Genomic DNA, 72089 nt, shown 5'->3' with positions numbered 1-72089 from the left:
TTTTCACTGATCATAGTTGTATACATTCAGAGTAAAGTCAACTATATAATGATTTTAACTATAGAGTTTTATAAGTTTGTACTGAAGTTACCACCTGTGTTGTGAATGCTATTTCGTATTTATTTATGCAATTTATCAGTCACAATATTTGTTGAACACACTTGTTTGATATTTTAGTAGCCTACATTACCTTCGACACGTTTGCTATTTCATGATTTTTTTTCTGTTTAAATGTAGCTGAAAAGTTCATGTAAACTGTTCATGTAAACTGCATATTTTTTAACTGTATTTCTGTGCAATAATGATATTCACTGGAGTGTGACAACTTGCCCCGCTCTAACATAGGCTACCTCATACACAGAGCAAACAAACAAAATCGTAATATAAACATTAAAAAGTGTAAAAATGCATACTTGCATGTCTTATTTAATTATAGTTTAATTATGCATTTCCCATAGCAATGCATTGCGCGGAAACCTGCTTACCGGTAAAGTGCTGATGAACGCTGAAGCTTTGTGCGCGTACGGTGCGTAATGACCATAAGCCGGGTACATAACATCCAGACAACTCATGATAACCCGCTCGCTCCTCTCGGCTCGCAGGCAGCGGAATTGTCGAGCTCTGTTTCACGCAGAGGGTAAGTCAAGTAGGACAGTGCAACATCTCGGTGTTGGTAAGCAGAGCGCGCGGTGACTGACCGGTGGTCCACGGTGACGCACACCTGACAGCTGCGCTCGCGGGACTGTGGTTTGGTTTATACCACAGAATCCGCCGAAGACAGAACTTCACATGTCGACCCCTCCTACCCCACACCAAGACCCCCGACCACCCTTGAAAATGTTACTGCGCGATCCACACAATGCAGAACAGTGCATAGAATTTGGGCTAGACCCCATTCATCTATCATGACTGATGCCTAAAGCAATTACTGTACGTGATGGAATTGTAAACCGCCTTTTTAGAATAAACATATGCAATATAAATACTGTGCATAAATACTTAGCACAACTTTAAGGCATGGCTGGTTGTAACTCTAAATCAGTTTACATTTGAAGTATTTAATAGTATTTCATATTAATAATAAAGCTATAATATAGCCTACAATTATTTATATATTTAAAATGTACTATTTATATATATATATACTATATATATATTTATTTATTTTTTAAGAATAAAAAAAGATTATGCCAACTTAATTACAAAACATAGTGTAGTAAACTACAGTTAAGTTGCTGTGCTGAAGAACATTGGCTGATTCTCAGGGTGGCACGGGGTGTGAGGTATAGTCTGGTCACCCAATCCATACCAGCACTTGAGCAAAGAGATTCCTCTCAAATCTAGCTCACATTATCACCTTCACTTAAACAAACACGAGGTCAGTCAAACACACACCTATTAATGTTGTCTCTCTCCCACTAGTTTACATTAATATTCCAAATCAAAACTGTTAATGCTCTCTTCAAGAAGGAACCTCCTCTAGATCGTGCTCTGTTAAATGTGTCAGATATTCTCCCAGATATTAATATGTTCACATTGGACCTTGAGTGCCTGGAGTTTTCTGACAGACATTCTAGAAACGCTAAGAGAATCGTGTGGAATATTTGCAGAATTTCATCTAGCGGTGTTAAACAGAGAGGAATGTCTCTGTAGTGTTTGCTCAGGGTCATTCGAGGAGATGCCAGAGCAATATGTCAGCTTCAATTGACCAATAAACTCTCTGTCTAATAGAACTGGTTTCAGACTAACTGGTCCTGCAATGTAAAATGTCAGAAATATCAGAGATTTTAAATAATATGCAACTGTATTACTTTTGAATTAACCTTAAAACAAAACAATAACGCCAGAACATATTGAAATATTTTATATATTGTTTTATAGGTTTACTTACAGGCTTGTACTACTACTACTACTAATATTAATAAAAATAGAAAAGTAGCCATATACAATGTGATATTCATTTAAGCATACAGTTCCTATGTATAATCACATATATATGCTAAAGTAAGCACAGGATTTTCATTGTGCCTTATCAGTAATTAAACATTTTTAAAAATACCTTTAGAAACTTCATACAAATGCAATATAATGATTTGTTTTTACACAGCCAATATAGTCGCACAATTATGGAGTACATTTACGGGAATGAGAGACATGGACACTTGAGACAAAGTTGGATCAAGCTTGGCACTGCTGTCATGAGTACATGCTTAACTATTCCCTGCTGGAGGTCAGGAGGTCTGGGACCATTAACCTCTCATTTTACACCCATTTAAAAGACTTGTTATCTGAATGCGTTCTGGAGTCATGGACATGTTGCCCATCTAATGTCTGTCTTGGCTAAAGCACACTGTGAAACTTTACTCGCATTGGTGTTTTTTGGGGGGGATACAGGGCGAATGATGCAATGCCACATGGGAAAGGGGTTGAGAGCTTCAGCATGACAGACAGCTGCTCCTGACAACACGCAGAACAGTTTAAAACAGACTCTGCACGATGACCACATGTAGGAGGAACCATTTATATTAATGGCCATGACCGATTGCTCTCTCTCTCTCTTTTCTTTCAGAGTCTTCCCAGCAACACATATCACTCTCTCATTCCTTTTTGGAACAGTAAGTCATTTGTCATTACTAAGAAAACAGGTTGTATGACTATATGCGTATGCGTGTGATGTTTTGCCCAGTCTGTATCACAATCTCTGAGCTCCAGCATATGACCCCTGATGTAGAGCTCCGAGTGACCAAACTAGGGAACAGAGGAGAAGGACAGACGGCCCCCTCCTTACCTTCACTCTCCTTCCGGCTCCATTTCTCTTTATTCACTGTCCAGGCCCCTCTCCCTAAGACTGTGTGTGTGTGTGTGTGTGTGTGTGTGTGTGTGTGTGTGTGTGTGTGTGTGTGTGTGTGTGTGTGTGTGTGTGTGTGTGTGTGTGTGTGTGTGTGTGTGTGTGTGTGTGTGTGAACGAGCAGAAAATAAACGCTGATTACATCATTGTTTGGTTTAGACCCTTCATGCTAGACCAAATCTCTCAGGCGTAAAACTGAACTGACAGCTCAGTCAGGTGATCACAGATTCACATTCAGATTCTTGTACAGCTTGTTTTAGTAGTTATGAAACAGATTAAGTAATTTGACATAATACAGTTGACATCCTTTTCTAAAAAATAATAAAAAACAAAAATCAAATCAAATATTTGATCATAAAATGTATTTTTATACTTTTAAAATGTATTTTAAAAGTAAACCTTTAACATATACTCTTTACATTATACTTTCATATTTAACCCTTAAAATCTTTAATCTGTTGTGTTTTAAAAAATGAATGTTACACATCTTATCATTTGAATTGACACCAGAGATACTGTTACAGTTTATAAACTATATATATATATATATATATATATATATATATATATATATAAATGAATGTTACACATCTTATCATTTGCATTGACACCAGAGTTACTGTTATAGTAAACATTGCAAATAATGCAAGTTACATGATCAGATTACTTTTTTCAAGTAACAAATGAAGTAATGCATTACTTTTTAAGTTACAAGATAAAAAAGTTACCTATTTTCCCCATTTATTGATTGAAAGCTCTCCTGTCCCCATGTTGAGAGAAATCAGGAGTAAAATGTTACTTTAGTTTATCTTATATATAAGCTTAGCAATTATTTAAATATTACTTTATAAATATATTTTTTTATATGTCTATATATAGACTTTAGTATTTTTGTTTCAAATGTAGTTTTAGTCAGAGTTTTAGTTAGCTTAGTTCATCTTAATAAAAAAAAAAACCTGGCTCATCACCAGTGGGGTCAGGGCTGGAGGTTGGTTGTCTTCTTTAGCTATAGCTCCATGTGTGGTGTACAGTTGCTGCATATGCACACACACACATATACACACACCACACACATGTGTGCTGTCTGTTACTACAACAAAGACCACAAGCAGTCTGATTCTACACTATAATCAGGGCTCTAGAATGTTGGTTTAACTTTAGCCCCCAAACTCTTAACTGTGTTACATGAGCTATCAGGAACTGAAGATGCTTGTTTGTCATCTAAGATTATCTCAAGCTTAACAAATCTGCTTTCAGACTGAACCACATCATCCCTGCATGTCCAATTGCAGTATGTTCTATTTTTCCCTTGGCACATCTAATCACAATTAAACTATTGCAATTGGACACATTTGGGGTTAAGTATGACTCCTTATGCATGGTCATTCCTTGCTTTTGAAAGACCAGCATTGTTTGTAAAACCATAGGATCACTATTTTATTTATTTCAGCATTTATTTTATTATTTTAAATCGTTTAATTTAATTTTATTTACAACAAAGTGGGAAAGATGAATTATTGTGTTAAAGGAATATGGCACCGTTTTTCCATATTCCACTGTGTTCTTCCCTCAGTTTAGATAAGTTGATACGTACCTCTCTCGTCTCAGAGCACTCTTGACGCTAAACACTAGCATAGTGGTGCCGCACGCTACAGTGATTGAGAGAGAGGTACGTATCAACTCTTCTAAACTGAGGGAAGAACATAGTGGAATATGGAAAAACGGTGGCGCTTTCCTTTAACACAATAAACCATTTATTAACTTTTACCTTAGGATCATTTTATTTTATTTTTTACTCAGAGGATTATATTATATTATATTATATTATATTATATTATATTATATTATATTATATTATATTATATTATATTATATTATATTATATTATATTATATTATATTATATTCATTTAAATGTGATATGTTTCTGATGTGAAAGTAAATTGCAAAAACAAAATACACATCTAAAAAAAAAAAACACTCCGGTTTCAAATGCTTAATTTTCCCCAACAAATGCACTGTCCTCCTCTCTCTCTCTCTCTCTCTCTCTCTCTCTCTCTCTCTCTCTCTTTATCTCTTTCTCTCAGTAGCCTTTATCTCCATCAAACAGAGATACTTTTTCCTTGGGCCTGTTTATTAAAAGCTAACCCATTCAGTATGGATAGTATGTGAACAAGCAGCATGGCTGAAGTAACTGACGGGTGCTACATTCCCTCTTTGGCAGCCTGGAGTGTCCCAGCGATGTAGACAAGCAGCTGATGTCATCCTCTGTGTGTGTGTGTGTGTGTGTGTGTGTGTTTGAAAAGGGCTAGCAGGAGATTGTCACCCTGCTGCTGAACATTCCTGCCCCACAAGCAAAGGAGGGCACTACTGCCCCCAGAGAAAGAAAGAAAAAAGAAAGAACAAGCAATCGAGAGAGAGAGAGAGAGAGAGAGAGAGAGAAATGAACTGATTGAAAGGGAGATGTGGTTACAAAGCTGTTGTGTCACATGCTCCAACAGCGATAATTTACTCCGCTGGAGTCAGATGGTGTTGGTGCCTCTGAATGCCAGGAACGCAGATGAATTCATTCTGCACGCTATAAGATGATCACACTCGCAAGTCATGTTAAAGGGCAGTTCCACCAAATTTTTAAAGGCTCTCCAATGCTTCATTGCGGCTTTTTGCTTCCCAACAGGGATGATATTCTCTGAATTTACCTTTCGGTTTTGTTTTTAAATATCTTTTTTATATTTTTAAAGCAATCTGTGGTCAGATATTCACATGTAATTGAATCAGTTCAGCATAAATATGTGTTATTTAGTATATTTAGGGAATTTTGTTTTACTGGTTCTACAGTGTGCTGCTGTACTGCTCTGAATTGTGGGAATACTTTCTTGTATTACTTGCCAGTTCAGATTCAGAGTGATTTATTCAGTGATGACATCATAGAGTTCACAGCTATTTTTATTGGCCAGTAAACTGGCCGATCTGCCCTCGGTTACAACAGCTAGCCAATCAGAAAGAGTCTAGGGGGAAAATATGTTTTATGCTAGCAATCAACCAGGGTTCAACGTGGAAAATCTATGGAAAATTATGTAAGAATTTACAATTGACTTTAGCTTGTTGACTCTATTTTTTCTGTAAAATAAAACTTGTCTCTATGCTAACAAGGTCATTTCTCTAACAACCGCACAACTTGAACCAAATACTTTATCCAATCATTTTCCATCTCTTATTTCTCACAGGACCCTGGAACATAGAGGACACTAACGTCACCCCTGTGCAATCAGATAAGCGCCATCCATTTCAAATATAAAATTCACCTGTCATCGACCTGTCACTTGCAGCACTGAGAGGCAGAGCTGTTATGACATCTTAGCCATGTGACAAATTGGCACTTTTACAATGTCAACAAATTACAGAATCTGTGGTCTTTTTTTGATTTTATTAGGTAAATGGGAAAAGTGGGGTTCCTTTATTTTAAGAGTTTGAAAGCACCGTGAAATATATTGACTATTCACAAACATCAGTAACATGATCCATTTAGTGTCCTTGTTACAGTGTAATTTTAGATTTAAGTACTGAGTAATATTAATTACTTACTATAGGGTTAGGGTTAGGATCAAGATTTGGTTAGTTGCATAGAATCATTCATAATGTTATTACAATAAGTGCTTGTATGCAATAAGGAAGGACAAGTGTTAATGAAAAATTATCAGAACATTGTGCCAGGATTCACAAATGTGACACACGGGAAAAAGTTTGTTGTGAAACTTACAACTGCTTTTTCTTCCTTTTTTTCATGGTCACTATGTTTCAGTTTCAGTTGGGACCCATGAGATTTTCCTACACAGACATTTCACCTTTTCTTCAGTTCTAAAAAGAAAAGATGAAAGAGTTTAAGTATAACTAATTTGGAACCACTACATTCAACAGCAACATTCAAAGTATACACATCAAATGCCATATTAAAACAAGATGAACCAGAGAGCTAATTACTTACTCTATTAGGAATTCATTAGACCACAAGCTCTTTCTCCATCAGAGTAATCTTAGAAGATCTGACACTGGGCTTTAAGAGCAAATAACAGGCCCAGGCCGAAGCTTGAAAGGTTATAGAGCACAGGTCTCACATCTCTTAATAAATTACGAGGTGAGAGCTACTGATGAGTTGTTTTGACACAGTCTGAGACTCACAAATTGGATCAATACACATTCAGTAAACGGTAAAGACACCTTCTTAATTGGTCATTCATTCATGTTCCTGTGTGTGTGTACTGTATGTGCGCGAGCGAGTGAAAGAGAGATCTTCACTGAGTGATCTGCCTTGTGCATATGTTCATTATTAGAGATATATTTTGCATGATTTTCAGAATAAGTTCTCACAATTTACTGTTAACTATGCAATTAATGTAACAACAAACAGTACATTTGGTATTTAGGCTATTGATCTTCTTGATGTTAATGAAACACCTCACTTTTTTTTTTGTTCATTTAAGCTCAGGTCTATTAAATAATATTAACAGATACGACGTTTGATTTAAATTATGCATTAGCAAATGGGGATTACGTAGATTGGATTTATTAGATTAATTAAATTATTTTTTGTTGTTAGATCATGTTAACCTATAGTTAATGTTATTCGATTTTGTTCAATTTGCTTATTATTTTCAAATATTACTTCGCATTTTTATTTGACATTTTTATTTTCACCCTTTTTAAACTGTGTATTATTTGGTCATATAAGTGCTACTCGCTATCTGCATAATACTCCCTCGCGCTCAAACATGGCATACTATCAAAATTAGAATTAGCATATAACTCACATGTTATAGGCTATGTTAAAAATTAAGTAGTAGCATGTACTCAAGAATACGCTTGGTCCACGTCTGCCATGACTTGGCCAATGGACTGACTCATATCAATTTGCTGCATAATCATGAGGACATCTAGTGGCGTAAAAGTGACAGTGCAGATATTATTTCTACTCGGGTTTTAATGGTCTATTAATGGTCACGGCACACAAATACAATTTAAACTCGTTATATCAACACTAAATTACTTATATTTTCCTTTATTCTCTTCAACAGCCCAAAACATATCATTCCTTAGAAGGAACTTTGTTTTGTTCGTAACATGAGAGTGTCAATAGATATTTTACATTGACATAGACATTTTTTTAAATGTTGATGATAACATATTAAGATTTGTAATTTCAGCCAGGAATTGTTTTTTTTTTTACTAATAAACAAGCTAATGCCACATAATTCTTAAAAACTACCCAATAGGCCTACATCCGGATGATTTTTGCAGTTGTTTGTCTCGTCATTCACAGTGTTTCTTCCAGAATTTTGTTAGGAAATGGCTTTAGTAAGTTTAAAGGACATTACAACAACTGGCAATCATAGCAACAACACCAACTAACAGAGGAATTAGTGAAGTGAAGTGAAGTGAAGTGACATTCGGCCAAGTATGGTGACCCATACTCAGAATTTGTGCTCTGCATTTAACCCATCCGAAGTGCACACACACAGAGCGGTGAACACACACACACACTGTGAGCACACACCCGGAGCAGTGGGCAGCCATTTATGCTGCGGCGCCCGGGGAGCAGTTGGGGGTTCAATGCCTTGCTCAAGGGCACCTAAGTCGTGGTATTGAAGGTGGAGAGAGAACTGAGAACAGAGGAATTAGAACAGAGGAATTAGAAAATCAACTTTGTTGTATATTTTAAAATGATGTATTTTAAATATTATATGTAATTTATATATAATATTTATATATAGAATAAATAACTTAGTTTACGATTAGTACCGCTGCGCTGGAAACAGATGTGTAAATGTGTACATCCGCTGATCACGCAGACACCGCCTCCTCCTCCTCCTAGCCATGGAGTGGCGCTGTACCGCTGTAGATAAACGTGCGGCGGCCGCTCAGCCATGTTGAAGTGTGGAGGAACTGCAGCCCGCCATTGTGTGTCTGATCTGCAACTGTAGCGAGAGAGAGAGAGAGAGAGAGAGATAGACGGGCGCAAAGAATATAAAAACACACACATTTCCCGTTGACTTTAACCCGCAAATAAACGCGCAGTCTAACACACAGTCTCCGGGGAGAGAGAAATGTCAGCCAGCAGCCTTCTGGAGCAGGTAAAGAGAGGCACTTTGTGAACATTGAACAGAAGTGGCGTCGAGGCGGGTTTTTTTCTCTCTCGCAGCGCGAGTTCAGGCCTGAGCTTCATATAAACCTTCGTTTATTCTCCCTCTTTCCTCTCCAAACTCACTCCTTCATGAATCACCTGGACCCAATCCAGAGACCGAAAGGCCAAGCAAACAAAGGTAGGTGAAGTGCCGCTATGCCGGTTTTGTGCTGTAATAATAAGTGTCGTTCTGGTGCTGCTGTTAGCAGGCCGAGTCTTCATACCAATTCCGCTAACAATTCAACCACTTAAACCATCTTAAAACAATCGCACGTGGACTTACAGGAGAAATGGGTATTAAAGTAGAGAATCTGGAAGGTTTTAGTTTCTCACATGTGTGAGGGGAGACTGTTTGGAGCCCAAGCTAGTTAGCCGCCTAGCACAGTAGTGAGGCCGAGCACAGATAAACGCGTGACACACACTCAAGCACCTGAACACCTCCTACACTCTGCGCGAATGTTGTTTTTAGGTGTTTTCTTCGAATTTAATGCTATAGATGTCTCCCGTGTACTTAAATTCATAATTTCTGTCTGGTCAAGAGGTAGTGGTTTAAGCATGCTGCCAAGAGGAACCTGTTAAAAGGATTTTCAGCACCACACTCAGGGTATCAACCTTTCACAATCCAGTTGCGGGTTGAATCACTGCGTATGACCACGTGGACATGATGTGAGAACTTTTAGTCTTTTTATTTTAATCCGTTTTCAATTTAGAGTTGCGTAAATGACGTTGATTTGCATATATTATTAAAGAAAGATACTATAGAAGGCGCACAGTGATATAAAAGATGGTGAAATAATAAAACCAGTGCAGGCAAGTAAGAGCTAACGTTAAATAATTACTATATATTGTGTAAGTTGATTGAAACACAAATACACACCTGATGCACATTTTTTTTTATCTATCATCACCATCTTGCTCCAACAAAAGGGATTTGACATTGTAATCTCCGCTTGTAAATACAAACATCCCTGTGTTACATAAACGTACCATGACTTTTAGTTTTGTGCCTTGGAAAGCAGTCGTAAGCTGAAAAATTCCCAGATAAAAGGTTCAGCTTTGGCCTGATATCACAATTATTACATCCATTTCATTAGACGGCTTTGTTCTCTAACTTTCTATATCTTTTTCTTTCCAGTGCAAAACGGATCTGTTTCCCAAAAGGATACTTTGAACGATGATGAGTTCGAGCCTTACCTGAACGCTCAGCCTAGACAGGTAGGTCTTGTTTCAGAGCTGAACAAAAGAAGAGCAGGGCAATTGTTTTTGTTGCTTGTTCTCTCAAGGATTTATTATGTGGTCCGTAATTGCATCCTGGTCTCTAGGCTTTGTTTTCTTATTAGCGTGTCACCATGGCACTCTACACTGCCAAAGACTGTATGAGAGTTGTTTAAAGAGGTGTGTGGACTTAGTTAAGTCATCCATCATACATATTGATATATGACAGCAGCAGATATTTAGTTGCTGTCTAAATTGTATTGCATGTAGATGAGTCACAGGAAATTGTGCAAAATGTTGAGCAGCTGTTCACCAGGAAGTGATGAAAGGTGATTAAGGAATGAAATAATTAGCAATAATTACATTTGTGTTCCTGCGCAGATATTTTATAATGAAATTATTTAAGTGATAAATTCTCCAATTTGTCAGTCCTAGCGCTAATATATGCCAAAATAACGGGTGTTCTGGCGAAAGATTTCTTGTGAGGAAAATGGGACACCAATGAATAAAGGGTTTAGTATTTACCCTGTCAAAGGAATGCTGGGATCTTTTGAAGGGAATATGTGCCACTGTTGCCCTCACAAAGCTGATTGCTGTTGTTGAAAATATGAGCCTGGAGGGGGCCGGTCCATGACCAGTCCCAAATGATCTTCTCAAAGCTATCTTCCCAGGACTCAGCATGTCAGCAGAGTTCTTTTAGTACAAAGTTTCAGTGCACTTGAGGTTATGGTGAGCAGGGCTGAACAGAGGGATTAGTTTTTTTTTTTTGTATTTGATCTAAAATACAGTGAAGACATTATTTTATTGCAATTTAAAGTAAAATGTTTTAATATACTTTAGAGGAGTAGAGGGTAGAGGATATTTAATGACAGTACAGAATTGATATGGTGCTGCTTTTACCCTAATGTTGCACTTAAACTTGTGTATATTGTGAATAAACTTGTGAATATTTTACCCCCCCCCCCACATGTATTTACCTTTTACTTGTTTTTCTCATTTACTTGCTTTTATCAGCCTGTGCAACTGACTATGCTCAATAGGAAGACTTATACATTGTTCTTGTTTTTGCAGAGCAATGCCTATACGGCCATGTCCGACTCCTACATGCCCAGTTACTACAGCCCCTCGATAGGCTTTACCTATTCGCTGAATGAAGCAGCATGGTCTACAGGCGGTGACCCCCCGATGCCTTACCTGGCCTCTTATGGACAGCTTAGCAATGGAGAGCACCACTTTCTCCCAGATGCCATGTTCGGCCAGTCTGGGGCACTGGGGAGCAACCCTTTCCTGGGACAGCACGGCTTCAACTTCTTCCCCAGTGGGATTGACTTCCCTGCCTGGGGGAACAGCAGCTCTCAGGGACAGTCCACACAGAGCTCAGGTTACAGCAGCAGTTACGCCTATGCTCCTAGCACACTAGGAGGTGCTATGATCGACGGACAGTCTCCCTTTGCAGCCAACGAGCCACTCAACAAGGCCGTGGGCATGAATAGTTTGGATCAGGGCATGGCGGGGCTTAAGATTGGTGCTGGGGACATGGCACCCAAAGTTGTGGGTTCTGGACTTCCCGGAGGGCCATTGAGTCAGGTGTCTGCAGCTCCCACCATGGCTTCCGCCTCAATGGCTCCTGCGAAAACTACGTCTTGGGCGGACATTGCCAGCAAGCCCGCCAAGCCGCAGCCTAAGCTGAAAACCAAGGGGGGACTTGGCGGGACGAGTCTGCCACCACCTCCCATCAAACATAACATGGATATTGGGACTTGGGACAACAAGGGGACTTTGCCTAAACCAGCAGCCCCACAGCAGACTTCAATGCCCACTAATGGACAGCCGCCCAATCAGCCGTCCCCTCAACCAGGTGCTACTGCTGGTGGGATGCCACAGCTGCCCCTCAGCAATGGACAGTTAGTGCCTCCCACCGGTCAACTCGGCCAGCACCCTCTTTCTCCAGGTGGCCAGCCTGGTGCTGTCCCACCTCCACTGTCCCAGGGCCCTCCTGCTACCCAACCCTCCCAGCCGACCCGTTGGGTGCCACCGCGTAACCGTGCCAATGGCTTTGGGGATGCAGCAGGTGGACCTGGCCAATCCCCTCCAAATTCAGGAATGGGTGGTGTTGCTGTGCCTTCAGAGCCCCACCCAGTTCTGGAGAAACTGCGCATGGTGAACAACTACAATCCCAAGGACTTTGACTGGAACCCTAAGCACGGTCGCATCTTTATCATCAAGAGCTACTCTGAGGACGACATCCATCGCTCCATTAAGTACAATATCTGGTGCAGCACAGAACATGGCAATAAGCGTCTGGACGCTGCTTACCGTTCGATGGCCAACAAAGGGCCGCTCTACCTGCTCTTCAGCGTGAATGGTAGCGGGCACTTCTGCGGCGTGGCCGAAATGCGCTCGCCTGTGGACTACAACACTTGTGCGGGCGTGTGGTCGCAGGACAAGTGGAAGGGCCGCTTTGATGTGCGTTGGATCTTTGTGAAGGACGTTCCCAACAGCCAACTGAGGCACATTCGTCTGGAAAACAATGAGAATAAGCCGGTGACCAACTCCCGAGACACACAGGAGGTTCCGCTGGATAAGGCGCGTCAGGTTTTGAAGATCATCGCAAGTTACAAGCACACCACCTCCATTTTTGACGACTTTTCACACTACGAGAAACGTCAGGAAGAGGAGGAGAGTGTAAAAAAGGTAATCTGCCATGGCGTAGCTCCATCAGGAATAGCCATTTTTATCCAGTTCCTTTGATGTAAGATTTGAAATGTTAGGACCACTCTTGTTCAATATTTTGTCCTTTTGATATTATGAATTTATTTATGCTCTTGGAATTGTTTACTTTATCAAATTCAAGAGCATAGTAACATTTTCTGTCACATACCCATTTACATAAGGATATGACGTACAAAAAGAAAATGTTGATTGGAAATGCAACCTTAAATGGTGCTACAAGTTTTTGTACACAAGTTGTTCTCCCATCATTTCCAGAGTCCCCTTAAAAGGGTAGTTCACATATAAATGAAATTTGCATCATTTATTCGGTCATGTCTTTCCAAATCTATGTGAATTTCTTTTAAACAAAAGTTTGTTTTTTATAATTATTGTATGGGCAAAAATAGCTGAAACAATTATTTAAAAGAATGTTGAATAGAATTTCTGTGGAAGGAAGTCAAACAGGTTTTAAATGTTAAAATAATTTATTTTATTTTTTTTTTTGAGTGAATGAGCAAGCTATACCTTTAAAAATGTAATTAGAATTCAAATAAAATTTCTCACTCAGCTAAGTTCACTCAGTAGGATAACATTTACAAATTTGAGTCCATATAACGTGTTTGGTTTGACCATAATCTTAATGTCGAATGACATACATGGGGTTGAAACCACCTTGAAAACTTCTACCACAGTTGTGCTGGGGCTTTTGTTTTACTGTTTAGCACTGCAAGAGAACATCAGTGTTTGTTTAAAGGTGTGTTTTTTTTTTTTCTCAGTTACATCAATTCTCAAGTTACTTGAGCAACATTTTGCACGTTGCATGTCCGTATTTCAGATTTGACCAAACATCTGCATTAGGGCTGTCAACGAATATTCTAAATTCAAATATGTATTCGAATAGTTTTAAAAAATCGAATTTCGAAGGTGAAAATTAATATTCGAATAAAAAAAAATGTGGAAAAAAGGCCCGCTGTAGTAGAGGTGTGGTTGTCTGCTTTGCAAGTGGTCGCGCTAGCGCGCCTGAGGGTTCAGGGACAGGTCACAGCCTCACAGGAGTCGCACTGTCTGGCACAGCATCACTGCTGAAAGTTGACGCGTCTTCATGGAAGATGCCAGCAAGTGCAGAGCCCAACTCGACCGCAGCAGAGAAAATGAGGTAAAATTGTTGACCCGCGAGATTGTTGTATGCAAGCTATTTAAGATACAGTTAGCATACCATTCGACAACTAGCAACATGAGGTCACATCTCAAAAATGTGCACCCAAATGAGCATGGCATAATGTGTGGAACTCCAGTTAAACAGTCACGTCTTGACACTTAACGCTACTTTGCATCGCCCGCCGCAAGCGCTTTGTCTGCAACATGACAAGAGGCCATAACGGATAAAATAATTTCGTTCATTTGTAAGGACATGAGACCGATCAATGTCGTGGATGGGGCAGGCTTCGGGGAGTTCTGTCAAGCGAAATGGATCCGAGGTTTGATTATTTATCGTTTCATGTCAAGGAAAAGTTCCATGTTTACCACAGCACATCTCGCTCGGAGCATTCAATGTCAGTTCTATATGCTGTAAAACTTCAATTAATATTAATAATATTTGTTTCAATCACTGAATGAAGCCTGCTATATTTGGGACAACAGTCGCGACTTTAAATTGCTTGCACAAAAATTTATTTGTTCATTTAAACCATTATGTGCAGAGAACGTGAGGGTGAGAGAGCGTGAGGTCTGCAGTCTTGGCCATTAGTTGATTTCCTTGTTTTTGTGTAGGTAATGCGTTTTCATATGTTTAAACTTAAATAGACTATCTATACAAGTAGTTATGTCTCTTTGTATTATTTTTGCCTGTTATTGACGTAATGCGTGTCATTGACAACATGCGCAACCAGATGTTCGAATATTCGTGTATTTTTTAGAGGGAATATTCGAACGTCAATTTTGAGCAATTTTGACAGCCCTAATCTGCATGCATGTTTTCCCCCCACAAGCCAAATAGTGTGAAAAGATTTAAAATGCTACATAAAAGGAGCATGCTTAAGTAATATATGGGTATGATCACCTTTTATTCGTTTTTTTTTTTGTCCATCTCTTTGCTGTGTTTTCAGTTTGTGTGTGTGTGTGTGTATTTGGCTTGGGGTCACTTAGTGTGAAATGCACAATAAGCATATAAAATGTACTCATTTACTGTGGTGAACAGCATTTACAGAGTTTTCTGACAGCTCATAATTATCTATTGACTCAAATGAAAGCCCAAATATCCACCGTTCTGCTTTGTATAGTGTGGACACTAATGGTTTTTCTGCCATGTGATTGTGTGGTGCTGTTGTAGCAAAAGAAAGGTATTTTTAGAGAATTCGTTTCTTTACCGTGGTTATGTGGACAACGTGAATTATGGCTGTAAAGCTTCAGAATAGAGAGTTCATATTACACTTCTTTCTGTATACGTGGGCTAACATCACCAGGTTAGCTCACTGAATGCCACATGCTTTTAGCAGGACAGTTCTTCTGTTTGAATAAGATGTAATTGCTTTATTGTGAAGTATTGTTTAACGAAATGCACCTTGAAGCGAAATTCGGTTCCATCTTTGTTTGCTTTTATTGTCCTTATTCCTAAAAATGCTGGCACTGTGGTTTCCGCTCATGTCCCTACACTGAATACAGACTTGTTTAAGATTGGCTTGGAAAAACTGAATTTTCGTTGTTGTTTTTAGTGTGGAACAGCTGTTAGAATGAGAGAGTACTATATCAGAGTTTGCACCCTTCAGTGTCTAGTAAATCTTAGTGGATGTCATTTGCAATTTTCGATTTTATTAACATGTTGCAAAACTAGTTGTAATATGACTGGAGAAACCTAGAAAAGAAAACTTGGAAATAATTGTATAATTTCCAGACCAGAAAAAAAATCAGGGAGTTTCTGTAGTGGATATAGATGTCTGGAGGTTCTGGTTATGCTTGTCTTGAAAAAAATTACTACTTAATATACAAATATTGTCATTCTCTGTAATTTGAATTTGAATAATGGTTGGTATTTCAAGAGGATCTGATTAAAATGATATTTTTCTTTCAGGTGGAGGTTCAGGGGAGTGACCCATACTCCAGTAACTCCAGTCGGAGCCACTACAGAATGCAGGTGATACATCTTGCAGATTCAATCCTTCTTCATATCAACCTCTTTTAGAGATGCTCATTTTAATCGGTTAACAGACCATAATTTTTTAAAAACAGATTATAACAATCAGTCAAGTAATTAATTTTTTTTTTTCAGTAATTTATAACAAATATTTTAAAAGGTTTGCTGCATGGTCAAAATTCGCTACTGTATATAAATGTCGCATATTATTTCATTCAGAAATAGGCCTAATGCCGAAGCGAAATGTTTACAAACATAATTAACTCTGTAAACATAGCTAGGCTATTTTAGTTTCAATTTAACCTTTTATATTTAACCGTAGCTTAGAAAAGAACAAGAATAAAAAAATTAAGCTATATAAACGACAAGCCAAAGCGAATTAATTTAAGCTAAAATTAAACTGAAACCATCTTTGGTCTCATTCATCACAAAATCAAATGTTTCCTATTTGCAGTAATGTCAAAATATTATGTATCCTAATTTAAAATAATCTTGTCAGTTAATCAGTTAATGAGCAACCGTTGTGGGTTAGGAAAAATAACCGAAATGAACATCCCTAACCTCTCTACTATCTATCTGCATGCTTGTAAATAATGGGTTTAATTTCTGTTAGTTTCAGTAGGCCCAGCCATTAGGCATGTTAAAGCACATTAAAGTAATGTTGTTAAAACATTAAATCATTTAACAATGTTAAACATTTTCCTTACAAGGGTGTGGGTATAATAGCTATAGATAGATTTAGTTGGGATTTAATTTGATTAATAACCTACTGGTCATGTAACGGTAGTATTAAACAGTTTGGGAACAGGAAGTTGGTGGTGTTTTGTTTTTTTTCTTCCTCGTTTTTGAAAGTAATTACTACTTTGAAAAACTTAAGTTAAAACATTTAAAGGAATCCCGGGGAAATTATTTCTGATTCTTTAGAAATATTAAACGACAGTTTTGTTTTCAGCATTTATAACAGTAAATCTGCATATGTGAATAATTGTGGAAGAATTTTGTAACACTGAAAGCTGGAGTAGTCACTGCTGAAAATCCCGCTTTCCCATCATAGGAACACATTACATTTTAAAGTGTATTGTAATAGAAAAAATGTTTTAAGTTGTAGTAATATTTCAAAAAGCAGATTTACTGTATTTCATCAAATAAATGGAGATCAAGTAATTGTTACCTCCATCTTTTGAGGTGTACTTAAAAAAAAAAAAAAAAAAAAAAAAAAAAAAAAAAAAACTGACTTAGAAAAAACTGTATTAATCATTTATTTTTATTGCACAATAAATCGCATGTGATTTTGTCATGGGCATCTCATCAGTAAAGCCGGTTCTGGGATTTAGTAGTAAATCTCCATCAACTGCTTTCAGATAGAGCGGCATTTAATACACAGAGCCGTAGTTTGCTAATAAGAATTCATAATGGAAGGCGATTTATGAACACGATTTTTGTGTAGCTTGTCAGTGAACTATGGCTCTGTGTATTAAATGCCGCTCCATCCGTTAAGACCCAGTCTTTACAGAACTTGCTTTCAAAATGTCCTCCCATCATGGGTTGTTTACAGTTGTTTTATTCATTCTCTTTTCCAGGAACGCCAAGGACGTGTGAAGTAACAAGCACTGCTTTGGGCAAAAGACTGACAGGCCCTATTTCTCTCCCCAATCTTACCAGATATTTTCAGAAATTATTTTGGGGAAAGATTTAACCAAGGATTCAAAAAGAGGAAAAAAGAAACTAAATGAAGACTCTTCTTTGATTTCTGTTGACCTAAAAGACTTACTTCGAACTTGTAGTAAAAGAAATGACACGATTATTCATAGGACTACAACTTAATTCTATAGGATTCTAATAGTGAACCCAGTACTTTTTTTTTTTTTTTTTTGGGTCCCGTTTTTGTTCTACTGCCTCGTTTGCTCCTAAATTGTTTTTTAGAAAAAAACATCTGCTTTTACAATCCAAGCACATGGCATTGCTTCTCTCCTACTACAATAGTGAATTTTTTTTTTCTTTCCCCTCTTAAATCATTGAGTTCTATTGCCCCGGATCCTGTATAGGCAGATTCCCCCCTCATTTCTCTGTTAACCCTCACCTTCTCTTTATTGGAGCTGAAACCATCCAGTCAGGACGTAAAATGATCGTCTCTTCCTCAGTGGATGTTCCATTGTTGGTTAATTGGCCACAAGTCAGTACAAGTCTCATTACCTTCTGAGGGGAAAAAAAAGTTGACCAAGTTTCAACCAAGATTATAAAATGGAAGAAAAATGTAATTCAAAAAAATCTAATGAATGTTCAGGAATGTCCTGAGTTTTTTCTGTTCCTGTTTTGTTTTTGTTTTTTTACTGTGTTGGTAATAGAGGGTGTTTGGCAGGGAACAGTAAACAGAGATGCCGATTTGTTGAGTTAAGGCTTTTGCTCATTGGATCAGTTTTATAGTGTACAAAAGGGGGCTGTGTTTGAGAGTTGTCAGTTTATTTTCCATTTACTTTTTCTTCTGCAAGTTAAAGATAAATTTTTGCTATTGGGCTACTCTCCTCCCATTTATTTTTTTTTCCGTTCTCGTCTTTCTCTTCTGTTTCTTAAGTCTGCATTGAGGTGGGCCTTGCACCCTCTCTTTCTCATAATCAGTTCATTAAAAATAAATGTGATATACTCGGCAGAACTTGTGTGTTGCATTTTCCCCTTGTTTGACTAAATACTTTGTCATGCACTAACCTGTGTCCCAAACTGCCTGGTCCCCCTCCACCCAGCACCCACACTCTTCTCCTACACTAGCTGCCTGCACACTTCACCCCTTCTTCTCCTTTGTTCATGTCGGTGCATTAAAACGACTCCTGCAAAACTGCTGGCGTTCAGCAGTGTCAGAATAAAGATGCTGCACAAAGCTTCAAGTGTGTTTGCTGTCTGAAGAAGTGAGTTCACAGTATGAACAATTTGGTTGGTCTGTTCTTCTTGGTACTTTGAGGGTTGGTTTTACCTGTATCCATGGATGAGTGTTTAATTGTCTTAAACACAATATGCCTTTCTTGTGAGGAAGCCATCTGATTGTAAATCCACCTTAATAGTGAATAAGTAGTTGGGTTAAGTGCTTATTTAACTCATACTTAGTTCAATGAAATAATTCAATTAATTACCCCATGAAACTTAATGTTTGAGCCAGATCAAAGAAAAAAAATGGTATAGCCATTGGAGATTTTACTTCTCACAAGCTGAAATGTGTTTTCTGGTTCATTGATCAGCTTTTCTTACATGGAGTCACATTGGTTTTACATAAAACGGTTTCATTATATACAATGCTGAAATTAGAAATGTGTGTGATCGTGGGATTTTTGTCAGCGATGTTGATTTTCTTGTTTACTACTTAATCAGCTTCTCGGTGGCGCTGTTTCCGCATCTATCGTGAATGGGGATGCAAGGTTTTGGTTTTGTGTGTTAAGCAATGCTTGTATGTGTTAGGTAATCGTTAAAATTCCTTTGAAATCATCGTTAGAATATTGAGTAACTTTATATTTATCAAAGTTGCATGTCAGCGTCCTAAAATCACAACGGGAGGCCTTCAATACTCCGACAGAAGGACAGGTTTAATCCTAAAATGGCGGCACTATGATGATATGAACGTGTTTGTTCAACAGGGGGCGTTAAAACTTCATTTTTTCGCCTCCAAAAACTGATGTAAACGACCCGTTTGATTGAATGAAAAGAATAGGACCTCGCATTTATGAAACTGGATGATTTAATGAGATTTAAAACGATGTTTTTTTTTCTTCCGTTTCGCAACAAAAGAAATCCAAATTAAGTTGAATAAATATAACTCTAAAGGCTTAGTTCACATTTTCTCCCCCTTGTGTCATTCCAATACTATATGATGTTCTTTCTTTTCTGAAACAAAAATAAAATTATTTTGAGAAATGTTCCACATTTATATATATATATATATTCCACAGAAGAAAGGAAGTCATACAGTTTTGGAATGGCACAAGGGTGAGTAAAGGAAGATAGATTTTTTTTTCTGGATGAACAATACCTTTGAAAATCCTCCTTTAAAACAATTGCCTGAATACATTTACCTGTTCAGAACAGAAATGTGGGTTTAATGTTACATAGTAAATAAAGAGACTAAATATTAGTAAATATATATATATATTTTTTTTTTTACCTTAAACCGTTGCAAAGATTATTGCGGTGGCCTTACACACTAGTAAGTAAATCAAACATGGCTCGCAGAGTGAAGATTTGTTTATTTCAGTGTGCACAACATTAAGCCTTTCACTTTATTTTTGTAGGTAAAATGAACAGAGGCATTTCGAACAGAGTAAATGCAATTTTACGTTTTACTATCCAACGGTTTTGAGCTTGGATAATTTGTCAGAGGCCTCTGTGTCAGTGGTCACAGCCATCAATCAGTTAAACCTTTTAATTGATGACAGTGCAGCAGAGTTCTGCCTGCTTAAGTACTAAGGCTAAGTGTTTACAAGAACCATCATATGCTCCTGAATTACTTCGTTTTGATGTGTGTATGGCCATATGTGTATGTATTTGTGTATATATTTAGAGCATAAGAGATATTAACCTGTCAATGAGGATACTTGTGTAGTGTGCTGATATTCAGGATGCTTGTTTTTTTTTTGTTTTTTTTTTTACATATGAGGAGGAAATAAGATGCATCACATGGCTCAACCTCCTGTCTGTCTATATATCATGCCGCCTGAGGGGCCCTTCTCTGACCTCGGCCTCCCTCTCCCCAGGGACCCCAAAACCTCTCGGGATCCCCAGACAGCATGAAGGTGGGGAGGGGAACGGCACGTGTCTCTGAAACCGTTGATGTCGTGTGTTTAAGACAGATGCAGTCTTGTCTGTCCATGTGTCTACTGTCATTCTTCTCTGAAAATAGAGCAAACTAAATAGTGCACATGCCTGATGGTGTTTACATTGTGATTAACTTTTTTGGTGTTAAAACTGTAGGGTGCCTACAACCATTTCATTTTAGCAAGAAAAAGCTTGATATATAGCTTTATCTTGCTACTTTGAGATCAATCGCTATAACAGTGCAGGCCACAGGAAAGTCTGCAGCGATTTTCAGGCTTTTAGATCATATGATATCCGTGTGGCCGCTGATATCAGGCTGCAGCTGAATAACAAAGAGATGCAGGCCTGAACTCAATCAGTCTCGGGTTTAAGAGCAATAGATATTGTGAATTTCCGATTTAGGTTCTTCTTGTACCCCCAGACAGTATTATCGCTTTTTATCCGGCTGCCGTTGCTGTCCAGATTGCGAGCGGGGTGAGGGGCTCCGTTTATCAGTGTGTTGACAGTCGAACAGCCGCGTGCGTTCAGCGCATTATCAAGAGCACGCGCGTGTATTTTTGCCATTAGTAACGCCTGGCCATGTCTGCAAAAGATGCGATTTACATAATAAAATCATTTCTGTACTACACTGAGGGACCGATTTATTTCAAACGAATATGTATATATGGAGGTAGAACGAAAATATTAAAGGGTCCTTTTAAATGTTCTTTCAATTGCATAAAATGTGTTTAACACAAGTTAAAAATAAAACGGATAAATAGCACGATTTTTTTTTACAAAGATTACAATCTGAATAAGCTAATTCATTATATAGCCTACTTATGCAAAGTTTTGCGCATGATGTCTCATTTTATAGATTTAAATGATCCTTCTCTTTATAAGCATTGGCTATTTGTATATTTATTTATATAACAAAGAAATCATCAAAATTAATTTATTTAAAACATTTATTAATTGTAATTTGCTCTTAATTTAAAATTATATTAAGATGTTTTACATTTGCTAATCCTCACGCATATTTGTCATATCTCTGTTTTTTATTTCTCCTTGTAGAGGATTTTGAAATACTATAGGGCTAAATAAATAAATAAAAACAATTAATTAATTCAATTCGTATTATTTGTAAATATGTTTTTCCAGAGACATAATAGCTAGACACACTAAAATTTTAGGCTATTGTTGAAATGTTTTAATTCAAATGCTTCTCGTTTTATAATAATCCATTATTCTTTTATACAAAATACAATTGTTATACGTCAAAAATATTTAACTTATTCCTGATCGTTATGGGTTTGCAGAATCGAGTGTAGCACGTAACCTCAACATGGTTAAAGTCTAAGATAACGTTCCTCTAAATCACACTGCAATTGTAAAATATTTTTTTTATCATGCAAAAATGCAATGCTGTTGTGCAAAATGGTCCTTCGTGGTGATCAAGATTTGAAGTCGTCATAAGAACAAATATGGAAGTGTGGAAAAAAATGAATACGTCTCAAAGGTTTGTTTGAAAAACACTCGTTGTAAATCTATATAAGCTTACAATTCAACACCAGCAACGTCATATGCAATCTGAATGACTGTCAGAGTGATTAATATTTGCTTTTATTGTCTTCTCAGTTGTGTTCCATCGACGGAAATTTAGCCTAAGGGGCAGCGCCTCATTCCAGACCCTCTTTGCCTTTCTTTTGTGAGTAAAATTCATCATTAGTCATAAATAAATACGTAAACTTTGACCCCTCTAAACATCTGCGCCACGTGCCTAGAGCAGATAGGTGATTTATTACTGCCAGCTTGATTTGAATGGCAGGAACGTGACGTTGTTTATCTAGGGTATTAGGTAAATCTTAGGGTAAATCCTAACTAGGGTACAGGGTACATAAGGCCTTGTGTGTTGGTGTTTGTACTCTTCTCCTGTTTAAAATGGGCAGTAGCAGGTTGTAACAAACCTTAATGTTCTTCTCCTGTTTAAAATGGACAGTAGCAGTTTTGTAACAAACCTTAATAATACCCTAGTTAAGATTTTCTTAACTTAAGTAGTTAATTGCAACAGGCGCCTGATCTTACTCTTAATTCGCTGCGTCACATGGTTTGGGCAGTGGTGTAAGAAATGAGAGAATTGTGAAATATTATAGTCTTTAAAAAAAATCTGCACAAATTTTATGGGTGATGTTTAAAGCCCTTAATCCCATACCCACTACACTGTGTTTGCATATTACACTCCATTGCTTGTAATGATGGCTTGTGTTGTGAAATGTAGGTCATAATGCAACCTTTGCATTTTTCGATTTTTGCACAGCATTGCCACTTAATATAATCTCATGGTTTGGAAGAGATACAGCCATGCCTTAATCATTATATGCATATTAGGCCCGTGTTCATGTGTTTTTGTTTAATTTAATGAATATTCGATGGTCCACTTAAGTGTTTGGCATGTTTAAAGGGATTAGCTGGTTGCATGATATCAGATAGGGGTTGGCAGTGTGATGGTGCAGTGTTTTTGTTTTATTGTGCACACATGATGTCTAGTATGCAACCATAGTGTCCATACTAAACATGACTTTGTCCCGTCGATCGGTCGCTCAGGTGAGTGCTGCTGTTGGCTTCTCTCTTGGCATTCACCGCGTGCCTTAATTGTATTGAAATTAAATCAAGGTCCACTGTGAACACAAAGAGCAAAAACCCAAGTTTCCGAACGTCGTCCACTTTGTCTTTTCCTACAAACTCTCTCCGTTCAGTCTGTTTCTGCAGTCTGGTCTGTTTTCATGGCTAACGGTTCAGTCGTGCACTTCAGTATCTCTGCCGGTTCTGTATTTGGTCCCTATGCATTCTTCATAGTCTGTTGTTGTCCTTCAGTACAATACCATGTTTCCGTACTCATCTAAAATTCCTTCCTTCTCACCTGTCCTCCTCCTTCTGCATCTGATGTGGGCTTCGCTGGTGTTAGTGCAGTCCAAACAAGAAGTACTAATCGTGCACAATCACACTCACACACTCACAAACACTTACAAACGCACTATCGCACATCTTTCCGAGGATTCTCCCTGTGCCTGCAAGATTTCAATTGCATTATTCTCCTCTTCGATTGGCCTAGATGTGTGTTAAGGACAAAACATACATGACAGTGCAACACAGTGTTTCTCATGGTCATATTTTACACACATACACAAAAAGATCCCTTTTAAAAACATTCAGACCTAACCCACAATTCTAGCTGGACTCTGTACCGAATACATTTCCTGAAAAATTACAAGAGAGAGAGAGGGATAGAGAGAGAGAGATAAAGAGGATCTACCTTTTGTTGTACACATTCTGCAAGAAGCCCTGGCACCTTGCCTTCTGTTTCATTCCATTAGACCTTTTCCCTCTCTCGGCCAAACAAAGAGGACCAGCAAAGCAATGCGTGAAGGATAAGTGAAGATGCAAAGCTATGCTCTGCTCTCCCCCTCGTCCATTCAGCACGTCTACCGCCATGATGAGACGGCTGCCAGCATCACAATGTAAAGCTAGCGCTTCCCTATGACAGTCTGTTCTCTCCCCCTCTCTCCCCACCTCTCTCTCTGTCTTTTATTTCTCTCACTCTCTCTCAGCATATGAGCACCTATACGGCAAGTAAAAACAAATACAGTAAAAATCACATCACATAAAATGAGTTGAAGCTGACAATGACATTGAAGCTGATAAATGCATACGTTACAGAGAACATGTACATGTATTTTGGAAAATAATAATAATAATAATAATATTTCAAAACACATCAGTTACAGCCACAAGCATCAGATCACATACAACAATTACCCAGTAGCACGAAGCACAGTCTATTTCTTCAAAACTATTGACATTAAGCAGCAAATTATCTTTAGCTTCGTTCTTTTTCCTCACATTCTCGCCCTAGCAGAGAAAAAACAAGCGTATATCCTGGTTTTTACTGTTCTCTTAATTCCGTCAGTTCTCGCTATTCTCCATCCAAGGGTGAACAGGGGGTCCTGCCGAAGCTATCTGCCCCAGCTGAAGCTCCTTTTCCTGGGGGCTGGAGAGCGGGATTGCAAGGGGAGATGTTCTGGGGGTGGGGTGGAGGGGGTTTAGGGGAGAGGTAGGCAGGTAGGAAGGTTTTCACGCATGCAGGAAGGGAAAAACAGGTGCTGGGATGCCGCAGCCGCTTAAAAACCAAAACAACAACAACAACAAAAAAAAGAGGAGTATTCTCCCCTGTGAGAAAATCAGCCTGAGAAAATCCAGCAGTGCACGTCACTAAAAAATTAAAAAAACAAAACAACGAAAAGCTGAGAATGCGCATATACATATATAAACACATCATATATGTATACATATCCAGAGGAAGAGGGAAGGAGCAGGTATGCAAGGGATGAGCGGTTCACACACACGGACACACACACACTGCGCTGCGCACACGCTCGGGCTACAATTTATGCTCTCCGTTTGACACCACCCCCACCTCATACATACATACGCGCTCACACACACGTGCGTGTAACGTCCCAGCTGATCGTGGTAGAGAGATTAGATTGTGGGGACAGCTGGCAGGGATTACACACACAGGGGGTTGACTGAGCAGGGGAGGGGAGACCCTCTCTGACCAAGATGTATACACACACACACACACACACTAAATTGCACATAAATACAGGAAGAAAGTGTGCAGCATCACGTTTACCTAGAAATGCACTGATATCCCATAAATGGCTGCTATTTTTGGAAATAAGGTAAACACACACTCATAAACTGAATGCAGCTGAGCACGCATGTAGACGTTGAGGGTTAATGTATGGTAATACATACTGACTGCTAGGGGGTGGCGGGGTGACACAGTTGACCTTTGACCCTGAACCACTCCATCTTTTCAGGGTGATCAGCTGATTGCAAAAGGGGGGCCTTGGGGAGGCAACCCAATATGCTTCCATGACACGCACGCACACACACACTGAGACGATGCATCATGCATGATATAACACGAGCCACTACTTCACTAATGCGTAGTATCACTGTGAATCAGCGGGACGGGAGCTTCAAATGCAAAATACATTTTCATTTTAAATCGGTGTTTCTTCGTTCGTCTGCATCACACTTGATGGTGTTAAATCTGGAAGCGTTTCAAATCGTGATACCCCAGTGCACTAGCTGTAAAAAAAGAGATCAATACTGTTTAGTCTTGGATTTTGAACAGCATTTGAACTATATCTGACATTTAAATCAATTCTATGCTTCAGCATTTTCTGCTGCGGAGGACTGGAAGAACATTCTGTTATTTGAAAAAATATCATTTAAAAAATTTACTTAAAGTATGCATGGCTATGTTGTAAACATTTTGACTTTTTGATATATAGAAATAATGTGTGTTAATGTAATTCAAATATTTCACATACATGGAGTATTTTAATTAAAATATATTCATATAAATGTATAAATTGTTTTATTATTATAAATTAATGAAGCGGCACCACAATAATATTTTTAATGGAGCTAAAAAGGGAATGTTGTGGGCGAGTAAACCTCTACAACTGTCTTTAAAACAGCGTGCTTGTGTGTAGCATGCTGAAAATGTCTCCTCGCTCTATTTATGTCTTTGTCAGTGCATGTATATTCCTGCATGAGATCATTATTGTATATTATTGCATTTTATGTGTGTGTATGCCCTAGGCAAATCAAACAGAAATTAAGGCTATGTAAACGGTAGAGATTAGGGCCAGTGTGTGTGTGTGTGTGTGTCAGCACTAGCATAGCCTTCATTCCTCCTAGCAATACTGTCCTCTGAGTGCACTTTAATCTGTAATCTGACAGATTAGCAAATAGGAGCGTTTGAGCTGGATTATCGCTTCATTACAAATGACGAGCATCCCAGGACCTGCTTCTTGTGTGTGTGTGTGTGTGTGTGTGTGTGTGTGTGTGTGTGTGTGTGTGTGTGTGTGTTGGCATAGTCTGTATTCTTTGTGTCTGTGTGGTTGCGTGCTGTTGTGTGGTAAGAGCTTAATTTAAATACACTTCCACGATAGTGTGGGTGTTTCTTTAAAAGTGACTGAATTCATCACATTTAAAAACAATATATATATTTGTAAATATTTTTTCCTGTCCTTTATGTTAAAAGGACACATTTTCAGGCTTCATTTATTTTTTCAAAATTCATTTCTTTTAATCCCAGAGTTCTTATCTTGTAAGTCAGTATCAGATTAAAATTTCCATCTAAAAATAAATAAACAAAAACAAAGCAGCCAGATGTTCTGTTGAGGCGGTCGGTCTTTGCGCTGCATCATTTTAAAGAGGTCACATAACAGATGGGTTGCTAAAACGTCCTCACTGATGAGCCGAAATGGGACATTTACAAGATTACAAAGACTAAAGCTAAATGAGTTTAAAACCTAAACCTGCAGTATTTAAGGGTGAAAGATCATTATTTTAAACTAATGCAAGCTACAGCGTGCAAGTGGGAAAAAGCAGAGCGGTGCACAGTTGCACGTTAAGATGTGTGTTGTGTTTCTTCGTTTTTTGTGCTTTTGTGTCCTCCTGCTTTAAGGGTATATGGGTATAATGCTGAGTTGGCCATTATATGTGTGTCTCGGGAGTGTGTGTTTGCTTATGGGCTATGCACATGTGTATGTGAGCGAGCACTGATGCGTGTGTGTCTGTGCAGAATGCTTGGTAGGTCGTTTGGTAAATCCGGCAGCATGTGCTATTGTGTTCGCTGCTGCACTAACATGCATGCACACATATATAAAAGCATGAAATGCGCAGACAAATGAAACAAAAAATACAATTTATTGTTAAATCAACACATTAACGGGATAGTTCACCTGAAAATGAAAATATTGCTGCCATTTATTCACCCTCATGTTGTTCCAAACCTGTATGCCTTTCATTCTTCTTTGGAACACAAAAGAAGATATTTTAAAGGATTTAGCAACTGTTTTTTGAAAGGCATTTTTCAAAATATCTGCAACAAAAATACAACTTGTTGTTAACAATTTAATGGGATAGTTCACCTAAAAATGTAAAATCCTGTCACCATTTATTAACCCTCATGTTGTTCCTGACCAGTATTACTTTTGTTCTTCTGTGGAACACAAAAGAAAATATTCTGAAGAATGTAACAGTTTATCAAATGGCTTTTTTCTCAAATATCTGCAACAAAAAGCAGAGCTTGTTAGTAAAAAAAAAAAAAGGGAGAGTTCACCTTCACATCACCATTTATTCACCTTCATGTTGTTTCCAACCTACATGGCATTATAACCTATTTATAACCTTTAAGATATTTTAAAAATGCATTTTACAAAAGCTCTTTCTTTATGTATGAAGTCATACCTCTTTGCATTTACAGGATGGTTACAGAATTTAAATTTTTGGGTGTACTGTGCCCTTAACACAATAGCTAGTATATGATGAATAGTTATTTCCTCTAATCATATCTGAAAAATATTATCCTGCTGGGTGAAAAATGTACAGCTCTGCAGCTTTAATTTGTCATACATGTATATAGCAGTAAAGCGCATACTAGAATACGGTAGAGGATGTGCTGCTAGTTATGGCAGTGCGCAGTGCAGTCTCCAGTGTACAGCTGAAAGCATGAGCTCTCGGTCATGAGCGCTTCATTGTGGATGGATCGATGCCCTACTCTCCCCCGGTCACTGGTGCCCTCCAGTGCCCTTAATATTAGTGGCAATTTCATTAGCTCTGACCACATCATACTGATAGAGAGGGCGGTGGGGGATTTGGGTTTGCTAATTAAGTAGAAGTGCAGAAGTGTTTTTATTTTATTTTATTGAAATGACATCCCATTTTACATTTCTTTCATACCTCAGATGATTATTCGTTCTCTTTGTAGTTGAAGCTCTGGAATACTGCATTTGGAATGGGATCTAGCATCTTATGGTGCTTCTTGAAATAATGATGCTACTAGACCCTACAACATGACTAATTCTCCCCAAAAAATGGATGGGAACTTCTCTTTCTATCTCTGTTTCTCTCTCTCCCTCCCTTTTTTCTCAGTATGCCCCAATAGTCAGCCCAGCAACAGCACACAGAAGCTCCCAAAAGCAACCCCCCTCTTGCCGCCTCTGCATCCAGTGACCCAGTTTCCACCCCCTCTCTAAAACAAATCACTCCATGACCCACTTCTTCGTTTCGCACCACTTTAGCGTGTGCATGTGCTTGGCAAAATTATGCATCTGTCTTCGCTCTGAGGTTCAGAGGCATTTCATCTGTGTGTTTGGTTATGGAAAAATACTGCTGGCAGTATAAAATCCCCCACATTAATAATAAACGCACAAAGAACTGGAGATTTTTCTGCCTTCTGTATGTAACATCAGTATGTCTGATTATGTTAAGACAGTCAAGGTCAGCGTTGCCTCATGACCCTCTATAAACAGGATTTTTGCAATCACAATTATTTTAATCTTCCACTTTTTTGTGGTTCGGCGTCGGATACGTGCGTGATTTGTAATTAAAGTACGCCATCAGCGGTTGAATTCTTTTCTGATTAATGTATGTGATAATGCTCATACTGCTGATAATAAGAACATGTCAGTGAGACTGTCAGAGGCGGCAACAGGAAGGCAAATCAATTTTGCGGCCTATTTAAGCTGAGAGACTAATGGTAATTTTTAATAATCAGCTACGCTCAGACAGTAGGTAACACATACAAACAAACTCAGTTTATAAGATTTAATAGGTAAACATTTGTAATCACAGCACTTTTCTGTTATGGCAGATGCATGCTGTCAGAATCTTGAGTGGAGCTGATTAAGGTTTCATTTAAATGAGCAGTGGGCCAAGGTTACAAATTTTAACTCAAAGGTGCATCAATTGGAAAAACATGCATCATTCATTAATGCAGTGCATAAGTGTGTGTGCACTGCAGTAAATGAAAGGCAGTGGGTCAGATTGACCCTGAATGATTGGTTTGGTACTGTACATCTGTCAGTAGAGATGCAGCCATATTTACTGCCTTAAATATCAATATTTCATTTGATTATCCCCTATTTTTACCCCAGACTAGTAATATTTTACCACAGTTGTAAATCTTTAAAAAAAGACTCTTCACTGGAAATGTCTGTGCATGGATCCTTATTTCAATGCATTCATATGATAGTCTTAGTATAGTATTTTGTTTTAATCAATAAACTGCATTCATAAAAATGAACATTTATTTAATATTTAATATAATGATTAATAAACACTGTAATATTTAAAATTATAAAATACACACATTTCAACACATTATAAATGAAAGATGTATGAACAAGTTTCATAATGAAAGTGAAGTGACATTCAGCCAAGTATGGTGACCCATACTCAGAATTTGTGCTCTGCATTTAACCCCTCCGAAATGCACACACACAGAGCAGTGAACACACACACACACTGTGAGCACACACCCGGAGCAGTGGGCAGCCATTTATGCTGCGGCACCCGGGGAGCAGTTGGGGGTTCGATGCCTTGCTCAAGGGCACCTAAGTCGTGGTATTGAAGGTGGAGAGAGAACTGTACATGCACTTCCCCCACCCACAATTCCTGTCGGCCCGGGACTCGAACTCACAACCTTTCGATTGGGAGTCCGACTCTCTAACCATTAGGCCACGACTTCCCTAATTTCATATTAAGCAGCAAAACTAGGGATAACAATAATAAGAAATGTTTTTGAGTGCAAAATCAGTTTATTAGAATGATTTCTGAAGGATCATGTGACACTGAAGTCTGGACTAATGGCTAAATTTAGCTTTGTCATCGCAGGAATAAATTACATTTTTAAAACATATTAAATCAGTTATTTCAAATTGTTACAATATTTCAGAATATTATTGCTTTTTACTGTACTTTTGCTCAAATAAATACAGCCTTGGTCAGAATAAGAGATTTTAAAAACATTATATGGAATGTACATTACACACACACACATACATTTATATATATGTAGTGCTTGATGTAACACAGTAAATCATATAAAAACTAAAAATTCTATTGTGCATTTGGCTGTATTATTTTATAAATGTATGCGTTTATGCATTTCATGGCATCCTCACAGTACTTCCCGTTTTTTCATAGTAAATTTTGCTCACAGTGAAAGCCCTTTAAAAGCCTGCAGCCACAGATTTCTGCACAAAAGGGGGGAGAAAAAGGATGACTATGAGGAGGAGGGAAGAAGGGAGGCCAGTGGCACGTGTCCAGATTAAACGTAATCCCAGCACAGGATGCCAAACAAGGCTTCAGGTGAGAGAGGAGCTCCAACGGACGAGAAATTGGAGGGGGTGGGAGGAAAGACAGGTGGCCAGGAAGACAAGAGATTTGCCCTACAATATAATGATGCCCATTGGAATGGGACTAAAGGGTGGATTCAAATGTATAATTGTTATTGCAGGTGACAGGGAGTATATGATTATGTGTATATATGTAATATGTATTTACATTCTAAAGATTTATTTTTGACTTTATTATGATAAGACAAAATTGTAAGCAAAATTGAGCAAATTGTGTGTGGGGGTGGGGGGGGGGGGGGGTTGGTCTTAAAAGGTCAACGAGCTGGGGTTTGAACTTGGGATGCCCGTAGCGCAATAATGCTGTATGTTGGCGTGCTGCCCACAAGGCTATGTAGTTGTGTTTAGAAAACTATTAAATATGATTATATTATAATACTAATATTATACAAATATGATATAAGGGTAAGATTTTTTTGTATTTTGAAAAGGTTTCTTATGCTCACCAAGGCTACATTTATTTGATCAAAAATACATTGTTAAATATTAGAATTTAAAAAAAAAACTTTTCTACTTTTTGTAAATATTTATATATCGTGTAATATATTAATATATATTATTTTAATAATACATGTCATTTATTTCTTTGATGGCAAAGCTGAATTTTCATATATGTTTTGTTGCTCAAAAAAAAAAAATCATGGCATTATCACCAAACAGTTATGCAGTTATATTTCTTTAGTCTTATTATGTATATGAATAAAATTAGAAGGTAAGATTCCCTGTCCACTTCCTGTAAAGTTATAAATCAGTACACACTTGTTTCGATTACACTTTATCCTGTGTCCTTGTTATAGTGTAATTCTACATATAAGTACTGAATAAAATTAATTATCTATATGTACTTACTGTATGGTTAGGATTGGGTTTTGGTTTAGGGTTACATGCATGTAATCATAAATAATTCATTGTTATTATAATAGTAAGTAAATGTAATGTGTAACAAGCACACCTGCTACAAAAGTTTTACCCTTTTGCTGTTTCTTTTGCTGTTTGAGGTGCCCTTCAGACCGAAATATTTACATCATATAGTTTGGGATATCACTTAATTTGGCCGAAAACCTTGTCTACTTCATGAAGCACATTTGAGCGTTGCAAACATACACAGAGACAGAAACATAACCAGAGATGCAGAGATTGACACATCTCTGTCGTCTCTGCATACAGGATTATGGAGAAGCTCTAATCTGACCATCCCACGTGGGGTAAGAGTGTCCTAATCAAGTCAGCTCCGGAGTAAAAACAGCAAGGGTGGAGGGGGAGGGGAGGATGATATCTGCTAACCAGTTAAAGAGTTCACCAGCTAATCCTGAAGTGGGATTGGGTGGATGTGGCCCTGGATTGGACACAGCGGATGCAGAGTGACCTTCACCGACACACTGATGATACATTTCTGAGCGAGTGAGGAGGAAAAGGAAAAAACGATGTCTTCAGAGGTAACGCAGATGATTTATTATTTTAATTAAGCATCTCACTCGAGTGAGACCAGCAAAGCCACAATTATGCTAAAACACCCAAGTCGATTGCCTCTTTTCTTTCTCATGTTAATCAGAAAGAAATGTGTGTATGCCGTAAGCAGTCATAGCTCAACAACACTTTCAACTGTAGCATAGATGACTTCACAAAACAAATCAATGTTTAAAACTGACTGTCAAACCCTGTCCCAAAAACACCAGGATGATCCCTTCAGAAATGGCCTTAATTCATCCCTGATTAACTCATCCTGTGAATCCATTTATCACTTGCACTCACCTTTTCTCTCTTTGAATATAACTACTAATTTCACCTTCTCTTTCTTGTTCTCAACCTACAGTAATCTGTCATTAACAAAATCCATAGCCCTCTTGTACTTTCAGAATACGGTGATCTGAACCTCCAGCTGGTATGAGCAGCATCTGCCAAGAGCATAAATGTAAACGATCAGATGTTAATGGCCCTCTAACGGTAACAAGGAGAACAAATATAGCTGCAAATCTACTCCCTTTGTTCCCTTTAAAAGAGACCTCGTCTCTTTTTTATTTAATTGTTTTATTTATTTTTTGCTCCAATCCATGAGCCATCAAATTTTGTTGCCATTTACCAAAACACCAGTTCTGCATCCCACCACCCACTCTGAGTTCACAGACTTCAGGATAAGTATTGCAAATCAAAACACAGAAAGAGAGATGTCTTAATTGAATGCATAAGTATAATGCAATCTATGTTGGCAATATTCTGCACCAAACGTCCTACGGATAATGGAAACCTACAGAGTATTGTGTATCAGTAGCACAGTTCTTCTTTGCCTGCTAGGGACAGGGACAGCCTGATTTGGTCTTCTTTTTGCTTTTTTCTAAGTTGAACTTAAACTAAGTTAAATTAGTAAAACTATTTTTTTTATGTGATTAATTTCATGATATGCCAGTTAATTAAGCAAACGAATCACAATTACTTGCATATATTAAAGGAATTGTTCACCCAAAAATGAACATTTGTTGGAAATGTACTCTCAGGCCAATCAAAGTTCGGAACAGATTTAGAGAAATTTAGAGGAGCATCACATTACTTGTTTATTATTGGATCCTCTGCAGTGAATGGGTGCCATCAGAATGATAGTCCAAACAGCTAATAAAACATCACAAGTAATCCACACAACTCTAGCCCATCAATTAACATCTTGTGAAGTGAAAAGCTGCATGTTTGTAAGAAACAAATCCATCATAAAATTGTCTATAATAACATTTCCTCCAGTAAAAAAGTAATTTCCCTGTTGTCCTCTTAAAATGCACCAATATATTTGGTGTAGACTGTGATCTTTGCATAAAAACAAGATTCAGGCAAGATGGCTTTTTATTATTATGGATAGAGGACAAACAACGGTTTGAAGATGTTAACTGATGGACTGGAGTTGTGTCCATTACTTCTGGGTTAATGTGATACTTTTATAAGCTGTTTGGACTCTCATTCACTCCAGAGGATCCTTTGATGAGCAAAATCTTTACAAACACAACTACATCTTGGATAACCTGAGGGTATTTATTTATTTATTTATTTTTAGCAAATTGACATTTTGGGGTGAACTGTTCATTTTAACATTTGCAGAGAAACGCCCATATATATATGCAGTTGGGGGTTCGGCGCCTTGCTCAAGGGCACCTCAGTCGTGGTATTGCCGGCCCGAGACTCGAACCAACAACCTTAGGGTTTAAGAGTCAAACTCTCAACGACTTCCCCCCACATGCACATATACATACAGTATATACACTCAATGGCCAATTTATTAGGTACACCTTGCTAGTACCATGTTTAACCCCTTTTTGCCTTCAGAACTGGATTAATTATTCATGGCATAGATTCAACAAGGTGTTGGAAACTTTCCTCAGAGATTTTGGTCCATATTGACATGATAGCATCACGCTGCAGTTGCTGCAGATTTGTCGGCTGCACATCCATGATGCGAATCTCCCATTCCACCACATCCCAAAGCTGCTCTACTGGACTGAAATCTGGTGATTGTGGAGGCCATTTGAGTAAAGTGAACTCATTGTCATCTTCAGGAAATCAGTCTGAGATGATTTGAGCTTTGTGACATGGTACATTATCCTGCTGGAAGTAGCCATCAGAAGATGGGTTCACTGTAGTTATAAAGGGATGGACATGGTCAGCAACAATACTCAGGTAGGCTGTAGCATTTAAACAATGCTCAATTGGTATTAAGGGACCCAAAGTGAGCCGAGAAAATATCCCCCAAACCATTACACCACCACCAGCAGCCTGAACCATTGAGACAAGGCAGGATGGATCCATGCTTTCATGTTCTTTACGCCAAATTCTGACCCTACCATCTGAATGTCACAGCAGAAATTGAGACTTATCAGAACAGATAGAGTTTTTCCAATCTTCTATTGTCCAGTAAATCTGTGTGAATTGTAGCCTGCATTACCTGTTCTTAGCTAACAGGAGCGGCACCCGCTGTGGTCTTCTGCTGCTGTAGCCCATCTGCTTCAGGGTTCGACGTGTTGTGTGTTCAGAGATGGTATTCTGCATACCTTGGTTGTAACGAGTGGTTATTTGAGTCATTGTTGACTTTCTATCATCTCTAACCAGTCTGCCCATTCTCCTCTGACCTCTGACATCAACAAGGCATTTTCGTCCACACAACTGTTGCTGACTGGATATTTTCTCTTTTTCTGACCATTCTTTTTAAACCCTAGAGATGCTTATGTGTGAAAATCCCAGTAGATCAGCAGTTTTTGAAATACTAAGACCAGCTGTCTGGCACCAACAACCATTCCATGTTCAAAGTCACTTAAATCCCTTTTCTTCCTCATTCTGATGCTTGGTTTGAACTTCAGCAAGTCGTCTTCACCACATCGAGATGCCTGCACTGAGTTGCTGCCATGTGATTGGCTAATTAGTCATCTGTGTTACCAAGCAATTGAACAAGTGTACCTAATAAAGTGGCTGGTGAGTGTATAATATATATATATATATATATATATATATATATATATATATATATATATATATATATATATATATATATATATATATATATATATATATATATATATATATATATATATATATATATATATATATATATATATATACACCACCACCACACATTTCACCTCTCTTAGTATTTAAGCATTAGTATATTTGTTTCACAGCATCTCAAAGCTTCTATGAACCAGTGATTTCCTCCTCGGGTTTTGTTTACACTGCTGCTCAGCATGCATTTGGTAATTATATCTCATTTGCAAAGCAATTTCAAAGCCTCTCTTTCTGCCCTTAACACCTCTATAGGTGACTACTCCTTTTCTCAGATAAGAGGCTGCAATTTTAAAAGTGAAAATAAATTACAACAGCAACACAAAGCCAGCTTTTTGTCTTTCTTTCATCCTTCTAGTCTAAACAGGTATGGTGTAATGTATATTTGCTTTTAAAAACATGAATAATTCCTCTCTTTTTTTCAAATGCTCATGATGCAATGCTTACACAATTCATGTATGTATCTATCTTTCTTAAAATATGGTTGAAATGAACAGAGCACTGTTGAGGAGTATCTGCAATTCAAACACAGAAAAGAAAAGCCACACTCGCTGACATGAGCTACAAATCTTAAAGTTTATCGGATTCTGTGGGTCACTGGTGGTCTACATGTTAACCTTGTTTAATATTTCAGTGCAGCGAAATAGATTTGACTTGAAGTGTGAAGCACAGCATCAGTACATATACAGTGAATTTAATGTTGGATAATTACCTGAACTGACACAATTTCAGCTTTTTTATGGCGGTATCATAAATTAAATGAGGAATTCAACATTAAAGCAAGGCAAAGCATTCTTTTTGACAGGGTTTAGAGGCAGTGCCTTTATTGTGACTCTGAATAAAGCCAGCACTGCAATGGAAGGAAATAATGCAAGTATTTACATGCATAGAAATAGCAATAATCATGATGAATGGATTCCAGATGCTAATTTTAATGTATGCAGTCGCGCTTCTCTACGACAGCACACAGATGCTCAGTTTTGCTGTAGGGACGGGGATGCTGGAAACTCATTTGCATGCCGAACTGCTATCTTAATGTGGATATTTATTTTAATTTAATTTCTTACCCGCACATACCGCACGGGAAGCTTTTGTGGCAAAGTCACATTAACCTCTGGCTAGTTAATATTCAGCTGGCGAAGTCCCCCAGCACTTGATGAATATTCATGAGGTGGGCGAGGCCGTCCCCTCACTCCTCCTCCAGCTCCATGGCGCTCGCGCGGACATGTTTATTTCTGCAAGCGGCAGCGCACGCGGCCATCATCATCATCATCGTCATCCTCATCGTCCTGCAGCTCGGTCTGCGCGTGACAGTCGCTCAGCTCAGTATGGCAAACAAGAGCGTTTTGCCCACCAAAGAGCGCTCTCTGAAGGGCAGGGAGGAGAAAATGGTCGTGGCAGGTAAATTCCGTCTCTCGTGAAATGTCAAGGGACACTGATGTTAAAGCAGCTTGATTTAACACTCGTGCGTTTCTCAATGAATAAACTCGTATGCCACATTACATCCGGGACATCAGGACAGTTGAATAGACGGCAACTTCCGCATTCAAACAAAAACCATGGTAACCGGAATACCGGCAAAAACGACACACTTGTAGTTATTAATATCATAATAAATAAATATAAAACCTCATTCATACACTATAAGAGGCTTTAAAAGCTCTGTAGTTTTGTATAATTGATTTGATGAGACGAGATGGGGGTCATTTCTACAATATGGTGAGTTTTTGGCTTTGAAGCTTTCTTGTCAAAACAGAACAAATTTGACAAATTGCATGAACGCCTAGTAAACTTATAATAATTGTCAATAGTTTGGTTAACTGGTATGTATCACTCAATTTTATTTGATACAACATTATAATGTTTTTTAATTAAAGTTAATATAATTTGCCTGTTTCATACGAATGCCATAACAGTGAAAAAAACAAAACAAATTAACAGTAATTTAATACAACGTAAATTTATTATTTACATGTAATTATAATGATGTAACAGGGTGGGCAAAACTCAAAAACGACTTCGCTATCAGTATTAATTTTGTACATAACTCATATTTGTTGTGATTTTGTTTAATTTTTTTTAAATGACCTCTTTTGGGTGGTCATAAAAAATGCATCAGTTCTTGGCTTACTTGGCAGGACTGAATTCTTGTCTTTTTAGAGTAACACTAGGCCCAGTTGGCTACTAGGCACTCCCTGCCCTTATTCCAAAAATAGTTGTGGTGTTCCCTACCTTAAATAAATGAATGTATGTAATCACCAGCAAACAACCAGGTGATTCTGTGCTTTCAGATATAACCATGACAGTTTTGCTGGCCTGGGGCATCCTGGGAGTTCTGGTGCCCTAGCAGTGTCCAGAGGCCCATCTGTGCATTATACGCATGAAAGCTCCGCCCCCGTCACGCATTCCCGGCCCTTCTGTCGAAGCAGCTCGCTGTCACGGCATGGCGGAAGCTTCCGGGCCTCTGCATCCATGGGGGGTGGAACAGAGTTTTGGGGAGGATGATCAAGCCTTACCTGCTGTTGCCATGCTGGCACAGTTTCGGGCCTAGAACTGCCTGAGAAAATGTACTGATGTCATTGCCACAGTCACGCCTCTTTTTTTAAATGTCTTTATTAGCAGTCTATTAAAATGTGATGTATTTCATTAGATGTTGATGTTTTGTGCAGAGCATTTACATGCACATCTCTTTCAGATCTGTTTATTTTTACTTTTACTTTTTTAGTATTTTAGTATGAGAGCAGAGAAACTTGAGGAAAGCTAGATATTTAATGGAAAAATACATGTTTAGGATTTAATTAGCGCTGGGCGTTATGGCCAAAAAAATGTTGCAGCTGATATCGATAATTATGACGATACATTTCAAATATTTTTCCTTAACAAAATATACATATATCTTAATAGAAAAATGAAATTCCTAGTTTCTGCATGTGTATAATTTTAGTTATATTCTGCCTTGTCAGACTTGTCTGTTTCATTAGCATTACTTGGGATTCAAATCCTTATTTTGGGAAATTATTCCTTCATTCTGTGTATACCTGTGAAATGATGCACATTCTACCTCGTTGCCATTTAAAGAGCAATTTCATCTGACCTTGTAGAAGAAAAAGTTCTGTAAAGAGTGACTGGGTGACTGCTATTGGTTTTTCATCACCCTCTGCACAGAAGTATTTATCAGATGCTTTTTATCCTAAGCTACATAGAATACACACATAGGAGGCTCAGACCGCCATGAACAGGCTGTAGTTAAGAACTTTGCTCAAGTGCACAGTGGTGACAAGTAAAACTGTAATCAAAGTAGCTCTCCAGATCCTGAGCTTCCCATACCTGAGATTGTAACCGTAACTGTAACGAGTTAGTACCCTAGATTCCAAAGATTAAAATATACTACTGGCCTTTTTACTATTTTAAGAACAATTCTATATTATGGACCCATTTGGTTTGTCATGCTAATCAAAGCCATGTTCATTTGTGCGGCTGTGAACATTTTTATACAGCTATTGTATTAAACTCATTTTTTTACATCATCAAACCATTCAGAAAGTTGACATTTGTTTGCTTAGGGCCTGAAAATACTGTTTTTCCACAACTGTATCCGTTAGCTTATGTTTTGTCTCGGGCATCAGAATGCTGGAGGTGTTCCACCGATTACGTGCACTATCTTGCAAACTGTAGCAATGAAGGGGGGCATCCTTCACCATAGCAACCGGAAATGGTTGCTTGGAGACAGGTTTGAATAGAAAGTATGGTATGAATGCATCAGCAGTCGCCTCCAGGGGACATAAGGCACTTGAACTTGTCGGTGACTCCAGTGTCTCAGCTGATTTAAGTTGACCCAGCATGAGGTGGTGTTGGTGCAGTCCAACAGAAATGGCCTTGAATGTGCAATGTTTAACCAGAACGTGAAGACTGGTTGGTTTAAGACACTTTCATACTGAGATTGATTAGTTTTTCTTTCATATTCAGAGTGATAAACACAGCAGGTAGGCCTACATGCAGTTTAGACCTTTTCTTTACAGTAGTTTTGTTTATATAGTACCGCTTGAAGCAAGAGACGGTCTTACCTTCAAGACAATATGGTTAGGTGGTTATGGAATCATTTGAATCAATATTTCACCCTGCTAGGTGTGTTTATAATCGGATTACAAATAGTGAAATCATTTCCAATTGGTTCCAAAGAGTTTGACCATTCTAGATTCTCTACTGAATCTCTGGTAACTCTGAGTTGTCTGAACCCAACACCAGTGATATGCATCCAACCAGCATTACAATTGATTCATATACCCATATTATAGAGGGTAAATTTTAGCATTGTGAAATCCTCAAATCTTAAAAAGCACTGGCAACTTTGACAACAGAAACACATGCTGTAATAGTCCAGGTTAACATCAGGTCCTTGGGTCATGAGAAAGTTGTTGTATTGAGGGATTGTGAAGGCTCATTCCAGTGCCATCATGATGGACAGGCAGACTTCCAATTAAATTAGCAGAGAAAACATGCAATAGTGTTGCGATTCTGTGCGCTTTCTGATATTTATCAAGGCTATTGCTTTTTCTTCTGTTTGCCGGAACACAATTCACCCCAAATTAGGTCCATTTTAGCTGAGGTTTCGGAGAAGAAAAGTCATTTTACCAATCTCGGCGCTCCATAAAAAGTCCTCTTTTGGTTCTTTGTCAAGCTCACCCGCCTTCCTTTGCCTCACTTTCTTTTTTCCCTTTTGTCTTCACTGTCCTTTTATCGGCAGAGCGGTTTGTAAGGTGTTGTGGTGTTGGCGAAGGCGTCTTTTGGCACAGTCACAGGGCACTGTTAAAGGAGGCAGACTGGCACCTCCTGAACCCATGCCAGAGCTCCTCAGGAGAAATACCCACTGCTGTGGTTGGTGTGTGAGTGTGTGAGAGAGAGATACAGATAGAACAGGAAGAGAGAGAGAGAGAGAGAGAGAGAGAGAGAGGCATTATGGGAAGGTGGAGGTTGGTGAGTTAGTGAAAGAGAGAAAACACTAGGTTTGTGGTGCCAGAGCTTTTGTGGATGTTGGTTTTGTTGGCGTGTTCTTGGCCAGCATCACTTTATTCCAGTTTGTTATGTTACATTTTTTTTTTTTTCACTCTTCCCTGGATGGAGCGGCTTTGTGTTCATCTGCTGCCAAAAGGCATGAAGGAATGAAAGAAAAAATGTGCAGCTCCATATTTCCGCTGCTCTAATCTGTTGCGCATCCCTCTCTTTTATTCCTCTGCCCATTCCTGTCTTCATCACTCACTTCGAATATTCATTTGTCCTCCATTTCTCACCTCCTTTATTTGGAAAATGTGTTGGTTCCCCTTTTCTTTTCAGATCCTCCCTCGCAGAAATTAGAAATGGCATAATTGTATGCTTGGCTGGCAGGTCAGTGCCAGGTGGTCTTTTCGAACATTGTGAGATTTGGCAAATGTGACTTCAAAGGTGTGTATGTGTGTGTGATGCACAAGTCCTCACCCCGACCAGAATAAAGAAAGCTTTGCTTGTCTAGGTGACAAAACAAGCTGCTCTTTTTTAATCTTGATTTGGTTGCATGGCTTTTGCCTGACTGCTTGTCTTTGTCTCTTAGTTATTTGCTTGTCATCTCATTTCCTTGTATGTTAAGCAGCATTCTTGTTGTTAAATGTGGAAAACAGGTTACACAGGTTAAACAAGTTTCGCAAATGAATCCAAATGCACTTTGTGCTTTAATTCTTACTGGCTTACTATTCACAGTGCCTGTGAATAATACAATTCTGTGATTCAACCTGTCTGACATGTGGCTAGTGAGATTGGTGTATGTATATTTTATTTGAGTTAGCATGCTGCGCTTTAGCTGTTAACTGCACAATAAAAACCCTCTCAGGGAGTTTTTCCTTATTTAAAGTTCCTTTAAAGCACTGTTGTAACAGACAGCAATACGTCTTTGTCCATTGCGTCACACCTAACTGTGCTTTTTTTACTTGAGTGTCTTGTCACAAATTTAGCATTTTTAAGACACTGGCCTCGTTTTCACCTGGTATTAAGATGTTATTTCAGTGATCACAAATGGTCAGCCGAGGCCTAAACTGTTTTTAACGGTTTAAAATGCACCTCTTGTGACCAGTGCTGTTTTGGATTTATTGAGACACTTCCCTCTTATTTCTTCACACTCTACATCACAAATACTGGTGACTGAACAAACCCATGTTATGCGATTGGGAAAGGAAGCAAATGAAATGAGTTAAGAAGCAGTCCTTGTGTTTCTGAATTTAAACAAGTCTTGTGCATCTGTTCTAACATATTTGACTACATGAACATCTAAACTATAAAAACAGTTTAGATGCCTTGTACACTTGTATTTTATCTTAATGCCAGATAAATATATATGATGTAAACAGAATGAATTTTAGCTCAATTTATTTTAAAAGGCTTTTTTAAATGTATTTTAATAGGAACGAATAACAAATAAAGTATCTGATCCCAAACCCAGCCCAGTTATTCAGGAACTCCATTTAGTCGACTAGTGATTTATACAACCAACCAACCGAATAGTAGATTTTGTATATCCATAGATTCTATTTTTATATATACTGAACAAAATGAGATATGCTTGCCCTTGCAAAATGCTACTGTTACAGTGTTCTGGGTTCTTGATTGCGAAGTCAAAAGTGCCCATCTCCAAATCTCTATTATATCCTAGTTTCTAGATATGGCTCATGTCCCTCCTTCAGTGTGAGTCCATTTATGCCAGTCAAGAAAAAAAAGTCTAATTACTAATTGATTAGAAAAGTAATAGCACACCTCTCCTTAGAAAGCCCACAAGATTTAAAGTCCATTCTTATCTAAAGCACAAGTAGTGCACGATATGTTATGTGCCAAAGTTAAAACTTTCCTACGCTAGTCTAACTTTCAGGCCAAGCTTATTCCAATTGGTAATGGACAGATTCTCAGTATTAAGGTCTTTATCGTATATAGTTTAAACTTTGGGGAGATTAAAGGGGGAATGAAGTGTAGATTGCCCTAAATGCATTATTGTGTGGGTTTGTGTGTGGGGCCATGACACATTTCTTCATCCATATGCTAATATTAGTGCACTGTGTGTAAACCACTATTCTTTGCGGCCTGGAGATTTAGGTGGCAAATCACTTCAGTCTTCTTAGCTCTAATCCTCCCCACATCTGTGCCCCTTTTCTCTTCCTCTTTGCTGCTCTAATTCCAGTATGGCACAGTTGGCCATCATCATCCATATAACTTGCGAAACATTTGGTTTGTCCATCCTTTTTCGCCCTTGTGGCCTAATGCACTGCAGGTTGTTCCACAGGGCTTTCAGAGAGCTGATGTTGTTTCCTTCTGATGCATTTGCATCACTTGTGGTTTGTGACCTTCTCGGGATGGTTTAGAGGTGTGTGTGTGTGTGTGTGTGTGTGTGTGTTGGGTGGGGTGGGGGAAGTTCAGCAGTGTAATCTGCTAAGTGTCTCCCACTGCAGAAACAGCAGCACTGATTCAGCTTAGCCTGAGCAGACCAGGCAAATCTGCAGTAATCCTCGCCACAGAACCCGGTCTGACAGTCCCACCATCTGGAACAGCGCCACCTCGTGCATACGTACACCCCAATATTACAGAATATTTATATTGCTGTCTTTCTCTGTTTCTGCAGCAAAGCACGCCGCAAATGGGAACCCCACAGTGGAGCCATTTCCTGATGGCATGGAGATGATCATGTTTGGTGAGTTTGGAAAGGATCATATTCCAGACTTTCTTAGGTACAATTAGCCTATTGCTTCCTAAAGTACCACTTGTGTCTGAGTGGTGGCACATGGGAGAGAGACCCGGGGTTGAAGTCCAGCCTGTTCCACTCTAATTTCTCCATCTCTCCTCTTGACTTCTTGTTTTCAAGTGCCAAACAAAAATGAATCAGTTGAAATGTCAATGACTACTTTAACATGAATATCAGTTATCAATTTTTTTTTTTACCTTATTCAGAATAAAACAATATTATGATTGGGGGGGGGGGGTCGTGGTCTAAAGGTTAGAGAGTTTGACTCCTAACCCTAAGGTTGTGGATTCGAGTCTCGGGCCGGCAATACCACGACTGGGGTGCCCTTGAGCAAGGCACAGAACCCAGAACCACAGAACTGTGGTCGCACTATTGAAGTGCAGTATAGACGTACACACCTAAATCACATACCATTGTGAAGGACCTTTTGCTGCATTTTGCAACAGGATACACACACGGCAGTGGTCAACCATTTGATTGCAAACAAAAGAGCATGGCTTCAACCACGGTCTTGTCTGTTTGTACATATAACATGACAAATAATTAACTGCACTTGACGCTTTGGTAAAATTGAAAATGAAACACCCCAAACTGTATATGGCTCCATAACAAATACAAACTATATGTTGATTTGTAAAATTCTGGAGTGTACGTTGGATTGTGTCATGTGGGAACATCAAAGGAATATTCAAAAAGCAACTGATGTAAACAACTTAAGTGATGTGACATACAGCCAAGTATGGTGACCTATACTTCAGAATTCACGCTCTGCAATTCCTACCGCCCCGAGACTCAAACTCGCAACCATTGGAATGGATTACGAGTCCGAATCTCTAACCATTAGGCTACGACTTTGCAAACTGTGGGTCTGTCTTGTTTTGCGTGAGTTTTGGGCAAAAGCTTTTGTTTTGATAGGATCACAGAGTATCAACAGTGTCTGAAATAGATTTTTTTTAGTATGTAAAACTATAATAATCAGCAGAAGCATTAAAGATGTCAAACTGACGTAGTTAGGAAGGCCTTTGTGGAAGAAGCAAAAAGGAAATTTTGTTAAAAAGTCTGTCTGTGCTCAGTGATTTATCTGCAAAAGATTAAAATTGTCCTATTATTATCGCTATTTGATGTCTCTGTCCCATTTATATTCAGGAATGGGCTGTTTTTGGGGAGCAGAGAGGCGCTTCTGGAGGATTCCTGGCGTGTTCTCTACTCAAGTGGGCTACTCTGGAGGCTTCACACCTAACCCTACCTACCATGAAGTGTGTTCAGGTTAGTTCCAGCCACACAAACACAGCCATTCAAATAGACATATGCATGTAGACACATGCCCAAATCAATTTTTCCTTTTCGCTGCTACATGCTTGTTCATCTCCCATATCGAAGAGGTCTCTGATGGCACTTTTCCCAACCTTAAGTCACACACACTAGAGCAGCAGCAGCTTCATTGTACCCAGATTAGTGCTTCGCTGCAGCCTTCACCAAAACATTCCCTTCATCTGCAGTGAACTACCCAGAGTGCACTGCTCTCTCCCAGATCCGCAGCCCTTCCCCCCCTTCCTCTGTATGACCTACTTGTAGCTAGACAGTTCAGAAGAGATGAGATGGAGGGAGGGATGCAGCTGTGATGTTGCAGTTTCTGAACTGGTCCCAGTGAGAAGGATCTTCTGACTGCAGCTCAGAGGGTTTGATCTCTCCAAACACACACACAGGCTCTTTTAAGTGTGTAGTGTGGAGAAGACTTGCGGCTGTCAGAATTGCGTTGAGTGTTGGGGTTAATATGTAGTCAGGCTTTGTTATTTGTAAGAGTAGGGTACAGATTTACACAATTGCTTATGAAAGGTTTTGTCTTTGACAGATTTTACAGAATGGTTCTTATGATCTGAAAACCTTCTTAAACTTTATGCTTAAATGCTTAAATACAGTTTTGTATATAATTTTTAATTGTGCCTGCGTTTTGTGGCTGACATCTTTCCTAAATTTCTTTACAAAACCATTTTAAATGTTTAAGCCTTTGTGGGCCTGCCTGCTCCAGTATGGTTTAACATAATCCCAGGATACACCTCGTAAAGTTGGATAAGAGAAGTTTATCTTCATCGTAGCCACATGAAACAGACAAACACATTCACTTCAACTACAGTACAAAAGACAGTTTTGTTTTTGACAGAAGTCTCTTACATTCATGAAGTCTACATTTAGTTGATCAAAAATACAGTAAAACGTAATATTGTGAAATATTATTACAATTAAAAACAATTGTTCTCTATTTGATTAGATTTTATTGAATTTCCAGCAACCATGATTATACCAGTCTTTAGTGTGTCATGATCGTTCAGAAATCATTGTTATATGCTGTTTATTGATCAAAAAACATGTATTAATCATTTTGTAATATTCTTTGATGAATAGAAAGTTCAAAAGAACAGCATTTCTTTGAAATAAATTTTTTTTGTAACAATATATACGTCTTAACGGTCATTTTCTAATCAATTTAATGCATCATTGCTAAATAAAAGTGTATGTGTTGCTATTGATACATTCATGAGGTTGTTAATATTGCTAATAATAATTAATATATGTACAATATTTGAACAACAACTTAATATCGGAGTAAAAGATTCATTAAAATCCTCTTAAAATTAAAATTCCTTTTCTAATATCTGAGTTTAAAGTATGCTGCAAAATCAAAGATCATTTGCATAGCTCTATTTGTGAATGATCTAATCTAATCTAATTCTTTTTGTGCTGTTCTCTCCAGGTTTAACAGGGCACACGGAAGTAGTGCGAGTGGTCTTCTCTCCTAAAGACGTCAGCTTAGAGAAACTTCTCAAAGTCTTCTGGGAAAGCCATAACCCCACTCAAGGTAAACAAACACACGTATTCCCTCACATCTACACAAATGCACTCACACAGATGTCCATAGAAAGACCCCTGGGTGCAAGGTGCAGTGGCCCAAAAGCAAACGGTCTCATGAGGGTAAAACATGGATGCATCTGTGTGTTCACGCTGCCCTATGCATGTGTGTGTGTGTGTGTGTGTGCTGGATGGTCAGGATGATCTCGCAGGAATTGGAACTGCCTCAGACAGGCTATGTTAATGTGTCTGAGACCAATTCAGCCATGAGAGGAAAAGAGACATCGTGTATGTGTGTGCATCAGTGCAAGCGTCAACTATCTAGTAGTCCACTAGAAACAGAACCAATACTGAACACACCGCTGATATTTGCTGTCTGTGCTGTCCTTCAGTTCCTCATTTGAGAATAAATCAACCTTGGTGTCTGCCTGCAATCCAGCACTAAGCTTGAGAAAAACAGAAGAAAAATTTGAGAAATCGATCTATCTGTCTATATCTATTTATCTGTCTCTCTGTCGCTCTGTCCCACTTTATGTTATACACTGTTTGTCTATCTCTCTGCCTGTACTCGTATCTATACTTCTGTCTCTCAATTTGCCTGTCTGTCTAGCTGTCTGTCTGTCTATCTATCTATCATCTATCTATGTGTCCTTATGTCTGTCTGTCTGTCAGTCTGTCAGTCTATCTATTTGTCTGATGTAACAGTGTGGCTGCAGCTTGAAGCTGTTGTTTGGCTCTCTGTGTTCAGTCACCCTGAAACAGAGAGAGAAGAGAAGAAGAGACACTCCTCTGAAACATTCATAAAGCTTGACCCTGAGGACCTGAAGCGCACACACCCTCTTCAGCTCTCCTTCGTCAGCTGGACTGTGGGACTACAGTCTCTGCTTTAATACTTCATATGCTGTCTATGGTTCATTCAGTAACTTCAACTTCTTGTTTGTATGTTTTCCTCCAGGAACATGTACAAATTCCCTTTGGGGATCAGTAATGCATGTCTGTATATCTGCCAGTTGATGACACGCCCCTAAAACCTGAGTCAGAGCGTGATTTAAGAACGGCAGAGTGGTTTTCTTTAAAGCTTTCATGTCAAATCATCAGTTTGAGCTGACATGATTACCCTGTGTGTTCGGTTCTGTGCCAGCTCTCTAATTCACATCATGTTCTGAAGGTGTCTGAACTTTAAAAAGTCGCCCGGGACACCGTCATCCTGTCAGCCAGAATGCCCCAGAAAGTAAAGAGCAGAAAATTACTCATTAGAGCCAGGGCTAGTTGTCAGGAATGGCCTTCAAATGTGATTAAACAAACATCATCTAACTTGCTCTGTTTTCTTTTGGCTATAAGAATGCAAGGTATCTGCAGATATATATTTTCAAAATTGAATAGTCTACAGGTTATCTGAACAACTGATTGACTAGCTGATCTTAGAGTGGTAGTTCACTGAAAAAATGAAGTCTGTCATCATTTACTCTGCAGAACACAAAAGAAGATATTTTGTAGAAATTTGGGGTCCAAACAATATTGACTTTCATTTTGTCACAGAATACAAAAAATATTTTTGGAATAATGTGAGATTGAGTAAATGATGATACAATAATTTTTTAAAAATAAACTATCCCTTTTCTATTTTTCTATAATTAGACTGACTTAGGATGATGTCTATCCAACCCGATCTGATGTGTTTCTTAGGGGGTGTTTGCATAAGATCCATTCTTGGGTTAGAAAACAGGTAGACAGATTGCAATACAATGGAAAACAAAGCAGAGGTCTCAAGGCACGTTTTTTAAAGCTGAAGCATTTTTAACTTGACACTTCATCTTAAAAAGTTTTTGTATACATAGACCAGGTTTAAAAAACTAGTGTAGACTGCAAGCAAGAACTTGCAGCCTTTTATTGTGATAAATTATAGATGGACAACAAACATACAGGTTTAAAAATATAACCTTTTCCTGCACAAAACTATCATAGTCCTCCCAAAAAGCCTACAAATTACGTATAATAAGAGATGTTGCTCAGAACAGATTTAATGATCAGAACAGACAATTTTAAATCTGACTGTAATTGTCTGGAAATGTATTGTTGAAGCGGTGGTTCTTTGAAAAGTATTAGTTTAGATATGAGATCGTTTTAGTAACTTCTACCAAATAAAATACTTTAGAGCTTGACTACAATAATAAAAAAATGGACATTAATTTCTAGGATTTGATTCACTTTTTAGGTAAAAAAAAAAAAAATCACACTTTTGTAATGCCCTCATATATCCCAAGTGGGCCCTAACCCCTTAGTTTAGAAACACATAGTCGACCTTCATGACCATCACCCAAAAAACACACACATACTCTTATAGAATCAAGTGAGAACATGTCTTCTGAATGTATTGACATTTAAATGTGCACCAGATAAGATTTATATGTTTTGTTGGAATTTTTAGGTTGTGTTTCATGATCCTGCAGGAGTTTGGGTAGAGAAGCATGATGAAAAGCATGTCCCATGTGCGTGACAGAAGCAGCATATTGTGTTTTTTGGCGTGGGGCGCAGAGCGCGGGCCGCTGCGCTGCGATTGGCTACCAAGAATCGGGAACGTCTCTGTAGGCTGTTCATCCATGCATGCTTAACGCACATTCTATTTGTCTGTACTGGAACGCTCACGCTGAATCAACTATGAATCTGTGCACATGTGTTTTCGTCATTGCTTTGAATAATGGGTAAATACAGTATGAATCCGCAAGTGTGTAAGGTATCATAGGCTGCATACATGCACGCTTGTTTCCGTTGTGCACAGAGACCTGTGTATTAAGCTGCTGTCTCACAGTTCAAAGGGTTCTGCTCTCAGCAGCATGATTTCCGAATCGTCCTATCAGGGCTGGGATAGCAACATCCACAGCCAATCAAACACTCCCAGCACTCTCCTCTTTGTACCCCCACCTTATACCCAGCAACACTTGCTCTGGCAAAGTCTTTAGGTCATGGTATTGCAAATGTGTGGTAGCTTCCCTATACCCTACGTTTGTTTTCTAAAAATATAGGGTGTGTGCTTCATCTTTGGCTGTGTTGACAAAGATAGTACAGGAAGCCGAGGGTTGAGTGAGACGAGTTGGGAAAATTGGGTTCCTGGATGGATTTGACGAACAGGAAATGACTGAAGCTATTTTAACAATTCTATCGCCTGTGGCAAACTGTAGAGTGGAGAAGTGCAGTGCGGGCACACACACGAGAGAAACGCGCATACACATACGCTTGATCGCCTCAGCAGTTTGTTACTTCCTTGTTTAAGAAAGACCCCCCTCTTTTCCTCCCTATTCCCAGCGGACCCCAGGGCTCTCGTTCTGTCTACAGGATAACAACATCTTATCTTCTCTGTTCTCCTCTCCTCCCCCATCCCTGGCTTCTTCTCTCCTCCATCCCTTGCTCCCCCTCAACATCATCCCATCAGCATTTCCGCAGTGACTCCTCATTCTTACCCTCCGCTTTTTATCTCTTAGTCACTTTCTTCATTCTGCCATCCCGCTCTCCCTCGTTCCGCTAACAATGAAAGAGGGCGGGTTTCTCTCCTCCTTTGTCATCGTTTTTCTGTCTTGCCACTTTCATCTTTTATCGTGTCATGTTTTTTTCTTGATTTGCAGTATTTATGTAGCTGCTGCGTCAGAGAGATGCATTATCGCTTGCTTCACGGGGGAGAGACAAGATGGCTGATGCAGGCGCTCATCGTGTCTTTCAAACGTAGTGGTTGATCTAGATTCTCCTAGGCCTGTAAACATTACATCCAGTGTTCCACCTGCTTTTGGTGTGACTGACACTTTTGCTGTGTATATTTAGCCCTGAAAAGCTAAACATCAATGCTGAAGCTAATTATGTACCCAAACTGTTTGCAGGATCTCCATAATTACTCTGCCACACTTTTGTTTTGTCATTGAAAACAAAGGTTATTGAGTTCACATGAACACTATTTTGTGCACAAGCCACCAAATGGGACAAAAAGAAAAGACTGCTTCTAAATTAAGGACCTCCCCCTTTGTCTTTATGGGGTTCAGTTAGCAATGGGCACGTGCCTCTCGGGGGGTGACCTCGACCCCACTCCCTCCTGAATGAGGGGGGCTCATTACAGTTTGTCAGTCAGCTACGAGGGAGGGGCCGACAGAGGTCATTTATGGAGAGTAGATGAGAAACGGTCGAAGAAATGCTTATTTTTGATGAGAAGGGGGTGGATATGCTGGAAGAAAACATTGGTTTGTTGAGGAAGTAAAGAAACAGAGCTTATTTTTCCATCATATTGGACCAATTTGGATGCTCTGTTGAAGGTGCACAGTGTACAGGTGCATCTCAATAAATTAGAATGTCGTGGAAAAGTTTGTTACAGTAATTCAACTCAAATTGTGAAACTGGTGTATTAAATAAATTCAGTGCACACAGACTGAAGTAGTTCAAGTCTTTGGTTCTTTTAATTATGACGATTTTGGCTCACCATTTAACAAAAACCCACCAAATTAAATTCAAATTAAAATATGCTGACATGCCAATCAGCTAATCAACTCAAAACACCTGCAAAGATTTCCTGAGCCTTCAAAATAGTCTTTCAGTCTTTGGTTCTCTAGGCTACACAATCATGGGGATGACTGCTAATCTGACCATTGTCCAGAAGACAATCATTGACACCCTTCAGAAGGAGGATAAGCCATAAACATTAATTGCCAAAGAAGCTGGCTGTTCACAGAGTGCTGTATCCAAGCATGTTAACAGAAAGTTGAGTGGAAGGAAAAGATGCACAACCAACAGAGAGAACTGCAGCCTTATGAGGATTGTCAAGCAAAATCGATTCAAGAATTTGAGTGAACTTTACAAGGAATGGACTGAGGCTGGGGTCAAGGCATCAAGAGCCACCACACAACTGGCTACAGTTGTTGTTTAGCTTTTGTTAAGCCACTCCTGAACCACAGACAATGTCAGAGGTGTCTTCCTGGGCTAAGGAGAAGAACATGACTGTTGCCTAGTGGTTCAAAGTCCTATTTTCAGATGAGAGCAAGTTTTGTATTTCATTTGGAAACCAAGGTCCTAGAGTCTGGAAGGGTGGAGAAGCTCATAGCCCAAGTTGCTTGAAGTCCAGTGTTAAGTTTCCAGAGTCTGTGATGATTTGGGGTGCAATGTCATCTGCTGGTGTTGGTCCATTGTGTTTCTTGAAAAACAAAGTCACTGTACCCATTAACCATTTTTACCTTTGCAGGTGTTTTGAGTTGATTAGCTGATTTGCATGTCACCATATTTTAATTTGTTGAGAATTGGTGGGTTTTTGTTAAATGTGAGCCAAAATCATCACAATAAAAAAAAAACAAAGACTTAGACTACTTCAGTCTGTGTGCACTGAATTTATTTAATACACGAGTTTCACAATTTGAGTTGAATTACTGAAATAAAGTAACTTTTCCACAACATTCTAATTTATTGAGATGCACCTGTATTTTAGCCCAATATTATGATTTATTTTACATAAACTAAAAACTTAAAAGGTCTGGTGTTATTAATTTATTTTTTATGTTTTTATTTAGCAAGGAGGAACTAAATTGATCAAAAGTGACAGTAAAAAACATTTTTCAAATAAATACTGTTCTTTTGAACTTTCTGTTCATCAGAGAATAATGAAAAAAAGATTCTGCAAAAATATTATGCAGCTCAACTGTTTCCAGAATTGATGATAATAAAAAGTTTCTTGACCATCAAATCTGCATATTAGAATGATTTCTGATGGATCGTGTTACACTGAAGATTGGATTAATGGCTGCTTAAAATACAGTTTTGCCATCACAGAAATAAATTACGTTTTTAAATAAAAACAGAAAACTGTTATTTTAAATTGTATTCGTATTTCACAATATAACCGTTACATTATTACTGTGTTTCTCATCAAATAAATGCAGCCTTGGTAAACATACTCTAAGAAAAAAAGTACAAAACACTTAATAGTAGATACTAAAATGTATCATTATGGTACTAATATGAACCTTTTAGAAGTAAATAAGGTACAAAGATGTACTGTTTGAAAGGGTACCACCCCAGTGTCACCCTGTTCCACACTGCCAGTCTAAAGATAATCTATTTGCCTTTATAATTATAGTACAATGAATGGCAAGACGGAAAATTTAGGGAGAGAGAACAGGACTGAGATCTGGATTCAAACATGCATCCCTGCAAACACAATGGCTCTTACTGTCATGAACATTTGCACTATCCACTGTGGCATGGCTTTGGTTTTGTTTAAAATTTTTTAGGTCTGAATAACAACAGCAACAATTAATGTTTGCCAAAAATAATTATACAATTACTGATCTAGTTTTACAGTAATTTATAGAATGTCTTTTCTGCAAGAAAAATTAGAGTGTAAGATATATTCACAGTATAAAATTGTTAAAGGGGTCATCGGATACCCATTTTCCAGAAGTTGATATGATTCTTAATGGTCTTAATGAAAAGTTTATAACATACTTTCATTAAAATTTCTCAATGATTTTTTGCTTTAAATGCTAATGAGCTCTGCTGACCCCGCCCCTCTCTTCCATGGGGTGACGAACTGTGCTCTGAGAGACTGTTTACTTTAGCCACAAAACTTGCTAACTTGAAATAGCAATTGCAAAGATTCATATATATATTTATATATATATATATATAAACACTCATTTCTGCTGTAAGTGAAGCTGGATCACGAATGATAACACAAACACATTTAGGTAGATCGGGGGCACATTCCCTTCATAAACAAAAGTAATCCACTGCGTCTTCAGTGGCTCTGATGTTGGAAGTAAATTATGACTACTATGTTCATTATTACATCCAACAACAGAACACCTCAATCACTATGGAGCCATTCTTGTCTACATCTGGTCCGCCGGTCGGACTGTTACAGCTCACTCAGGGCGGGTCTACTGTAAGGATCAACAAACTTGGGAGTGGCCTTCGTCAGTGTGATGTCACACAGACCAGAAGCTGAGAACAGCCTGTATTTTTAGGGATTAAATAAAAAACACTGGGTGGATTTTTATCTTTATAGGGTAGATGTGTACACACACTGCCAATGCACATTTATGTTAAAACAACATGTAAAAGTGAATTTAGCATGTTATGACCCCTTTAAATTAAATGTTTTCATCAGTGAAATGCTAGCGGATATACATACTAAAAATAAACACACACACACACATATATATATGTACAGTGTAAGAATTTGTGTGTGTGTGCAAAAGAGTGAGGTTGTGAGCTTGTGTGTGTATGTGTATTACATAAGAGGTGTAAAAATAGACCCAGCTCTGCACCATTCCTCTTAGTTGGCTGCTCTCGCACGCACACTGCTTCATCGTCAGTGTTGGGGAGTAACTAGTTACATGTAACGGCGTTACGTAATTTAATTACAAAATTATTGTAACTGTAATTAGTTACAGTTACTAAGAAAAAATTAGTAATTAAATTACAGTTACTTATGAAATTTTTTACGATTACAAAGGGGATTACATTTGAATATTTACACACATCCACATACATATTTAACTGATTTCTTTCCCAAATTGCACTGACTATTCTGAGACATATGCCCTAATAATTTCCGGGATGCGGAAACACAGTCTGGTTCGTAGAATCCAGTCATAAAAACGGAATGCCTAACACATTTTGGATGACTAAATCAAAAGTAGGTCAGTACACTTGAATCAAAACATGACATGGACTAGTGTCTGTGAATATTAAGCCCCAAAAATGCAATATGACTTGCACATTCTGCGTGAAATCAGGCGCGGACTGGACACCGGGAGAACCGGGACAATTCCCGGTTTTGCCCGCTATTTAATATCATTATTGTATAATTGCCTGCCGAATGTACTAAAGCGATCATTTGCGAATCCGCCGTTTGATAATTAAATCTCTAATAAATCAGGAAGTGTTAGTCATGACTCGCGCGCTCTCCGCGCCTCCGCCAAACGGTTTGGATCAGACTCAATGCGAGAGAGAGAGAGAGAGAGAGAGAGAGAGAGAGAGAGAGAGAATAGACTGCTGGAGCAGAGAAGCAGAACTCCTGTTCAGGGTTTCAGGTCAGTGTCATCTGTAAAGATGCTGTTTTGTCTTTGTTTTTTTATTTATTTAATCAAGCAGCAGCACGTTGCTCATCAGTCATCACTCAAAATACTATATAAAGGGCATCATTATTATCTGTTGTAATGATACAGTAGTAATTTAGCTGAAAAAAAATCCCGATTTTTTTTTTATAGGTTTAGGGGGAGCTACGACAGACAACAACACAACCCTTACGAAAATGAACATTTTAATATTTAACTATAAATCCAGAGAAAATGGTTACTATTGTTTAACTGTGATAACCAAAAATGTAAAATTATTTTACAAATGTATTTATTTAAAAATAAATACAAATCCATTTGCAAAAAAAAAAAAAAGGTTATTTTACTTTTATATAGGCTAATAAAAGCATGGTAATTTTTTGTAAGGGAAAAACATGACTCGTGTACAGTATTAGGATTTTTCTATAAAGATATTGTAGTATTGTAGAGTATTGTATTGTAAAGTATAGTTTTGTTCAATCTTGAGGATTAAAGTCATGAGAGAGATGGATAACAGGGCAAAATAAAGAGACGGAAGAGAAAAATAGAAGTGAAGGTGCAGTTCAGGAGAGAACTTTTAATTATTTTGCATGTCCCCAAATAAAAGATTTAAACCTTTTTTATGTCAGGTCCATACAAAAAATAGTTTTGTCCATGAATTTGTTTGTATGAGTTAGAATTTTCCAGTCTGATTTTTTTTCCCAGTCCGCCCCTCCTGTAAATTAATGGCAAAGACATGGTTTCATTTACTACACATAGGCCTACTGAAGCTCGCAGTGTTTTCAACCTCTGCTGCCTCAATATAGGAGTACACGAGCACATAAACATAATTTCTAGAAATGCTCTGTGTCACTTCATGTGCATTTTACTTATTTTGAGAAAACTATCATCATATACAAAGAGACAGCAGTTTAAAAAAACACCAATGTTTCAGGAGTTTATTACACAAAATACGACACATGCTTATTAGATAACTGTATTTAAGTTGATGTATATGCTTTTATTTATTATTCTTTAATTTTCACATATTTAGAAAAGTAATCAAAAAGTACTCAAAAGTAATTAGTTACATTACTTTAATAAAGTAATTGAAAAAGTTACACTACTATTACATTTTAAACAGGGTAACTTGTAATCTGTAACCTATTACATTTCCAAAGTAACCTTCCCAACACTGTTCATCGTACCCACAGGGCACACACAACAGTGCTCTGAACAACCCCTCACACACATACACTACCTGCATCATACACACTCAAATTCACAAACTAAAGCATCACACATTCACCTTCACACACAAAAGGTGGACATACTCCATCTACTTACCATCAACAAAACAATAGCCAAACTTCCTTTATAAAATACAAACAACATACACATCAATTTGTGTGTCTTCTTGTTGGCATACATTTGAGCCTCAGTGTTTAGAAGCTGTTTTTTACCACGGACACAGGCACTTCGGTCACAGAAACGCAAGCCACAGAGTTTGTGAGTAAAGTGATAAACCAAGCAGACTAAGATTCAGAGCCATCAGTGTGACACATGATTGACATTTTGTGTGACAGGGAAAATTTAGCTTTTGAAAGACACTGAGAATTCTCTGGTGTCAGGCTTCACATCACAAACACACTGTTGATGTTTCAATATTTAAATTTAAAGGAATATTTCTCCCCTGAAATTAATATTTGTCAAGATTTACTCACCCTCATGTTGTTTCAAACCGGTGTTCCGTTCACTCTCAGGGAAAACAATTTACAAAGTCTGTCACCAGGGCAGTACCTTTTTTAAAACTTACACCTTTGTGACTTTTAGGTACTAATATGTAGAGCTGAAACAACGAATCGATTTAATCGATTAAAATCGATTATTAAAATAGTTGTCAACTAATTTAGTCATCGATTCGTTGCTAAATAATTTATTTGCCGTAAGCGGCTTATTTCGTGCATATTTCAAATCTGCGGTGACCAAAGTGTGGCAGTAATGAGCCACCGGAGGATTTACTCAGCCAGTACAACAGGAGAAGTAGCGAATAGCCAATAGCTGGCCTCGTTTTATGTCACGTGCTTCCCGAACTGCGTCTGCAGCATTCAGCAGGATGTGGGAGTACTTTATTTTGAGCCTTCAAAAAAGAAGATTAACCTGTAAACTCTGCACTACTGAACTGTTTAAGGCAGTGGTTCCCAAACTTTTCCATTCCACGACCCACCTAGACAAGTGTAATATATTTCACGACCCACCAAAATATTAAAAAAAAAAAAAAAACAACGAGTGAAATTACTTTAAACCTAATCTTACTTAAAATTTTTATGACAGAAATTAAGTATTTAAGAAAAATAACCATTTTATTTTAGAGTACAACTGAAAATTTCACTACAAATTTACAAGTTTTAATTTTTGTTTACTGGCGTTAAAATATGTAGTGTCCATAAAAACGTGAAGCAGGCTCACTCCAGTGAAGTGTGATCTGCGCTGCTGTGTTTTGTTGCATTCATGATCCTTCCGTGTGTGTCGGCGAGAACGGAGCACAATCCAACACTTTTTTAGAAAAGCATAAGAAGCAAAGCAGAACTATCTAAAACAGTTTGGAGATTAAAATAATTGTGAAATAGGTAAAAAAAGACCGATTGAACCTTTTAATGACATTGCTCTGAGACCTTCAAAACACGCAACGCACACGGACTTAATTGCAATTTGAAAATCACACTAAGGATATTGCAGTTCATTATTAATGTTGGTGGGCTATATCGTTGTGATGAGTGGGTTCCCAGTTCCCGCCTCCTTCTTCCTGTGATTGTGAAGATTTTAATGTTTTACACTGGTGCCGAAGCCAGGGAGGAAGGAGGGGCGCGCTGCCGAAGATCCTTCGCCGCTGGGGTGAATCCGCAGTGCCATCGAGCAGGGCGAAGGAGTCTGCCGCCGAGGGTGCTCGATGTGGTGGGCTGGAGTGAGTTGCCGGGGGGGGGGGGGGGGGGGCGAACTCACTCCAGCCCACCGCCTCGATGACTCCTTCGTGGAAAGAGGTGGGAACCGGCGGACAATCAAACAAAGTTTTAATAACCAAATAAACACAAAACAGCGCGACAGCCCCTCTCGGATGACTGCCGTGCACAAATAAAAAACAAACACAAAATAAAACCCAGGCCTGGTCCTCTCTCGTCCTTCACTGTCATCGCTCCTCTTTTGTATCTTTCCGATCTCCTCCGTGGTTCTTGAGACCGGTGAGTGTTGCTCATTTCCCAATCACTCCACCGGCCTAGCTCTGTTCCCATGGCACTAGGCCCCGCCCCACTCGTCACATTCGTGCAGCCCTAGACTGAACTGTGTTAGTGTCTGTGTGTCATTGAAACGCAAAATTAGCTGCAGCCAAGTGACTTTGTGCGACCCACCTTGTTCCATTCCGTGACCCACGAGTGGGTCGCGACCCACAGTTTGAAAACCCCTGGTTTAAGGGACCGTTCACATATCGCGTCTTTTGCGCGCTCATGTTCGTTATTTCCAATGCAGGCGCGCAGTATGCGCGCTCATAATGGAAGCGACGCGGTCGCGACGCACCCGTTTTTCCAGGCGCGTGCGCACCGCATCGAGTTAAAAACATTTCAACTTTTCAGAATGCAGCAAGCGCACCGCGGGTCATGTGACAAGAACTAAATAATCAGCTTCATACTTTCCCGTAACAACGTTAAAAGCTCAGCCAAGATGAAGGAACAGCTGATCATAGCTGTATATGGATTCCCATTTTGAAATAAATTTAGTAGCAGAGCTACTGCAATCGATTTTTTGAGCTGCAAATCCATTTATCCTTTGCTGAAATTTCCGCGTCTTCTAGGAGAGAGCGCGTCATGGTTGCTTAGCAAAGGCAGACGCCTCAGGGGCGCTTCTGCCCGAGCGTTTTGGAAAGAAGGAGAAAGCGGTGCGCCTAGCGTTTTCCACGCGTTTTTAGGCGCGATATGTGAACGGCCCCTAAGCCTTTTATTTGTGCAGATTCTCCAGTACAATGTTGTTTGCAAATGTTTAGTCGTAAAAGCTGATAACATTGCTTTTTAACAGTTAACATTTAAAGCTTTACAAACATGTTCTGTGATCAGTTTGTCGTTTACCAGTTCATAATTCAGTCGTGCAGCCTAATTATGACTGAATGAGAGAGGTAAATGTTTAAAGATATTTGAAATGCACTTTTTTTTCTAAGTATTCACTGCTCTTTTTCACACAGCAGGTTTTTTGTGTGTCCGTTTTTTCTGGACAACCTTCTGATGGATTTTACTTTAAATTGTGAGTTCCATTCAGGTTTCATGCCATTGGCACTTTATTCGAAGGATTGTTTACAATTTCACAGCATAAGCTATAAAGCTGTTTCCCAGTAAATAATAAAATACAACGCACTGCAATCTTATTCTGTTTTATCCTTATTCTTCGTGAAAATATGTTCTGAAAGATTCCTTAATAAGCTTTGTTCGGGATGTTAAACTACTTTAGGAGCTCTAAGGACTGCCATGGTGAAAACATTATTTGAAATCTCCTTGTGAAATTTGCTAGAGTATGGGTCAGTGTTCTGATTGCAGAAGAGTTCGACAAAGGATTACTAACACATAATAAAACAACTCCAGGTATATTTGTGATGAGGATATGACAATGCAAAATTATTAAAATCTCTTAAAAATCTATGCTGAATTATAAAGACCCTTTATTAATAATTTACTTTGGGGGGAAAATGGAAAAAAACTAAAATATAAGTACATAAACCGATTAATCGTAAAAATAATCGACAGATTAATCGATTATCAAAATAATCGTTAGTTGCAGCCCTACTAATATGCAACCTCAACCTTTGGGTATAAAGGTGTACCTTTTGATGCTTGAATTAAACAATCACGGCATTATAATATTGAATATGAAAAGTAGATACTATTTTAAAGATTTGCAAAATAATTTTTATCACTAATTATAGTGTTTTTAAACATTAATTTATATGAATATCCAATATCAAGCAGTACTGAACAAAAGTGATTGATGACAGATTTGATAGTTAAGGATTTTTAAAAATGATAGCAACAACACAGTTTTGGTGACCATTGACATCCATTCTTCATCCATTGTTTTGTGTTCTACAGAAGAAAGAAAGTTACAGGTTTGGAATGACATGAGGGTTTTTGGGTGAAATATCCCTTTTAAGTTGCATCTGTGTTTATTTCTAGTTACTGGAGTACTAATGTCCCTCAAGCATTTTCATAAAAAAACCTGAACAATAATAAATATGTGGTTTTCATCTTATCCTTTTCATTCACTCTTCCAATCTTTTTTTCCCCCTCCTTCCTCATCGAGCCACATAAGTGCTGATATTTGAAATGTCTGGATTGGTCAAAGCAGCCTTAGAGGATTGGCATCTGTCTGGATGATGCTGTGTGCATGTACAGCTTATTCACTCACAAGTACACATAGTAAATCTTTCCTTTCTTCCCTCCATCTAAAGCAAAGGGTGATGCTTCTTGACCTCTGCATTAACAGAAATCGTTTTCCTGCGGCAGAGCCATGTTATGGAGAGCGAGAGAGACTGCGTGTGACATTTATGGAGTCAGCTTCTGCCCAGCTCTCAGCTCTGACCCTGTTTGTGTGCTGATGACACATCTGCAGCGTTCTCCACTCTCGGTTCATGTGCGTGTTGTGTGTTGAGAGGAGAGATTCTGTATATTATTCAGCTTGAACAGGGAGGATCATCAATAATAACTAAGCATCGGGATGGAGGCTGAAAAAAGAAGCGCTCCAGTCTCAGATGGAGTACATTGAGTGCTCATAGTTTCCTTTGTAGTTTTTAACTCCTTTTTCCCTCGTATGAGCCGAGATAGATTTAAGGGTTTTGATATTCAGTGACACTAAAAAGTATTTGGCCTCTTAAACCACAATTAAAAATGTCTGAATGGCATTGCTAATTGTAATAAAATATATTTTGATTTATTTTTTAATTATTATTATTATTATCATGGCAAGATGGCTGACATCCAGTTCTGCAAAAAGATACATGAGAGACAGCAAATTCAAAAACGCAAACATGTTTCCACATGTTATCAAGGAGGAAATTATTCAAAGACTGCTTTTTTCATATTTTCTATCCTTTTTTTGCAGCAATATCAGAACAGAATTGGATTTTGCTTGCTAATAATAGAAATGTCATTAAAAAGACTGATGTATACAGTGACAGGACTGCAAATTCCAGAGTTTTTTTTAAAGAGCTCTAAAGCATTTATATGTGTGTGTGTGTGTGTGTTTGTTTGTTTGTTTGTTTGTTTGTTTGTTTGTTTTAGGAATGGCACAGGGGAATGATCATGGTACGCAGTATCGTTCTGCCATCTACACCTACAGCCCAGAACAGCAAGAGCTGGCCATGAGAAGCAAGCATGTGTACCAGGAGGTGCAGTATCTCAAAACACACACACAAACTTTACTTTGAATTCTGTTGCTCTATAATGAATTATGGATATTTTCATAACCCATAGTCCTACCCCAATTCAAACTTTTATTTGTAAATAATTTGTACTATTCTCATTCATGGTTTATGTCATTTTTCTATATTTTGTGTTAGAGGGGGCATTAGTGAGAAATAAGGATACACTACCATTCAAATGTTTTGGGCCAGGAAAATAAATTAATACTTCTATTCAGCAAGGATGCATTAAATTGATCAAAAGTTACAGTAAAGACATTTATAATGTTTCTGTTTTTGAATAAATGCCATTTTCAGACAATAATTTACAGCCCTAATGATATTGAGCACAAAATCAGCATATTAGAATGATGTCTGAAGACTTGAGTAATAACTCCCGATAATTCAGATTTGCCATCACATGCAATCACATTTTATAAAACGATCATTTTATAAATCATGGTATCTGTTGTTACTGTAGTTTTATTGTATTTTTGATCAAATAAATGCAGCCTTTGTGAACAAAGTTCTTTCAAAACACTTAGAGACCCCAACATTTTGAACAGTAATGCGCAAATCAATTTAGTTCATCAAATATAATCAGAGTTGAAATCCACTGATTTTCTTTTTGCCCCATCACATCTCCAGAGGCTGTCTCATTTCCATCCTCTCTTTTCCATTCTTTGCCGCTCTCAAACTGTCCACTGTCAAAAGCTGACCGCCCACACCTGTCAGAGAGATGCGCTTGTGGATGCTTATGAACGCAGCTCATCTGGATGGCTGGACTGTTATCCCTGTCAAACTAGTGTGATGATGCTTTGTTTTGTGAGATACAGGAGCTTGGGTAGCCATTCTTGCGGTAACCCTTTGCTCCTCATGTCATCGGTCTTGCTTCTAGGGCTCAGATGTGATTTGGGGGTGAGGGGAATGAGGCATGGGCAGGGAGGTTGGGTGACCCCTATTGGCCTTGGCATTGTGCACATCAGGGTGAAAGGTCAGGCTTGCAGGAGGCAGCTGTGGTTAAAGGGGCACAATCAGATCAGGGAACCGAAACGGATGTGCTGTTGATGGCCCTAGTGATCCCACAAGCTGAAATGTACACACACACACACAGATATAGTGAGGCAGAAGGGGCATTTCAGCAGGGGTTAAACTGGGCCAGAGCACTGTTAAGGCACCTTCAATTCAGAATTAAATAAATAAATGATGGATCGGTTTGGTAGGTTTTTTTTCTAAGAAGTCTCTTAAACTGACCAAGACTCCATTTATGTGATCAAAAGTTCAGTATAAACAGTAATGTTGAAAAATACTATCACAAAATTCATAATAACTAATAACGTAATTTATGACTGTTATGGCAAAGCTGAATTTTAAGCAGGCTTCAGTGTCACATGATCCTTCAGAAATCATTCTGATGCGCTGATTTGGTGCTTAAATAACACTTCTTATTATTGTCAATCCTAAAAAGCATTGTGCTGCTCAATATTTATGTGGAGAAGTAAATCCTTTATGAATAGAAAGTTCAAAACAAATGTTTGAAATAGAAATCTTTTGTAACATGTATTTACTGTCACTTAAGATCAATTTAATGCATCCTTGCTGAATTAAAGTATTAATTTCTCACAAATAGTAAGTATGATTTGAAAACTGGTATCGTAAATGCTATCTGGAGTGTTTGTTTGGTATGTGAATGTTGTACAGTAGGTGACTTTGCATGCAACATGATGATTTTTGTGTAGAACGAATGGCTCCAGATTGCATGAAATCTATTTTAAATATGTTTATTAAAAGGGCATCACATCTCTCAGACTTCATAGCCTTTCCCTGCAGTTGATGGTTGTGCTTCTCTCTCTGAGGGTGGTTTCGAAGAACGGCTTGGTTACATAAAATGAGATTAGACATGTTAGTCCTGAGTCTTGTTAAAATATAGAGGAGCGGACGTGTGTGTGTATCCGTCATACTGTGGAAAAAGCACAGTGGATTGTCTGGCAGTGGAGAGTGAGAATTTGAAGAGGGACACTGAAATGAAAGACAGTGTGAAGAAATTGGTGAGGCCTTTTTGAGGACACTTCCATCGGCTCAAATTCAGGTGATGAATCAGACAACGACATCACACACAGACGGGAAATGAATTATTAGCACTCGCTGAGAGTTGCACTCCATCAGAGTCTCCCAAAACTCTGCCATCAGTGAGGGCAGTCGGGGAGAAGGAAACGCGGGAGTGTGAGAGGAAGAAGCTCTTTTAAGCGCTGTGGTTGAGGAGGGGAGGGGTGCTGTAATGAAATGTAGGAATTTGCAGAACATCAAAGAGTTTTTATTCAGTAGTGAAAGAGAGCGAGACGCAGGAAGATAGAGTAGAGGTACAATTCTGCTGCAATGAAGCACTTTCTCCGAGGAGTTATTTTGGGGATTTGAATGGAAGTTTATGAATTTGCTTTGTTTATCTACTCGTGTTATCCTGCAGACAGCAAAATTATTATTATAATTATTTTTTTGGTTATGTTTTGGGGGTTTGAGATTCATCTGCATGGCCCAGATTAAATAATGTTGAGAAATGGTCGTTGAAAAAGTGAATGCACAAATGTGATGTGAATGTCAAAATTTTGAATGTTGATATTATTTATGTTTTTCATCTTATGTGCAATTTAATGCTTTTGTATTATTCCCAATATTTAAAAAAGTTAGCATAATTATTCATAAAAATGTAAATTTTGTAAAATGTAAAATTTTATATAAAAAAACTCCTCAAAAAATTATGAAAAGAATAGACTATGTAGATGTAGCACTTACATGTGTCTTGTTTTAAAATGAATTATAATAATATTGTTTATAGTCTTGTTTTTGTTCAATCCCTTTATAATCCATAGATAAGCAAAATATTTTATGTGAAATATCACTTTCTCTTTGGCTTTAATTATCAAGGTTTTTTTTTTTTTTTTTTCTAATCAATAACTGATGGATATAATCCCATCCTACATTTTTTTTTCCCTGTTGGAATATCCCGTATCATTTTGGGATGTCCGTTCATGGAGGAAAATTTGGTTAATGGAATATGACATTGACTTTAAGAAGAAACACACTGTGCTCTAGAGCTAGAAGAAAATGTAGTTTTTGATCATTTTAAGCATGTTGTGTTATAATCATAAATGTAGTAGTAACAACTAAATAGACTGAATTTTCATCCAAAATGTTATTGGCTGATGTTGCCTATAACTCAGGTTGTTATAAGCATTCCATCTAAAAACAAAATCTCTCTGTTCCATGTCAAGTAATCTCACACAGATAGACGCTCATGCTCTCACACTTTGATCTGTCTCCTCTCACAGGTCACATGACCCTCTGCTGCCTTATTCTCTCTCACAAAATGCAGGAACAGCCAAGGATGACAAAATGGATTCCTGACTAAATCTTATGCACACACACTCATGCTTACATGCAAACTAAGTATGTGTGGAGATGTGCGTAAATGCACAGAACATGCAAAGATCAGCCTTGCCCTTTGCACTGTTTTTTTTTTTTTACATTATGCCTTCTTTCTCGTGTATGTTTGAACTAAAGTGAATCATCTTTACACCTACACTTGCTTTTCTGTTGGTGCAGCAGAACTATACAGCTTATAATATGGGAAAGATGCTGTAGCTTTTAGCAGAGACTCTGCTAAAACAAGAAACAATAAGCTTTCTCGCTAAGCTAAAACTGTATCACCGTTTCAGGAATTTTGAAGTATAGCTTTTTAGTTAATAGAAAGAGCTGCATTAATATTTATTATTTATGTTGTTCTGTTAAAAGTAGGCCAAGCGGTTGCAGTTAAAATGTACACAGGGAATGTGCGTGTTAACGTGAGCATGTTCAGGTGTGTGTGTATAAATAGTCTAATATGGAAATATATGGAATAAATAAATAATTTTTAAAATGGAAATATATAAATTAAATCTGATGGGGAAAAAAGGGGAATTCTGGTTGCAAAACACTGAAAAATAGACTAATTATAACATATATTGGTGGGTTTGTGTGTGTGTGTGTGTGTGTGTGTGTGTGTGTGTGTGTGTGTGTGTGTATTTGCAGATCCAGGAACACATAGTGACATTAGTTGAGTCATCAGAGTCAGATGAAGCATATTCAGATATGCAAATGCTTATGTAATCTCTCTCTCTCTTTGCCTCTCTTTTTCTGTCTCTTTCTCTTTCTGTCTCTTTGCTTGACTGTCCACAGAAATGTTCTCCTCCACCAGAGAGACACAGACCACTGAGCTTTGACAGAGCCAGCTTTCTGACACCATATCCACACACAAATAAAAAAATTCCCCCCTTTCTAATGCACACTATTTAAAATATTTTGCACAGTTTAAAGGGTGATAAACAGGGCTCAACAACATGGATTTTAATTTCTGCTGCCCCATTCAAGCCAATAGTTTTGATTTGCACTTGACCTTCCAGTAAAGGCCTAGTAAAATCAAGAACGAAAATTATGAATTTTAATTAAAGAGATTTCTGTGTCAGAGTTTTTATTTATGTGTTTATTTAAGAAACCAGTGTGCTCTATGAAGTCAAAGGGATATATATATATATATATGTATATGTATATGTAAATATATGTATATGTATATATATATATGTATATATATATATATATATGTATATATATATATATATATATATATATATATATATATATATATATATATATATATATTTATTTATTTATATATTTATTTATTTATTTATTTATTTATTTATTTATTTTCTTTTTTTGTTTGTTTGTGTGCTCTGCTTATCAAGTTTCTGCTTCTCTTTTTTAAGCACACTCGGCTAAATGTTGTTTGTGTGTCCATCTTCCAGTTCACTGTAGCATGTGTAACCATGTGATAATCCTATAATGTTATTCTTATCTTTTAGCCTTCTAAATATACTAATTTTAGAGACATATTTTTAAAAAATAAAACAAATGGGAAATATTTGGTTTATGTTGTATAGGTATCTTTGTTTTTCTGGCGTCCATGCTGCTGTTAGTATCTCATGGTGTTATGCACATGCAGCCTCTTTTGTTAGACATGAAATCAGTAGCAACTGAAGCAGACTTCTGTCCCCACCTAGTGGCTGAGATCTGAAACTACATACATTTCTAATAAGGACAGTTGTGATAGCTTAAAGCAAGCACATAAATGATCCCCTCTCTTTCTTTGTGTTGTAGAGACACCTCCCTCAGGTCTACATGTGAGCTTTAGAAATACTGTGATTGATGTTCAAAGGTGTTTTGTTCTGTCTGTTTGTAATAGTAGTACCTAAAACCTTTTTCTGCTGGAGTATGGATGCGGCCCCTAGAGGGAGACAGAGCTTCATTCATCTCCCTTTGAAACCGTTTTGGACATTCTGTCTGGCTTTAATATCACAAGAAAGAGTTCTTTCAGTTCGAAATGATTTGCTTCTCCCTAGACAGTGATCACATTTATCCTCTTTATTTCAAAATGTGTCGTCATTTACCGTCTCTTTTTCTGTCTGTTCCTGTTTCATCTTTTTGCTAGGCTCTAAATAAGAAAGGCCTGGGTGAGATCACCACCGAGATCCGAGAGCAGACTGAATTTTACTATGCTGAAGACTATCACCAGCAATACCTGCACAAGGTGCCTAAAGGATACTGTGGGTTAAAGGGCACAGGTGTCACATGCTCTATCAGAGGAGAGAAGGATGAACTCTGACTCGGGGCACACAGACATTTTTCTGCTATTTAAAGGAATACTTCCCCCAAAAATGAGTATTATGTTGATTCACTCTCATGTTGTTCCAAACCTGTATGAATTTCTAAGAATTTCTTTCTAATATTCTTCTGCATTAACTAAAATGAAACCCATAACAAAGTTTTTTCATTACTTTAAATAAAAAAACTGTAAATGTAATTAAATAGAATGTTGTTGTTGTTTTTTCAGGTAGGCAACATTTCTTCTTTTTGTTTAGTTTAACTTGAAGTACAACCCGAATTCCGGAAAAGTTGGGACGTTTTTTAAATTTTAATAAAATGAAAACTAAAGGAATTTCAAATCACATGAGCCAATATTTTATTCACAATAGAACATAGATAACGTAGCAAATGTTTAACTGAGAAATTTTAATCCACCGAATTAGCTCATTTAAAATTTAATGCCTGCTACAGGTGTCAAAAAAGTTGGCACGGGGGCAACAAATGGCTAAAAAAGCAAGCAGTTTTGAAAAGATTCAGCTGGGAGAACATCTAGTGATTAATTAAGTTAATTGATATCAGGTCTGTAACATGATTAGCTATAAAAGCTTTGTCTTAGAGAAGCAGAGTCTCTCAGAAGTAAAGATGGGCAGAGGCTCTCCAATCTGTGAAAGACTGCGTAAAAAAATTGTGGAAAACTTTAAAAACAATGTTCCTCAACGTCAAATTGCAAATGCTTTGCAAATCTCATCATCTACAGTGCATAACATCATCAACAGATTCAGAGAAACTGGAGAAATCTCTGTGTGTAAGGGACAAGGCCGGAGACCTTTATTGGATGCCCGTAGTCTTCGGGCTCTCAGACGACACTGCATCACTCATCAGCATGATTGTGTCAATGACATTACTAAATGGGCCCAGGAATACTTTCAGAAACCACTGTCGGTAAACACAATCCGCCGTGCCATCAGCAGATGCCAACTAAAGCTCTATCATGCAAAAAGGAAGCCATATGTGAACATGGTCCAGAAGCGCCGTCGTGTCCTGTGGGCCAAGGCTCATTTAAAATGGACTATTTCAAAGTGGAATAGTGTTTTATGGTCAGACGAGTCCAAATTTGACATTCTTGTTGGAAATCACGGACGCCGTGTCCTCCGGGCTAAAGAGGAGGGAGACCTTCCAGCATGTTATCAGCGTTCAGTTCAAAAGCCAGCATCTCTGATGGTATGGGGGTGCATAAGTGCATACGGTATGGGCAGCTTGCATGTTTTGGAAGGCTCTGTGAATGCTGAAAGGTATATAAAGGTTTTAGAGCAACATATGCTTCCCTCCAAACAACGTCTATTTCAGGGAAGGCCTTGTTTATTTCAGCAGGACAATGCAAAACCACATACTGCAGCTATAACAACAGCATGGCTTCGTCGTAGAAGAGTCCCAATGCTAACCTGGCCTGCCTGCAGTCCAGATCTTTCACCTATAGAGAACATTTGGCGCATCATTAAACGAAAAATATGTCAAAGATGACCACGAACTCTTCAGCAGCTGGAAATCTATATAAGGCAAGAATGGGACCAAATTCCAACAGCAAAACTCCAGCAACTCATAGCCTCAATGCCCAGACGTCTTCAAACTGTTTTGAAAAGAAAAGGAGATGCTACACCATGGTAAACATGCCCCGTCCCAACTATTTTGAGACCTGTAGCAGAAATCAAAATTGAAATGAGCTCCTTTTGTGCATAAAATTGTAAACTTTCTCAGTTTAAACATTTGCTATGTTATCTATGTTCTATTGTGATTAAAATATTGGCTCATGTGATTTGAAAGTCTTTTAGTTTTCATTTTATTAAAATCTAAAAAACGTCCCAACTTTTCCGGAATTCGGGTTGTATTTAAATAACTAAAAATAAATCATATAATTTTAACAGACATTCTAAAAAGAACAAATACGCATGGAATTTGTTACAACTTTAAGAATAAAATGTCAAAACTTCTAAAAAATCTAATTCAAAGTATTAGCAAAAATATGTCAATTATATTAAAATATATTCTGCACTATTGCACACAATATATGTATGTATGTGTGTGTGTGTGTGTATATATATATATATATATATATATATATATATATATATATATAGGTTGCTCTTTTTCATGCAGTTACTATAAATGTGCACTCTCACACTGTGTCTCTTTCAAGCTTTAAAAAGGAGGTCCCTGTTTCTTACCCAAAAAATCGTATGATTTAAAAGGAATATAACACACAAGTCATCTGGATTTCACTGTAAGCTTTGTTTTTGTGTCATGAAAGTATATGTGTATGTTTGTACAAACTGTGTATTAAAAATATTTTTCTCACAAAATGTAAGTCTGTGGTACAAGTTGGGCTCTTAAAGCCAACAGTAACCTTCTGCCAGTGAAATTTCCACAAGTTAAATCTGTCACACTGTCTGCTCTAGAGCATCTGCTGTGTGGCTGCCTTATGCTCCGGCCAATCTCTGATCTCTGTGGGCATTACAGTACTGCAGCATTCTAATACATCAACCCCTGATTTAAAATACGAATGACCCATTCTGCCTTATGCAACATGAATAACAGTGCTTGCTTGTACACAAGACTGTTTATTTAACTATATTTTAAAACAAACACAATCATATTACACATTTTATTTGTGTAATAATCATTCAGGAAACATTCTATATTTTTTCTTCATTGAGCCGTCAAGTTGCACCTGTGGTGTCTATACCACTAGGTGGCAGGACATGTAAATATAAAAACATTCCTTTAAATAAATCGACTGTAGATTAAAGGAGGTGGCAGGTTGTAATTTCTGTGCCATCAGCATCACCAAACAGAACTGCAGAAATGACTAGAAAAGGAAAATTGGTAATTGCGTTACAAAGCCTTGAAATGAGAAGGTTAATTAGGACTTAGTTTGAATACTTTGTACATGTGAAGTGAGACTTGAAAGCTGGAAAATCTGTGGTTGGTAGGCAGTTGGTTTCTAGATGGCTGATATGTTTTTCTGGGTGGTTCTGGGGGCATTTAGTTGATGTAGCCTGAAAGCTTTAGGAGGAGTTAGAAATAAAATTTCGATCTCACCCTTAAAAATAAATTATTTTCATTAGACTTTCATTGTATTATATTTAAAGAGGTCCTATTATACTCTTGAAGTCTAGATTTTGTTTTGGGGGTGTGAAAAACGTTTTTTTTTTTCACATAATTTAAATTATTACAATACCTTTCTCCCCAGCCTGGCACAAATGGCTCGATTAGTTCCGGGTTTGATATAGGCCCGCCTTCCAAAAAATGAAATGCGTTGTGATTGGTTAACATCTTAAACAGTGTTTCAGTACTGCCCCGCCCCTTGCCAAAGCAGCAAGTTTCGTCTGCTCCGGTATCCAACTTATTTTGCAAAGCGGAAGTAAATACAATTACATACTTCCTTATAATGTGTTAAACTTCCGTTAAGGATGAAACCGCAGATTCAAAAACAAGCCCAATATTTTTTTTATTAATTATTATCATCAATATTATTTATTATCAATTATGTATTACTAATAAATGAGCCTGAAACACATTAAAATAAGCTATTTTACAAAAATCAGCAAGCTGTGACAAAGTGGAGACAAAACTCATAAATCACATTTGAGCAGAATAGGATTGGAGAGATGGAAAAGGAGAAAAACACAAGAACTTCAAAGGGGAGCTTTAATACAGACACATATATTTATAACCTACTAAAATATAGGCTATTCAGACCATATTTACCCGCAGTATTAGTTTAGGACTACTAGTTTTTTTATTGACAGCGATGTCATTTGTGTGCGGCATTCAACAACGTTAACAACAGGAGGATGGAGGACGCTGTGATTGGAGCTGTGATTTTGTTGTGTCTCGCGGGTTTCACAATAATGGACATGGAATGTTGACTTATTTGGAAAGCAACTGAAAGAATGGGAAGAAGGAATCTCCAACAAAAAGTGCTACATTTGCTACAAGTGCCTGCACTTCAGCGTCCATACATTTCTTGCTGTTCATCATACTTGCGAAATAAGTTGACACAATGTTTACAGAATGTTTGCACTGCGTTTTAAATCATGGCGGGTGAGTGTCTACTTGAATAGTACTAGTTGTGCTGGCTAGACCCTGCTCTGGAGTAGGAGTTCATTTGGTTCTCAAAAAAGGCAGTCCGGTACTGAAATTGCACCCATTTCCAGTGGTGCGAAAACGCACAAAAGTGGGTAGTTCCACAATTAGTTCTGGTACTATGAAAAGGTTCCCACGGTGTAAAAGGCCCTATTATTGCACTGTTTGGCTATTAACTGCGAGCAGACGGAGTGTCATTCAATGCATTGGAGAATACAGTGAATATAAATAAAGAAACAAAGTTGCTCACCAAATTTCCCTAACAAGCAATCATAATTTAAAAAATAAGCCCAAAAAACGGGATTTTCTTTCATGCAACTTTACAAAAAAAAAAGCCCAAAGTCGTGTATAATAGGCCACGCGGACTTGTCAACTAGTGATGTGTCGTTCATGAACATATTGTTCTTTTTGAACGAATCTTTTAGGTGAACGAATCGTTGTCGTTCACGCAGTCCACTGACTCATATTTCTCGTTCAGTGAAGTTCTTCCCTCCACAGCAGTGCGGCGCTATTAGTAGCGCATGCGCAGCTCGGTGAACCGGATAGCTCTGTGAACTGATTCATCCTGTCAAAGAGTTACTCAATCTCGAGCCAATAGCCTTCGAGTATGACGTGATGGAGCATGTGATTTGTTGAATGTAGTGAACGAATACTCCCTTCACTAAACTAGATCGAGAGATATTGTTTGTGAATGAAATGACTGAACTGGTACACATGTTGTTCGCGAACGAGTTGATTGAACGGATACATGTCGTTCGCGAATTAAATGACTGATCTGATACCCATGTCATTCGTGAACGAGTTGAATGATTTAGTACATCTCGTTCGTGAATAAAATAACTGAACTGGTACACGTGTCATTCGCGAACGAGTTGATTGAACGGATACATGTCATTCGCGAATTAAATGAACTGGCTATGTAAGTTATGTAAGCTTATCTTGTTCATGAGCGAAATGAATGAGAGTAAACCGGGTCAGTTGGCCATTTAGCATGTCAATCTCACAAAATGCTAAGCGCAATTATAGGTACATGCACATACACTTGTTTTCATGTTTAATGTATGCTTATATACTAAACCAAATTACATTTATTCACTTAGCTAACGCTTTTATCCAAAGCGACTTACAATTGCCACATATGTCAGAGGTCACACACCTCTTGAGCAACTAGGGGTTAAGTGTCTTGCTCAGGGACACATTGGTGTCTCACAGTGGATTCGAACCCAGGTCTCTCACACCAAAGACATGTGTCTTATCCACTGCGCTAGCACCACCTCTGTTTTCACCAATGTTTTCATATTTAGCATACAGAACATTTAATCCCCGAATTATAAATGTGAATATATAGGCTAATATATGATCTGTCTGACCAAACAATTAAAATGATAATTATGCAAAAAAACCTTGTGCTTTGTTCATCTTTGAACAACTTAAATAGACTTTATATATTGAATGCAATTATGCAAACATTTTAATAAAGCCAAATCAGTTTTTGTAACA

General features: G+C 38.1%; 3 protein-coding genes and 1 long non-coding RNA gene across 5 annotated transcripts in view; 2 read left to right on the top strand and 2 right to left on the bottom strand.

Annotated features, from left to right (window-relative positions):
- Positions 1–759, bottom strand: part of LOC132112780 (transcription cofactor vestigial-like protein 2) — a 6313-nt gene extending 5554 nt beyond the window's left edge. Inside the window, exon 1 of the mRNA XM_059520440.1 lies at positions 486–759. Coding sequence (XP_059376423.1) covers positions 486–572 — 87 coding nt within the window. The 5' untranslated portion in view covers positions 573–759. The remainder of the gene's footprint in view (positions 1–485) is intronic.
- Positions 760–8761: 8002 nt separating this feature from the next.
- On the top strand, positions 8762–18732 carry LOC132112778 (YTH domain-containing family protein 2). Its single transcript, XM_059520435.1, has 6 exons — positions 8762–8975; positions 9140–9164; positions 10161–10240; positions 11312–12934; positions 16020–16082; positions 17663–18732. The coding sequence occupies exons 1-6, from the start codon at positions 8949–8951 to the stop codon at positions 17684–17686; spliced, it is 1842 nt and encodes a 613-aa protein (XP_059376418.1). The 5' UTR covers positions 8762–8948; the 3' UTR covers positions 17687–18732.
- A 3000-nt stretch (positions 18733–21732) lies between these two features.
- On the bottom strand, positions 21733–25262 carry LOC132112777 (uncharacterized). The gene is made up of 2 exons (XR_009425039.1): positions 22874–25262; positions 21733–22822 (listed from the first exon to the last, which is right to left on the bottom strand). It is a non-coding gene; the product is annotated as an uncharacterized LOC132112777 (long non-coding RNA).
- A 10952-nt stretch (positions 25263–36214) lies between these two features.
- On the top strand, positions 36215–66730 carry LOC132112775 (peptide methionine sulfoxide reductase MsrA-like). Of its 2 annotated transcripts, none has more exons than XM_059520434.1 (6): positions 36215–36327; positions 36453–37069; positions 43302–43370; positions 44568–44687; positions 46174–46278; positions 53095–53247. In XM_059520434.1, the coding sequence occupies exons 2-6, from the start codon at positions 36835–36837 to the stop codon at positions 53217–53219; spliced, it is 654 nt and encodes a 217-aa protein (XP_059376417.1). In that variant the 5' UTR covers positions 36215–36327; positions 36453–36834; the 3' UTR covers positions 53220–53247. The 2 variants fall into 2 exon arrangements, with proteins under 2 accessions (XP_059376417.1, XP_059376416.1); XM_059520433.1 differs by lacking the exons at positions 36215–36327; positions 53095–53247 and adding exons at positions 60652–60758; positions 66292–66730 and having other exon boundaries at positions 36590–37069.
- Positions 66731–72089: the final 5359 nt, after the last annotated feature.

The sequence above is a fragment of the Carassius carassius genome, chromosome 32 (genome assembly GCF_963082965.1).
Source record: "Carassius carassius chromosome 32, fCarCar2.1, whole genome shotgun sequence".
Classification (NCBI taxonomy): Eukaryota; Metazoa; Chordata; class Actinopteri; order Cypriniformes; family Cyprinidae; genus Carassius; species Carassius carassius.
The sequence above is the reverse complement of the archived record's forward strand: the minus strand, read 5'-3'. Positions and strand labels throughout refer to the sequence as shown.

Bases quoted from the DNA above. Each gene is read 5' to 3' on its own strand.
- LOC132112778 (XM_059520435.1), top strand. From the start codon at position 8,949: ATGTCAGCCAGCAGCCTTCTGGAGCAG. The intron at 12,935-16,019 runs GTAATCTGCCAT...TTTTTCTTTCAG, and splicing joins AGGAGGAGAGTGTAAAAAAG to GTGGAGGTTCAGGGGAGTGA. The intron at 16,083-17,662 runs GTGATACATCTT...TCTCTTTTCCAG, and splicing joins GGAGCCACTACAGAATGCAG to GAACGCCAAGGACGTGTGAA.
- LOC132112775 (XM_059520433.1), top strand. From the start codon at position 36,835: ATGAGGTGGGCGAGGCCGTCCCCTCACTCCTCCTCCAGCTCCATGGCG. The intron at 43,371-44,567 runs GTGAGTTTGGAA...ATTTATATTCAG, and splicing joins CATGGAGATGATCATGTTTG to GAATGGGCTGTTTTTGGGGA. The intron at 60,759-66,291 runs GTGCAGTATCTC...TCTTTTTGCTAG, and splicing joins GCAAGCATGTGTACCAGGAG to GCTCTAAATAAGAAAGGCCT.